Source organism: Dipteris shenzhenensis, chromosome 8 (assembly GCF_047967505.1).
Source record: "Dipteris shenzhenensis isolate YYH24624 ecotype China chromosome 8, Dip_SZ_1.0, whole genome shotgun sequence".
NCBI lineage: Eukaryota > Viridiplantae > Streptophyta > Polypodiopsida > Gleicheniales > Dipteridaceae > Dipteris > Dipteris shenzhenensis.
The window spans coordinates 20708514-20780602 of record NC_141603.1 but is presented as its reverse complement, the minus strand read 5'-3'; the positions used below and the strand labels follow the sequence as shown (position 1 = coordinate 20780602).

The following is a 72089-nucleotide window of genomic DNA, read 5'->3' as shown; positions in this document are numbered from 1 at the left end:
TTTTGCACATTGCACTATGCATTTGGCATAGAACCACATTTTGTGTGGGGGAGAGTTGGCACGATTCCTCTTCCAAAATTAAAACACCAATGAACATGTCCTTCCTTCGGCTCATAATGCTTTTAATTCATATTATACGTGAATGAAAGAAATAAATGGAAAAACTAGAAAGCAATGAAAGTAAATGGAAAGTATAAAGCAATGATAACCAGACCCAAGGGGGTTGCTCATGAACACATATAGGGGGACTTACATGTTGTCTACATACATGAGGGGATTTATAAAATATCAACTTAGTGTAATCTATATATGTTTATTTATGGAGAGGTGTAAAAATTTTAAGATTGGAAAACTTATTCATGCAAGAGGGGGTTCATCAATTACATGAAAAAAATGTAAAAATGAAAGAACAAGGGTATTTTGCATTTATTCTTGCTCGCACGTGCTATATGGGGTTTATGAAAAGTGACCCCCTCGGGTAACCAAAATACTCACATGATAGAAAAGCTTGATGTATACCACTCTAATGTGACACTTGACAAGTACAAAACTATATAGTGTGACACTAGAGCCTAGAAAGCCAATGTGTATATGGGATAACTGCCAATATGACACATGGCATGTCTAGGACTCACTAGACTAAACACACCTAGAACACTCACTTTGACTTCATGTTCCATGCAGGAAATGTGAGGGACTACTAGAATGGAGCCAAAAATAGAACATGACAACGATATAGTCTACTACTCTCTCCACCCAAGTAGCTCAAAGTCTCAAATGAAGCATGGCTACTTGACCAACATATCAGTCTAGGGAATGCACCAACATCTTGCAACTCAGCCAGGCATGATAAAGAGATATATCAAAGCCAATAGAAAGGCTCTCACAATACATCCCACTGTGGCTTCATAGTAGGACATGGTAGGAAGCCACACATCACTCATAAAGGAAATAAAACATCATTTAAGGAGGACTATCCAAGGATGAGAACCTTTACTAACTCAATGAGATTATTGCATCAATTTTTGGGGGACTACCTAGGGCACAGTACCAAAGCACATCAAGCTCATGTAAAACTTAAAAAATGAAGTCATGATCATCAAGCTCATAGATCTCTGGATAGAGAGAGATAGATCTCGGATGTGAGCCGTGAGAGCATGTGTCGATGATGGCAGGTCTTCATCTTCTTCCTTTGCTTCACTATGGATGGCCACAACCAAATTGGCATGGTCTTGGGTTTGTTACTTGGCAAGTTTCTTGAAGCAGCGATCCTCAACATGACGAAGCTTCCCACAATATGTGCACATGAGAGGTTTGAATTCACCTTTACCCTTTGAAAAAAGTACAGTAGTGTCAGGAATATTGGTATACCTCCGTTCATTGGTCAAGTATCATGGGCACCATGCCATGAAAGTCCATCTTTGCTACCTGTAGTACTAGAATGACCTCTTGATACTATGGAATGTCTTCAATTCTTGAGAGGAGAACAACAACTTGATCATCTTCCCCTACATGGACCTTTAAAGCAGCAAGTTGTGTGATGAGGGACTCCATGTGATTTAGATGCTATTGAAATAGTGTCTTCATGCTTCATGGTGAGATTGAAGAAATCCTGGCAAATAAATACCTTAGAATTAATGAGTTGATTGCTCTAACTTGTTCCACAACTGATGGACAATGAGCTCAAAATCAAGGTGATGAATGACAATATCAGCAAGAGCCAAACCAATGAAAGAAATTGCCTTATCATTTTGATCTTGCCAAACGAAGAAGCTTCTCTTCATCATCATTAGGTTCCCTTGATTTCCCATTCACAAGTATTCATAGATTATGTCTCATTAGTAGAAGCCACATTTTGGCTTGCCATGTTGCAAAGTTCTTTCTGGAGAACTTCTTAATGGTAACACTTAATTTGGAAGACTCCATAGCTGAAAAAATGAAAGTACCAGTGCAAGACTAGCAAGTTGAAGAGTTCAAACTAGTAGTGGAATACCTTGGGCCTTGGAGTAGCAACTTCAGTTGTTGGGGAGTACGTTGGGGTAGAGAATGGCAATGGAATTTCAGGCTGATGGTGAGCAGAGCAAAGGCAATGGGAAAAGAAGGATTCTAGCAATGCAAAGAGATTGATGATACATGAGAGTCACTCTATATAAAATGGGGCTGTAGCAACATCCGAGAACTAGAATAGAAGTTCTTCAAAAGATGCATCACTTATCATAGCAACAGGTAGTAAGAATTTTGTATCGAACTCAAATTTCATTAGAAATCAAAGAAGCCACAACTTTTGATTGAAAACTCGGATTAAATCAATGTAAAAGGCAAAAATATAGAGTTCAATAATCTCTGCAACTTTGTTTAAAACTTCAAGTCAAAATTCCACCTCCAGAGGGGTCACTCTGAGGTCTTATAAATTGCACGAGTAGATCACGAGAATCATCTTTCTGAGAGATCTTCAGGCAACCAATGGTGATGAGCAGCCAATGGTGATGACTAGTCCATGAACCTCTCACATAGCTCCTCCAAATTGGCATCTCGATCTTCACGATGAGTCTCGGGTGGAGGAGAAGACAAGAGGCACCTTTCCAAGGAGGAGGAGGGAGAGTAACTTCGTTGGCCTCCCTAATCTCAACATCTTGGAAGGGGAAGGACAGATAGGGCTAGGAGCATGGCTCTGATACCACATGAAGGCACATGGTAGGAGGAATAGAATGGAAAAGAAATGAAAGAACTAGAAAGCAATGAAAGGAAATGGAAAGTACAAAGCAATGATGACCAAAATACTCACATGATAGAAAAGCTTGATGTAGAGCACACTAATGTGACACTAGACAAGTATAACACTATATAGTGCAACACTAGACTCTTAAAATCCAAAGTGCATATGGGATAGCTCCCAATATGACATCTGGCATGTCTAGGACCCACTAGACTGAAGGGCAAATTGATGTAATGGGGTGTACCAAGGGGTACAAGGTTTGTGTGAGTTTGTGTGTCACCACATGGTGGTTAGTGTGACCAGGTTAGGTGGTAGAAGATTCTATTAGATGTGAGTGAGAGATTCATGGGCTTGATTGAGAGATCAGTGGAGCGATTTGTGGATGTGCTCCTTTGGGGCACATGCATTGTATCAGTTGCCCTTATAAGGGCCTCTCCTCTTTTGAATAAACATCTCTTTTGTTCCATTTGCCGAACCCTTCATGTTGTTTCATCATGTAGTATTAGAGCCACGTCCACCCTCCTTGAGCCCTCTTTGAGTGCCATGTCATCATCTTCCCCAAATGAAGCTTTTCTTCATTCTCTTCCCATAGATTTTACTTAGGCTTGTTCTCCTCCATCTCTGAGATATTTCTTGCACCCTATGAGCCCAAGCTTTTTCACATTGGGGCAAATCCTTGGCTAGGAGGAATTAGGGAATAGTTTCTTCATTTGCCCGTGCCGACACGTTTTCTAGCCACCGAAGATTCACACAATTCTCCCCGTAGGAGCCACCATTTATAAAATGGCTCTAGCTACTGTTGGGCAACACTATAAGGAGCATGCTGATGAAGTTTAGTCCCATTTGGTCTAGTAATCTGCCCACAATCAACCAAAACACAATTGATCTTCCTCATACAATGCCGCACGATTCTTGATGAATTGGTGCAATTCCTTTTCATGGCTTCTTGCATGGGGTATGAGCTTCGAATCAGTACTAAAGGCACTCTCTGAATTGCTTCTAATTACTTCAATTTTGACCTACAATTTCATTGTATCATGGTTGACTATTTTTTGGATGTTTGATTGTGTTTGACAGAGTTGACCAAGTCAAATTGAGAAATTTATTGAGGGCTTTTGTTCCCAACATGCTATTTGACTTTGAAAAGCATTGGTTTGACTCTCTTGACTTTGATTGTCTTGAATGATTGAGACATTTGTAACCATTGGTCAAGAGAAAGATTTATCTTTGTAAGGGACTAGACACTGCCACATCATTGGTAAGACCTTCCCTATGGCCTCCAAAACCAAGATAGATAAGTTTGAGGGAGAGGGTTTTCATACTTGGCAAAATAAAACTAAATTTATTTTTATGAAGAAGGGGATATGGAATGTGGCTAATGGAAAAGAAAAGAAACCAACCACTAGGGAAGGAGAAGCTTTATGGCTCCCTAAGGATAAAAAGGCACTAGCCATCACTGCTCTTGGATTGAGTGATTCTTTTATCCACCAGATTAATGGCTGTGAGATTGATTGCTCATGCTACATGGAATCATCTTGAGCTTGTCTTTGGAGCACAGGGGAAGTGTTCCAAGTTTAGCTTGCTCATCAAATTATTTGATTTGAAATTGGATAGAGGAGAATCCATCTCTTCACATTTAAACTCCATGAAGAGCATACTAACTCAGTTAGCTAGCATCAAGTTTGATCTTGATGATGACATTATAATTGCTATCTTACTCAAAAGCCTAACTAAGGAATATGGCACTATTGTCACTACTCTCACCAATGTACTAGATATTAGTTTGGTGGAAATTGATGTTGAGATATGGTGCCATGTGCACATGAATTAGAGGCTAAGGTATGTGCTAAGGAATGTATTGAAGTAGCCACCCTAGGATGTGGACTACATGATGTGGAGATGTGGATCGAGGATATCCACAAGGAGAGATGTGGATCAAAGGATCCCACAGATGTTGACTATTCAAAGGGCACTCTCTATATAAGAGGCCTATCATGTATTGTTGATATAGCACATTGGAATAAATTGATTGTTTCATGCTTCCTATCTCTCTCCCCATGGCTTTATGTATTTGGGTTCATCCTCCGTGATCTTATGCTCATTGAGTAATAGATTAGGCTCATACGATCCACACTTTGTCATGGTATCAGAGCTCCCTTGCCTTCCGCTGAGGCATTGTGATTCATGAGAGCGTAAGAGACATCGAGAGATTGAGTGTCCTTTCATTCCGTTCATGAAAGAGAAGTTTCCGTCAGAGAATTCCATCCATTCTTGTGAGAGCTAGATCCATTCTTGTGAGAGCTAGATCCATTCTTGTGAGAGCTAGATCAATTTCTTTGATTGATTGAGAGAGAGAGATTCTTGAATTCCTTGAGAGATTTCCATTGAGAATGAAAGTGAGAGTTTAGTGAAAATGCATCAAGCTACATCAAGCAAAGAAGAGAATGCCATCGACATCAAGTATTGAGAAGCAAAACCTTGCCACATTTAGCCCATATGTTTTGTAAAGCAAACCTGACCACCTAAGAGTAGCCACGCAAGCACCCAAGGGAGGTATTGACATGTAAAAACCACACTTGATCACCTTAAGTAGTAATGCAAGCACTAAGGGGAGGTGATGGAATGTAACTCACATCTGACCACCTTGCAGTAACCAAAGGATCATGGCACCAAGGGCAGGTGTTGAGATATGGTGCCATGTGCACATGAATTAGAGGCTAAGGTATGTGCTAAGGAATGTATTAAAGTAGCCACCCTAGGATGTGGACTACATGATGTGGAGATGTGGATCGAGGATATCCACAAGGAGAGATGTGGATCAGAGGATCCCACAGATGTTGACTATTCAAAGGGCACTCTCTATATAAGAGGCCTATCATGTATTGTTGATATAGCACATTGGAATAGATTGGGTGTTTCATGCTTCCTATCTCTCTCCCCATGGCTTTTTGTATTTGGTTTGATCCTCCATGATCTTTATGCTCCTTGAGTAATAGATTAGGCTAGTATGATCCACACTTTGTCAATTGAGGCATCCCTCTTGGAAGAAGAAAGGAAAATCAAACAGAGGAACTATTTGCTGATTCATTTGATTCTTAGAAGGAGAAGTCAGAAGCACAACTAACCACTAGACATAGGGCTTTTGTTGGCATAAAGTTTCAACCTACAAGTTCATTCGAACTAATCCAATTTTTAAAAAATCCTGGGATCTTAGCAGAAACCAAATGGCTGCAAAAACATGTTCATCCATTAGATCTTTCAGAGGGTTCTCAATATTGTACTGCAGTACAGTATAATTTTTTAGTTTCAGTAAAACACGTTCAATCAAAGCAAATCATCTCGGGTTGCACACCATCAACAGGCAGAGCAAGTGCTCATGTGTTGTTTCTTTTGACGGTCTAAAAGATCTTTCCTGGCATTGCCACCAGGACTTGGCACAAAATATCTTTGCTACTATTCTGTACAACCATGGGGCTGAAGGAAAATGGCAAGCATTCTTGAGATTTTAAGAGAGAACAAGGCGATACACTAATGCACCATTTTCATGCCTAGTTGAAAGGCGTCCCAGTTGTACAAGCAACAGCAAGCAGGCTTTTACCTTTGCTTCTGTCAAAATGAAACCGAATATGTAAGCTCCATTGGTTGGAGCAGAAAAGAGAATGAGCACTACATAGCTTATTAGGGTAGTGCATTATCCTATGTGTGATTATTTATAAAGCAACTGATGGACGACTTACCAGCACCAAGAGAGAACAAATCTTCCTGTTGGAGATAACCACTAGCACATTCTAAACTTTGGATGTGGTTTCCATTTGGCTTCTTGTACCAAATGTCGCATATTCTCTCATAAAAATTGTTAACATCCTGTGCCCAACCAGTCATGGAGTTAATAGGAAAGCACTGACTTAGCTCCCTGCTTGATTAAATGCAAAGGAATAGACTATTGCAATAATGCAAAGCTCAACCTCAAAAGAAATCTACATTTTGGAGGCTGAAAAGAGTTTTCCTCTTCTTAGTTGTGAAAGCCAAAAGAACAAAAGAATAGATCAAACCTATATGTGGATCTCAAACCAAACTCAGCTAACTAAGGTGGCATACTAACTGAGCCACTAACTAGAGTACATAAAGATAGCTGTCATCCAGCTATTATTCATGGGTGGTGTACCAACCGCATCTGCAGCTAACAAGCCGATGACATAAATGCAGAACGATCACCCTGGCATATCACGAGTGGAGCTCGATATCTCAATGCTCCCCCTCGAGCTCAATCCCGATTCCTGCACACCAAGCAGGTCTCTAAACTTACGCAGCTTCTCTGCACCCAATGCTTTCGTGAATATGTCAGCTACCTAATCCTCTATGCTGACATAAACTAGACCAATAAAACCTACTAGACCTTTCTCCCGCACATAGTGATAATGCACCTCAATGTGCTTTGTTCTAGCATGATAGACTGGGTTATTTGCCAAGTGTATACTGCTCATGTTGTCACAATAAATGACAACTGGCCCATCTATAGACTTATGCATATCATAAAGTAGCTTATGCAACCAAGCTACCTCACATGCAACCATTGCTGCACCCTTGTACTCAACCTTTGTGCTCGACAAGGCAACTTTAGGCTATTTCTTGCTGCTCCAAGTGATTGCAGCACTCCCAAAAGAGAATACGTATCCACTGGTAGATCGTCTATCATAAATACTACCAGCCCACTACTTCAAGTGACTGCAACACTCCCAAAAGAGAATACATATCCACTGGTAGATCGTCTATCAGAAATACTACCAGCCCAATCAGCATCAATGTATCCATGCAACTGTATCTGAATCCCAGTCTCATAAAATAGTCCATACTGCAATGTGGACTTCACATACCTAAGTATGCATTTAGCAACATCCAACTTGCGGTTTCCTTGGAGCTTGCATAAACTGACTTACCAACCCAACAGCATAGCTCAAATCTGGCCTAGTAATAGTCATATAAACCAAACTTCCTACTATCCGTCCGTACATAGTAGGGTCTTCCAGAAGCTCACCTGCATCTACGCTCAACTTCACATTCTGCTCCAAAGGAACTGAAATAGGCAATCATCTCAATGCCCAAGAAGTAACGCAGCTCTCCCAAATCCTTCATCTCAAGCTTCTACTCCAATAGCATTTTCACATGAATGATATCTTCATCACTATAACCTGTGATGATCAAATCATCAACATAAATGACAAGCAGCATAATATCTTTCTCTGTTTTTCTCACATAAAAAGAGAAATATGCCTTGGAAACTTGAAAGCCAATAGTGACAAGATACTGTCCTATCTTGTCAGACCATGCTCTAGGTGCTTGCTTCAAGCCATAAAAGGCTTTCTTCAACCTGCAAACAAGCTCAGGATGAACAGCATGAACATAACCTGGTGGCTGCTCCATATAGACCTCTTCTTGCAAATCACCATGCAAGAAGGCATTCTTTACATCCATCTGATGTAAAGAACATCCCTTTGATGTAGCCATAGCAATGACTACTGTTACGGTTGCCATCCTTGCAACCGGACTGAATGTTTCTTCATAGTCAATGCCATATGTCTGTGCATACCCCTTGACAACTAATCTTGCCTTGTATCTATTCACAGAACCATCTGCATTGTGCTTCACCTTATAAACCCACTTGCAGCCAATTGCATTCTTGTCTTTAGGTGAAGGCACCAATTCCCATGTAGCATTTGCTTTTAAGGCATCCATGGCTTTCTCCCATTTTTCTTTTCCCATGGCTTGCTCAAAAGAAGTGGGTTATGGTTCATATATCACTTTGACCATATAAGCAAAGTGAATGGCTGTAAATCCATCATATTTTAGCCTATCCACAGGATACCTAGCTCTAGTAGACCTGCGCAAAGTAGGCTCACCACCAGGTGCTCTCAAAACATCCCTTGTCTTCCTTACTCCAGGTGTAACAATAGAAGGAATACCCAACTCATCATCAAGGCTCTGTTCTGAGCCACTAGATTCACCATCCACACAAGAGTGACCTGCATTCACATCAACCATGGGCTGATCTACTTTCTCTTTTCCTTTTCATGATACTTGCATACCACTATCTACATTGCTTTGAGGGGATCCTTCTGATCTCAATCTGCCTATCCATGGCAAAGTATGTGAACCACTGCTAGAGGACACTACAAGTCCACTAATATTTTGTGATTGTTGCTGTGAATTCTGTGCAGCATTACCATTTTGTGCATCTACTTCATCAATCACATTTACTAGTTTATACCAGCTGCTCATCTCATCAAAAACAACATCTCTGCTCACTGTAAACTTACGAGTAGAAGGGTTATAGCATCTATACCCTTTCTGCTGTAGAGAATAACCAATCTACACCGGTCCCATGTGCAAACATTGCTACACTCAATTCAAGCATGTCCGCATCCAACGTAAACATCCTGCCCTTCTTCTTCCCTTTTGCTATCAAGCGACCTTTATTTTTCATATCCTCAACAAAGCATCCATTAGGATTAAATCTGACCTACAAGTCCTGCTCAACAATTTGACCAACAGAAACCAAGTTCTTGGTGATATTCGAGACATGAAATACATCAGACAGGTATTTCTTTTTTTCATCCTGCATAGACAAAGGAATTTTACCAATCAACACAATAGGATGTGCAGTTCATCACCAGTCTCCACAAATCCTAGTCTTTCCATTTTCCTTGCATCCTGCATCCATTCTGCATGACCTATCATGTGGTTTGATGCACCTGAGTCAACATACCACACATCATTGCTTTCTTTTGCATTTGTCACAGAATTGGTCATGTGTTGCACCATAAACAAATGCTCATTTCTATCATCACCCTGTCTACTAGAGGATGCATAATTTCCTTGCTGTAATTTTTCAGTCATCGTGTCATTCTACTTTTTATAGCAGTCTTTAACCATATAACCCATTTTACCACAGTAGTAGCATTCAACATTGTTGTTTGCATTTTGGCCTCTCTGCTATCCACCACGACCTCTTTGGCTCCCCCTGCCTCTAAAGTTACCACGTCCTCCTCCATAGGACTGGTTTTTTTGAATTTGCTACATATTTTAATTTCTACCACGACCTCCAAATCGGCCTGCTCTACCTCTGCATCTACCTCTGCCAGCATTTGAGTAGAAGACAGCTTCTTTTGAACTTCCTCTTGAAGAAGATGCACCACCATTTCTCTGCTCTTTAGAAATTAGAAGTATCCCATGCCTCCTTCGGCATGCTTGCATCTTAAATATGCACAATCATAGAATCATATCAGCCCAAGCTCTAGCTATTACTCTCACAGAGTCAAACATAAAGGCAAGATTCTGTGCCATTGGAATCTGGCCATTCAATAGAGAAGCTCTTTGTTTTGATCATTTGCCATGTAAAAACATTGAGGTTACTGTTATAGAGTCTACTATGTAGTTGGAGCCAACTTCAAAACTTGCAGAGGTTGATATTAGTCAACTTGAACAACCGACACATGAGGACCAACAAGCATTGCTTGTTGAGATATCGAGCTCCACTCGTGATATGCCAGGGTGACCGGTGTGCATTTATGTCACCCTGCAAATGCGGTTGGTACACCGCCCATGAATAATAGCTGGATAACAGCTATCTTTATGTACTCTAGTTAGTGGCTTAGTTAGTATGCCACCTTAATTAGCTGAGTTTGGTTTGAGACCCACATATAGGGTTCACCTTTTCTTTTGTACTTAGAGTTCTTTTGGCTTTCACAACTAAGAAGAGGAAAAGTGTTTTTAGCCTCCACCTTTGTGCATATTCCCCCATTGTGTATGTAAGAAAGCTGCAAGTGAGACTCCTTCCTTCTCTCCCACTCTCTTCACATGGTATCAGAGCTTGGTTTGTGGTAAGGAGCTCAAGAAAGCAAACCAAGTTTGCGGTGTCCTAGTAAGAGGATCAGTGTTGCTTTCCTTTTTTTTTGAGTTTGGGAGCAAATCTCTGCAGGTAGCATAGCCGAAAAGTGCAAGAGTGCACTGTCTGAGATTGGGATGCCCTTCACAGTGTGGGGAGAGGGCAGTATATGCTATGTTTTGGTGGTGGAAGTTTTTTGCAGGCACTCAGGAAAGTGCCCTGTTTTTGCTGTGCGATCACTATTTTGCAGGTCCATGAAAAGTTATCGTAGAAATTACATCGTATGCCTATGCGTAGAGATATTGGGAGTGACAGAATCATTCTTATTGCCTGCTGATGCATAATCGTCACTAGGAAGTGACTGTATGGTCAAATACCACTCTCGTCAGTTTTGCAGATTTACCCTTGTGAGGCAGAAGTTGTGTTTTTTTTTGTAGTGACAGAATATTTTGCAGTATTCTGTAATGGCGTCTGATGCTCTTTCATAGATTGTCACTTAAAAGGTTGACAAGAACAACTTCCAAGCATGGAAGTTTAGAATGACGGATTTCTTTAAGGAAAAGGCTATTAGGAGTTCATTACTAGAGTTGAACAAGAACTAGTTATTCCTAATGTTCCCAATCAACAGGAGTTGAAGGGATTTAAAGGCTGGCATGAGAGAGCCAGAAAAGTTATGTATTGGCTGTCTATCAGTATATGTCTTTGAAACTTGGGCACAAAAATTGTTCATGAGCCAAATAGACCTCTCTTTGTTGAAGTTGTTCTTGAAAGACTTGAAGATCGACACATCAAGGGGTTGGAGTTTGTGAGAAGTGTGTGCTAGCAATGTTACTATATCAACACCCCATTCAGCTTCCCTAGCCACAACATCCAAACCAGTGTGGCTCCCATGCCCATCAATTATGAGTAGGTGCTTGTTGGTTGGTGTGACTCCATTTGGAAGGGAGTTCTTGAAATCCTCAAGCCATGCATCAAATAATTGGCCAGTCATCCAAGCCTTATTTTGCATTGACATGATAGCTCCATCCTCACATTGGCTTAGATAATTTCGCATTGCTTTCTTGCCTATGAATATGTAGTACCTCGAAAGGGCAAACCCAGCTGCATTCACACAACAAAGAATGGTACACCACTCCCTTGAATCAGGCCTTAGCCCATATACTTGCCTTGACCCTTTTCGAGCAAGTACTTTTATTCCTCTATCTTTAAAGCCTTGCACCACAGTCTCATCTGCATTCCATATGTTATGAGGTGTGTATTGGTGGAGATTGTACATTGTCTCCAAGTTGTCATGAAATGAAGCAACTATTTCAAGACGGAGACTCACTGCTCTTGAGTGATTAAGTGGCTCTGCAACTCGAAATGCTAGCTCTGGATGTCTTTTGCAGAAACCATCCCACCAACTTTTGCCAAGAACACCATTTGTGAATGGGTGTGCTGAGTCTGGCATATAGTGGCTACTTTCAAGCTCAAATCATAAACTGTAATGCCTCGACCTGACTCTTGCATTCCAAAGCACCACTCTACTAATGCCTTCTCTTCTTCTTCTTTGGATAGTACAGTTGTTGGTCCCTTTCATTCTTTGGTTGTTCTACCTTCCAACCATGCAGCTAAGGCAGACCAACTCATGCCCCACCATTGGGTCGAATTGACAATCCATTCCGTTTTGAGCAGGCTCGCATTGACAATCCATTTTCATATGCCTCCATTGCAGCATGCATGTCCCCTTTAGTCCAATCTCTCTCTACTCTTTTCTGAGTACAACTGGGTCTTATCGGTGGGGTTGCATATGCAACTACCGGAGGATGAACCACCACTATTGGGCTAGCCAAGGCTAGGCATTCATGGAGGGTCTGGTAACACTCTTGGTCTTCTAAATAGGCAGTTCGATGTTCGGCTCCTTCCATTAATAGAATATTGAGTGCTTCTGGTTTTCATGGTGCTCATGATACCAATGCAATTACTGTCTTGTGTTGAAAGACACGAATGAGTAAATCGTGTTGTGTGTTGACAAACACACAAGACAATGTGTGATGGTGTTGTGATGAGAGACAGAAATATGCATTCAAAAACGCTGAATCCAATGTGTGGAGTTGTCTTGTCCAAAAACAAGACGGAAAGACAATCAACACTAATTGAGCAGCTTTGATGCTAACTGAACAAAAGAAAGGAAACAAGAGACATGAAAGAAATAAGAAACAACTGAGCATATAAGCTGATGCTAACTGAGCACATGATGTGAGCATATAAGCTGATACTACCTAAGCTTAATGACGAGCACTAATTGGGAATATAATCAATGCTAATTATGCACACAAATTTATGTTATAACTGAGCACCATAGCTAGCTATACTGACTGAAAATAAGCCACCCAAGAGCTAAAAATCATCCTTTACACTGTAGGATTGCTAGTCGTTAGCAAATTTTTGCTGCTTCTAAGGCATTAGCAGACATTTTAGTCGTTAGGAATTTTTTGATGTTTCTAAGGCATTAGCAAACATTTTCGCAGATCTTGGCTGGAGAACAATGTGATAAATTTTAGAAGCATTAAAAAGAAACTAAAAGGCAACGTGACTAACCATCTGCATCTATCGAAGTAGGTAATCGTAGTCTCTAAAGGAGAACTTGTGCTTCTTTTGGGTTGAGGCTATACATGACGCTGCTTGACGAGAATCAAACATGGTTCAATTTGCAAAGGCCTTCTTTGATTGATGGTTGGCAGTGCAGAGCAACATAGATTTTACGTGAATCCCTCCACATCGACAAACTCTATGGCCCCTAGCATCAAGCAACATGTCACAACACATAATTTCGCTCACCAACTGGGTATCTCTCAATCAAACACCTTTTGCACTCACAAGGTGGATCAGATGATTGCATCTTGGGCATCATTTTTCTATTGGTTTCTATTGTTCTTATACATGTTTGAGAATTGAAACAGTTGGCTGCTTGCAGCCAGATTGGTTGTAGCATAGTGAGGTGGATTGGCGAATATTCATTTCAAAGGTTTGGGAATTTGGTGGCCCTGGTACTCAAGAAAATGGGTGCCTTTTGGCAGGCGCCCCTTTACTCTAGGGATGGCCTCTTACACATCACCAGCTGCCCCGCCCATGCGAGAAAGCATGGGCAATGTGTGCTTACACACCAAGCAGCCAGACGAAGGAAAACTAACAACCTCTGTGGTATGCAATTGGCAAGCGAACTGGTTGTGCTGGGCGGGGGGGAGTGGGTGCCCATGCTCATGGGTAGCCCCCTTTTTGCAAGACAAATGGCACCTCTCCAAGTGTTTACCATGCAAGCTAATGCCCCTTGTTGTCCCTAGGCAGGCACGATGTGTAACTAGCCTTAGATGAGTCAGTGATGAAGATATGTGATAATTCAATTTAGTGGAATGCAAGGAAGATAGAGATGTAGCACAATTCAATATGTAAAACAACGATTAATTTCAATGGTTTGCTAATACAACAGCTCATAGCTATGAAATTAGAACCCCTTTTTTCTGCTTTCTCTTACTTGCCTCAACTGAGACTCAAGACTCTATGAGCCAGCATCTCGAACTCAAGATAGGAAAATGTAAGCTTACAAGCAACCAAGAAACATGAAGTAGACATGAGTAGACTACAACGTCTACAATAGGCAACATGACAGACCTAGAAGAAGCCCAATGGCACCGACACACAATAGCATGCAATAGAACAAGGCAAAGTGATGCAACAATAGCAACAACCATAGCTACACAACACCAACACCAACACAAGCTTCAACAACAATCGGCAACCCACAAGCATTGACCCAATGAGGCACACAACATTGGCAATGAACCAGTCAAGACACAGAAGCAACAAGGCACTCAGACAAGCAACCTCAACAACCAATCGGCAAACAACACCTATTTTTAATGACACTGACTCCCACGACTCGAAAGCCCACGATAAATATTTGTTGTGGTGCAAGATAGCAAAGATACAAGGAGATGATGAGCTTGTTCATGGAGTTCTACTCTCGAACACCTACACAAGATACCGATCCATGTGATAAAGATGAACCAAAAACACAAACTGGACACTCTGATGTGCAATATGCGACTCTTTCTCCATTTCTTCTCTATTTTGCGCTAAGTTTCTGTTTGGTCAACACATGGCAAATAGAGTAAGACAATGGTTAGCTCAATTTTACCCACTATAAGGTTTTATTTGATTCATGTCATTTCTTTGCCATGTGGTAGCCCTATCTCAATGGCCACATCATCAACCCATTACCTACGACGTCGACAAACATGTGTCACCTATATCATCAATGACATGTAGCACATAGTGCCATATTAGCACAACTATCCCTCGCTAAGCACGAATTTGTTAACAACATGTGAATGCACATTGCCACATCATCCATAGTGCCACCTCATCATTCTTAGATAATGTATGACTTAAATTCCACATGAGCATAACTTTTAATCCATAACGAATTTTATGGTGATGTAAAACGAAAAAATGATCGAATAATAAAGCTCTACGTGGTAAGCATAACACATTGGCATTTTGGATTTTTTTGTATGTTTCACCTCTTAGTCTCTACAAAGGCATTGTAATCCACAATTTGAGGCCATATGATGCACTCAAGGTGAAGAGCCAAAGTAGCTACAAGGACAAAGTTTCCTAAACACATAGGGAGAGAAAGGAAGAGTGAAGATGAAATGTGTATCCTCACATCCAACCACCTTGCTCCCAACCTTATTGGCACCAAGGGAGGGTGTTGAGAATTGTAGTGCCATGGAGCACTAGAATGATAGTGAGTGAGATAAGAGTGGTGTGAAGAAGAGAGATCAAAAGTCTAGAGAGTTGAGAAAGATTTAGAAGATAAGGATGAGTTGTGGAGAGATAAGGATGAAGTGAGATAAGGAAGACAGATGGCATGATGATATGTAAAGGTGATCTTGAAGCTATTTGTAAATGAAGCCTCCCCATTATGTAGCTAAGAATTTTTGGTTGACACAAAAAAATTGGGATACATTGGATTGAGTGTTGCCTATCTTCTCTCTCTCTCCCTAGAAGGGACAGATACAGGATGATTGCAAGACAAAGTATTGTGAAACATGTGCCACATATGGTAATGATGAGTCTAACTATTGGTACACAAAGAAGAGTACTCTAAGGCAAGAATGATAAGGACAAGAACCAAAAGTCCTTCACAAATTCAGTGTTATTTTTGCAATGGATTGTGGCAAGAGCATTTGATTGCAGAGAAGCAATATGGAGACTAACAATTAGTTTGTTCCAACTCAGGTGTCACATGGGACACTAAATTTGGCAGTGCATTTTGTCCAATGAGCCGTTGCGACATGCAAAATCAAGGTTTTGAAGGTTCATTATTCTATAAAGGAAAATCAAATCGCCTAAGATCTTTTCTACTCTTCACTCATTGTTGCATTCTTTGGCAACCGTTTTGTTCTCCTCCTTGCTATCACTCTCATCTCCACCTCCACTATGGGACAAGAGCATGCATGCTAGACCCGAGAGCTCAAAGCTTGGTATGACAAGATTGTTGAGCTTTGGAAGTATGAGAGAAGGAGATTCTAAAAAGGCTCATTGGTCTACATGTAACTCTGATCAGCTTCTGGCAGACCATGGACTTCTACTTCATCAGTACAATGGAGCCATGGGATTGCATAAGACTTCTCAAAGGACTATTATCTCCCAATGGCAACTCATGGTACATTAATAGGAGAGGGTGGGGAAGAAGATATTGACATGGCATAAATGGGCTCAAGGAGGATCATAGTGCTCAGATACCATGTTGGAGAAGTGAAAGGAAAGCATGGAGCTGAACACAAAACAAGAGAATGCTTATAGAATGAAGAAGGGTGAGGTCCATATGTAGACACCTCTACATGAGCCACCAAGCTCCACAATCATCTCTTCAATCAGCTCCTAGAATCTCTGAATCAGCCTATGTGGCATCTACCACCACCTAGCAATGCTTATGGGCACCTAACTGTGCCTCTAGCACACACACACATAGAACCCAAGGTGTGCCTGGGGCATACACCTTGAGATATCCCAACAATATAATATCCATCTCCACCTATTTTATATTACTTCTCTCATGGACTTTAGGCCATATCTCACTAAATGCAGGCATGGGACCGCCGCGTAGGTGGAGGGGTGGCACATGGAGGAACTATGCCACCTTACATTTTATAATATTACTACCATGGATTATGTACATCACACCTTATGGGTCCTCTTACATGGAAGGGTGGCACATGGTCATGCCCTGCCACCTCAACCCTGGGCCCTATGCACAACATATTTTATTATACTATTGCCACACATACAAACACACACACATATTAATGCCTTTTTCCTTAGATAAATTTATCCATAACAGTTCCCCCCCCCAAGCAGGGAATGCACAGCATTTCCATGCCTGGGTCCATCACGCACAAAGAAGGGCTTGAGGTAATGCTTGTTGATCACCTTCTTGCCATATGGCTTATGCAGCTCCCAATCTTGTATAGACCCATTGCTACGTTCCTTGATGACTTTGTATGGACCGGTCCACAATGGAAGGAACTTCTTATCCATTTGGTGGTCCAATCTATTATCAAAGCATAGCACAACATCCCCCTCAGCAAAGTGTCTTTCCCATCCCTTGCAAATCTTAGCATCCAAGCGGGCCTTTTGTCGATTCTTTTGAATCTTTGTTTGATGTAGGGCAAGGCGTTGGGTTTCATCTAGCTTCTGAAGTTGCACCAACCAGGCCTCTACATGTTCATCTTCTGTCATCCTCTGTTCTTGTGCCAATATCAAAGTCGGAATCTCTATCTCTAGTGGTAAAACGGCCTCAAGACTATACACCAACTCAAAAGGAGTGTGACCTATAGATGTTCTATGAGTGATTTTGTAAACCCATACGGCTTCTGTGACTTTCTAATCCCATTGGCTCTTGTTCCCTGTAGCCATTTTTCCCATGGTTTTACAAAGGAGGCCATTGGTCTGCTCCATTTGACCCATGGATGCTAGATAATAGATGCTAGAAGTACGATGATCAATACCCATGCAATCCATGAGTAGCTCCACTGCTTCATTTAAGAATGGACTTCCATTGTCAGATACTATTTCCATGGGTGTCCCAAACCTTGTGCAGATACATTCAAATATGAAATTTGAAACTGCCTTACCATTTGCTGCGGGGAGGGCAATAGCTTCAGCGCACTTAGTGACATACTGAGTGGCTACCAAAAGATACTTCTTTTTGTAGGCAGTCATGGGTAGGTGCCTGACAAAATCTATTCCCCACTTCTGAAATGGATGGATGGACATCACTGGGTGATGTTGCCCAGGATGCAAATCCTTCCTACCAAAGAATTGGCATGGTTCAAAAGTTTTGCAATGCATAGTGACATCCTTGAACAAGGTCAGCCAATAGTACCCAGCATGTAAAATCTTCTTAGCTGTATAGTCACTGGCATATTGGCCTCCACAAAATCCATCATGATAATGCTTCAATACCTTAGATACTTCATTTACATCAATGGCCCATCTTAATACCCCATCCATGCCTTAACGGTACAACACCCCATCAAAGAGGGTATAGCACCTACTATCTCTGTGGATCTTCTTTCTCTCATAGCTAGTACTTTCTGGAGGAAAGGAGAAAGAAGTCAGAAACCTGTAGATACCGCCATACCATGGATCCCCAACTTCTATGGCCGTGACAAGAGTTACATCAAGGCACTCCTCTAAATCAATCAAAGCATTCTTCAAGTTGGAATAACCCACTTTTACAATTTGAAAGAAAAATCATATTCTTGTAAAATGGCCAACGATTTGGCCAACCGGCCCATGGAATTTGGTGATTGAAGAACCTGCTTTGCAAGACCAGTGCTAGTGAGTATAATGGACTTTCTAGCCACATAATGCTTAAATTTCTAAATGCATAACATCAAAGACAAGGCATGCTTGTTAGCCTCTGAGTAGCATTGTTTGGTGTCAAGCAATTGTCGAGAAGCAAATCGAACGGGATACATGAACTAATCCTCCCCTTGCTGGAGAAGAATACCTGCCAGAGTGTGCTCACCAAACCCAAGATTGATATAGAAAGTCTTTGACCAATCAAGATTGCATAGAACGGGTTCTGAAGCTAGAGCATTCTTGATTTGTGCAAACCCATGATCACAATCCTCATTCCAACAGAAATCAACCCCATCTTTCAATAGCATAGTCATGGGTCGTGTCAAAGCAGCATATTGATCAATGAAGCGACGATAGTATCCTACTAGATTGACAAATGAGCGTACCTGTTGTTGGCAGGGAGAGCTTGAGGATAGCTTCTACCTTCTCGGGGTTAGTAGGCTTGACGCTCTCAGATGAGACAATATGTCCCAGTAACCTCCCTTGAGTGGCTCCAAGAGTGCATTTATCAAGGTTGAGGCTGCCATTCGCATCATTGTCCCTTTGGAAGGCCAATCTAACCTTCATGATGTGCTCCTTACATGACGAGAATATACAAAAATCATCTAAAAACACCTCCAAGAAATCCCCCAAATAAGGAGTAAACACCATCTGCATAAATCTTTGAAAGGTACCAGGAGCATTGGTGAGGCCAAATGGTATTACTTTGAATGCAAATGTCCCCCAGGGTGTGGTTTTAAGCACATCTTCTTTGGCAATTCTGATTTGATAAAACCCGGAGTAACCATCACAGAAAGTATACATCTCATGACCACTTACCTTCTCAAGAATGAGGTCTTGAAAGGGAAGAGGATGATGGTCCCTCTTGGTGGCTTCATTGAGTTTCTTATAGTCGATGCAGATCCGCCACTTGTTTTTCTTTGGGGTGACTACCACTAGTGAAACCCATTCAGTATTGTGAATCGGGATAATAAACCCAGCTTCTACAAGTTTTTGGAACTCTAAGTGCAAAGCATCGGTCTGTAGGGGCCCTAATCTTTGATACTTCTAAGCCACAGGCTTCGCATCAGAGGCTTCAGCTCTATCTTGTGCTCTATGGTAGTCACATGCTGAAGGTGGCTATAGCTAGTTGCGAAGAGGTCATAGAAATCTTTGAACATTTCTAGGAACTCGTCTTTCTCACTTGGAGTGAGGTCTAGGGAAAGCATAGATTCAAGCTGCTGAGGACTAGTTACCTTTTCTGCAGGTGGCGGGGTCAGAGACACCCCCATCATGTAAACTTCCTCCTTTGAGAAGTCCCCCCCCATCTGATTCTTCCATTGTTTTAGACACCGAGAATGAGAGAGTATCATTGTCTTGCTCCTCTTCTTCTTTTGGTTCCATGGCACCTAGTTGCACCGAGATCTTCTCCTTAAAAGCACCAAAATACATGTGTCCTATCTTCTAATAGTTGACTGCATCACTCTTTCTCAACCATGGTCTCTTAAGTATGGCTGGGTAACTCCTGCCTGTATCTTCGATGTCCACTACATAGAAATTGACGGTGGTGGTCAACCCATTGACAGTGATGGGCAAATCCTCAATGACTCCTAGGGTGGCGAGTCGTCAACCATCTGCTACCTTGATTCGAGTGGAGTAGCACCTTGTGCATTTCAAATTCAATTTCTTCATGATTCAGGGCACCATGATATTACATGCAGCTCCCCCATCAACACACACACTTTTGACATGACAATTATCTATGATGACATCTACTGTATGTGGGTGCCGATCAATTTCTTCAAAGATAGAAGAGACCTCTTGTACCTTTCCCTTTTTCTTGCTCCTCCTTGTTGAGAGCCCTTACTGCAACTCACGTCTCACCTTAGGGCTTAATGCTATTAGTTGAGGAAGTGTGATGCTCAAAGACCGATGAGCAAGGTCCTGAATGACCGAATACTCCTTTTTCCCTAAGCCGATTGGAAAATCCGAGGGCGACCACTTACTCTTGCGATGTTGAGATATGGTGCCATGAGCACATGTAGAGCAAAGGTATGAGTAAAGAGAAAGCTGCCACATGGCATGGAGGAGATATCCCACATGTGAGCAAGCATATGGATGTAAGTACCCTCACCTATAAAAGGGAGGTTTATTTGAAGTAATATCAATCAAGCACTTTGCACTATCTCAAGATTCTCTTTATGAGTCCAAGCTAATCTATCTTGGAACCTAATTGACTTAAGATACATGTCATGAGCACTCTCTTCATCATGTTTCCACATAGGTTCCATCCACCTTAGAGTGCTCCATAGATCTTGAGGCACACATGTTTTGTCATGGTATCAAAGCATAGGTTTAGCTCTCTTAGTTTAGCTCATTAGTAGTTCACTAGGATTGCTCTCATTCCTAGATTAGTCCTCCCAGTACATCACCAATTCTTCACCTTGAATCAACCATGGTGTATCATTCCACCCATCGTCTCCTTGAACAATGCACTGGACAATCAGCCGTTGAAGGTCGACATGAAAATCAAGAAAGAGATCTCGCCAATTAGAAGGTCACTGTGCCTTTACCCCAGTTATGTACAATACTCAAACACATATATAAATGAATGAAAAAGAAGATTAGGGTGGTTCTGCACCCACCAAAACTTGTGTGGCTCTCTGTCTCTCTCTCTCCCTCTTCCGTTCTTGCTTCCGTTGAGAGCACTCTCAACTGATATCAGAACTCGGGTGATCTAGCTGAGCATGCATGAATGCTTGAAGCTCAGCAGCTCTGTGGGAGGAAGGAGAAGCTCTATGGGAACCTTTGTGGGTGACTTTACTTCCATCCGAGCGTGTAGAGACCTTGGAGGACCCTTTGGAAAAGTCACTTTGGTTTTGTGAAGTGGTTTTGAGATCTTGTTAAGTGTTTTCAAAGAAAAAGTCGTTTTTTAAGCTTTTCCCTATTCCATTCGATGACAGAGACTCCGTATTGACTTGTAGAGGCAACTATTGCTTGCTTTTGTGGGGATTAAAGGTCACTGTGCCTTTACCCCGGTTATGTATAATACTCAAACACATATATAAATGAATGAAAAAGAAGATTAGGGTGGTTCTGCACCCACCAAAACTTGTGTGGCTCTCTGTTTCTCTCTATCCCTCTTCCGTTCTTGCTTCCATTGAGAGCACTCTCAACTGGTATCAGAGCCCGGGTGATCTAGATGAGCGTGCATGAATGCTTGAAGCTCAGCAGCTCTGTGGGAGGAAAGAGAAGCTCTATAAGAAACTTTGTGAGTGACTTTACTTGCATCCGAGTGTGCAGAGACCTTGGAGGAACCTTTGGAAAAGTCACTTTGGTTTTGCGAAGTGGTTTTGAGAGCCTATTAAGTGTTTTCAAAGAAAAAGTCGTTTTTTGAGCTTTTCCCTACTCCATTCGATGACAGAGACTTCGTATTGACTTGTAGAGGCAACTATTGCTTGCTTTTGGTATCCACTTCACTTTAGGAGCTTGGAAACACCTTCATTCTTAAATCTGGGATCATTTCATTGGATTTCTGACTCACTGTGTCAGTTTTTGTGTTTTTATGCCCGAGTGTTGGAACTCAAGTTTGGAGCAATCATTTGCAGATCTATTAATTCCAGTGAACTCAAGAGGTCCTAAAACTTCTATGTTGCTCATCATTTGCACTCCGGTGGAGTTTACAAATAGCTATGTTTTCAAAAACGTTTTTCAGTCCGTGTGTTGGACCCAGTGATTGAGACCACGGTTTCCAAAACCGTCTGTCTCATTGCGTTACTGACGCCAAAAACCCCTACCTGTCAATTCTTCTTACGCAATTTGGTGGAGGATTTTCAGAGTTCTAGATCTCTGTGTATTCGATTTCGTCTCTCTGTTATGCATTTTTCATTCTAAGGTTTTGAAACCTTAGATTTATGCCACATGGCAGTGGATAAGTGTTGACTCCCATTTCTCACTCATTGGTTGGGATTTTGGAGTTTCGGCAGAACAGAGATATTTGCATATTTTCTTGGTGAGTCGGATTATGCAATGGTGCCCATGTTTTGAGGCATCTCAGGTTCTATTTTCAGTAGTAGTCATTACTGTGGGACTATGATTTCTTGAGCATACCTTATGCAGATCACTTTGGTTGCAGTTTGAGCAGTGTGCGCTCATTCGTGGTGTGCATTAGGTTGCAGTGGATGATTTATAGGCCATTTGGATGCATTGCGATCGTTATTGGATGCGCTGATAGGCCCAAATTGCCTTGTGGGATGCTATTTTTATGGACGCTTTGCACATGGATGCTATTTTATGCTGAGGGACAACTTTGACACATTGCAGGTGATGCATTGATAGTGCTATGCTCTCTTGGATGAGATATTATTGATGCATATGCCAGTGGACGGTGTTTATGCTTGAGTCATTTGGCACTTATTGGCATTTTGGATTGCCATTGCAGTTGGCATTTTCTTTTGGGCCATATTTGCTCATATGGATGCATAGTATATGCACATGAATCAGATGCATCTTTTGATGCTTTGAGCTTTGAGTTTTGGTGATATTTCACTCTATTGTGGCATACACATTTGGGTGCAACTAGTATTTGGTGTGATTCTCTCTTATAGGCACTAGCATTTGGGATTTTGCTTTATTTGCATCATGGCATCCTCTTCCATGTCTGAAAAGGAGTTTTTCAGCATTAAAAAGTTTGGTGGGACAAGCTTTTCTTTGTGGAAAGAACAAATAAGGGATGTGCTTATTCAAAAGAAGCAGATTAAACCCTTGGCAAGCATTGAAGCTAAGCCTGCAAATATGTCTGACGATGATTGGAATCCATTAGGATTAAATCTGACCTACAAGCCCTGCTCAACCATTTGACCAACAGAAACCAAGTTCTTGGTGATATTTGAGACATGAAATACATCAGACAGGTATTTCTTTTTTCCATCCTGCATAAACAAAGGAATTTTACCAATCAGCACAATAGGATCTGCAGTATCATCACCAGTCTCCACAAATCCTAGTCTTTCCATTTTCCTTGCATCCTACATCCATTTTGCATGACCTATCATGTGGTTTGATGCACCTGAGTCAACATACCACACATCATTTCTTTCTTTTGCATTTGTCATAGAATTGGTCAAGTGTTGCACCATAAACAGATGCTCATTTCTGTCATCACCTTGTCTACTAGAGGATGCATAATTTCCTTGCTGTAATTTTTCAATCATCGTGTCATTCTACTTTTTATAGCAGTCTTTAACCATATAACCCATTTTACCACAGTAGTAGCATTCAACATTGTTGTTTGCATTTTGGCCTCTCTGCTATCCACCACGACCTCTTTGGCTCCCCCTGCCTCTAAAGTTACCACGTCCTCCTCCATAGGACTGGTTTTTTTGAATTTGCTGCATATTTTGATTTCTACCACGACCTCCAAATCGGCTTGCTCTACCTCTGCCAGCATTTGAGTAGAAGACAGCTTCTTTTGAACTTCCTCCTGAAGAAGATGCACCACCATTTCTCTGCTCTTTAGAAATTAGAAGAGCAATCAACTCCTCAAAATCAAAAAAATTCTCACGGACGGCAATGGATGTCTGGAATTGTGCATAATCCTTTCCTAGACCATTCAAGGTCACAGAAACTAAATCATCATCTTCCACTAGCGACCCAATAGAATGAAGTGCATCTGCAATCTTCTTCACCTTCATGTGGCAGTCATTGATGCTCATATTTTCTCTCTGTACATTATGCAACTCCTGCTTGAGCTACATTTTCTTGGCTTGCGTATTTGTGCTATACATTTTTGTCAAAGTATCCCATGCCTCCTTCGGCATGCTTGCACTTAAATATGCACAATCATAGAATCTCAAATACTGATAGACAGCCAATACATTACTTTTCTGGCTCTCTCATGCCAGCCTTTAAATCCCTGCAACTCCTGTTGATTGGGAACATTAGGAATAACTAGTTCTTGTTCAACTCTAGTAATGAACTCCTAATAGCCTTTTCCTTTAAAAAATCCGTCATTCTAAACTTCCATGCTTGGAAGTTGTTCTTGTCAACCTTTTAAGTGACAATCTATGAAAGAGCATCAGACGCCATTACAGAATACTGCAAAATATTCTGTCACTACAAAAAAAAACACAACTTCTGCCTCACAAGGGTAAATCTGCAAAACTGACGAGAGTGGTATTTGACCATACAGTCACTTCTTAGTGACGATTATGCATCAGCAGGCAATAAGAATGATTCTGTCACTCCCAATATCTCTACGCATAGGCATACGATGTAATTTCTACGATAACTTTTCATGGACCTGCAAAATAGTGATCGCACAGCAAAAACAGGGCACTTTCCTGAGTGCCTGCGAAAAACTTCCACCACCAAAACATAGCATATACTGCCCTCTCCCCACACTGTGAAGGGCATCCCAATCTCAGACAGTGCACTCTTGCACTTTTCAGCTATGCTACCTGTAGAGATTTGCCCCCAAACTCGAAAAAAAAGGAAAGCAACACTGATCCTCTTACTAGGACACCGCAAACTTGGTTTGCTTTCTTGAGCTCCTTACCACGAACCAAGCTCTGATACCATGTGAAGAGAGTGAGAGAGAAGGAAGGAGTCTCACTTGCAGCTTTCTTACATACACAATGGGGGAATATGCACAAAGGTGGAGGCTAAAAATAGTTTTCCTCTTCTTAGTTGTGAAAGCCAAAAGAACTCTAAGTACAAAAGAAAAGGTGAACCCTATATGTGGGTCTCAAACCAAACTCATCTAATTAAGGTGGCATACTAACTAAGCCACTAACTAGAGTACATAAAGATAGCTGTTATCCAGCTATTATTCATGGGCGGTGTACCAACCGCATTTGCAGCTAACAAGTCGGTGACATAAATGCACACCGGTCACCCTGGCATATCACGAGTGGGAGCTCGATATCTCAACAAGCAATGCTTGTTGGTCCTCATGTGTCGGTTGTTCAAGTTGACTAATATCAACCTCTGCAAGTTTTGAAGTTGGCTCCAACTGCATAGTAGACTCTATAACAGTAACCTCAATGTTTTTACATGGCAAATGATCAAAACAAAGAGCTTCTCTATTGAATGGCCAGATTCCAATGGCACAGAATCTTGCCTTTATGTTTGACTCTGTGAGAGTGGTAGCTAGAGCTTGGGCTGATATGCCAACAAGATATGTCTTTGAAACTTGGGGACAAAAATTGTTCATGAGCCAAATAGACCTCTCTTTGTTGAAGTTGTTCTTGAAAGACTTGAAGATCGACACATCAAGGGGCTGGAGTTTGTGAGAAGTGTGTGCTAGCAATGTTACTATATCAACACCCCATTCAGCTTCCCTAGCCACAACATCCAATCCAGTGTGGCTCCCATGCCCATCAATTATGAGTAGGTGCTTGTTGGTTGGTGTGACTCCATTTGGAAGGGAGTTCTTGAAATCCTCAAGCCATGCATCAAACAATTGTCCAGTCATCCAAGCCTTATTTTGCATTGACATGATAGCTCCATCCTCACATTGGCTTAGATAATTTCGCATTGCTTTCTTGCCTATGAATATGTAATACCTCGAAAGGGCAAACCCAGCTGCATTCACACAACAAAGAATGGTACACCACTCCCTTGAATCAGGCCTTAGCCCATATACTTGCCTTGACCCTTTTCGAGCAAGTACTTTTATTCCTCTATCTTTAAAGCCTTGCACCCCAGTCTCATCTGCATTCCATATGTTATGAGGTGTGTATTGGTGGAGATTGTACATTGTCTCCAAGTTGTCATGAAATGAAGCAACTATTTCAAGACAGAGACTCACTGCTCTTGAGTGATTAAGTGGCTCTGCAACTCGAAATGCTAGCTCTGGATGTCTTTTGCAGAAACCATCCCACCAACTTTTGCCAAGAACACCATTTGTGAATGGGTGTGCTGAGTCTGGCATATAGTGGCTACTTTCAAGCTCAAATCATAAACTATAATGCCTCGACCTGACTCTTGCATTCCAAAGCACCACTCTACTAATGCCTTCTCTTCTTCTTCTTTGGATAGTACAGTTGTTGGTCCCTTTCATTCTTTGGTTGTTCTACCTTCCAACCATGCAGCCAAGGCAGACCAACTCATGCCCCACCGTTGGGTCGAATTGACAATCCATTCCATTTTGAGCAGGCTTGCATTGACAATCCATTTTCATATGCCTCCATTGCAGCATGCATGTCCTCTTTAGTCCAATCTCTCTCTACTCTTTTCTTAGTACAACTGGGTCTTATCGGTGGGGTTGCATATGCAACTACCGGAGGATGAACCACCACTATTGGGCTAGCCAAGGCTAGGCATTCATGGAGGGTCTGGTAACACTCTTGGTCTTCTAAATAGGCAGTTCGATGTTCGGCTCCTTCCATTAATAGAATATTGAGTGCTTCTAGTTTTCATGGTGCTCATGATACCAATGCAATTACTATCTTGTGTTGAAAGACACGAATGAGTAGATCGTGTTGTGTGTTGACAAACACACAAAACAATGTGTGATGGTGTTGTGATGAGAGAGAGAAATATGCATTCAAAAACGCTGAATCCAATGTGTGGAGTTGTCTTGTCCAAAAACAAGACGGAAAGACAATCAACACTAATTGAGCAGCTTTGATGCTAACTGAACAAAAGAAAGGAAACAAGAGACATGAAAGAAATAAGAAACAACTGAGCATATAAGCTGATGCTAACTGAGCACATGATGTGAGCATATAAGCTGATACTACCTAAGCTTAATGATGAGCACTAATTGGGAATATAATCAATGCTAATTATGCACACAAATTTATGTTATAACTGAGCACCATAGCTAACTATACTGACTGAAAATAAGCCACCCAAGAGCTGAAAATCATCCTTTACACTGTAGGATTGCTAGTCGTTAGCAAATTTTTGCTGCTTCTAAGGCATTAGCAGACATTTTAGTCGTTAGGAATTTTTTGATGTTTCTAAGGCATTAGCAAACATTTTCGCAGATCTTGGCTGGAGAACAATGTGATAAATTTTAGAAGCATTAAAAAGAAACTAAAAGGCAACGTGACTAACCATCTGCATCTATCAAAGTAGGTAATCGTAGTCTCTAAAGGAGAACTTGTGCTTCTTTTGGGTTGAGGCTATACATGACGCTGCTTGACGAGAATCAAACATGGTTCGATTTGCAAAGGCCTTCTTTGATTGATGGTTGTGTTTGGCAGTGCAGAGCAACATAGATTTTATGTGAATCCCTCCACATCGACAAACTCTATGGCCCCTAGCATCAAGCAACATGTCACAACACATAATTTCGCTCACCAACTGGGTATCTCTCAATCAAACACCTTTTGCACTCACAAGGTGGATCAGATGATTGCATCTTGGGCATCACTTTTCTATTGGTTTCTGTTGTTCTTATACATGTTTGAGAATTGAAAGAGTTGGCTGCTTCCAGCCAGATTGGTTGTAGCATAGTGAGGTGGATTGGCGAATATACATTTCAAAGGTTTGGGAATTTGGTGGCCCTGGTACTCAAGAAAATGGGTGCCTTTTGGCAGGCGCCCCTTTACTCTAGGGATGGCCTCTTACACATCACCAGCTGCCCCGCCCATGCGAGAAAGCATGGGCAATGTGTGCTTACACACCAAGCAGCCAGACGAAGGAAAACTAACAACCTCTATGGTATGCAATTGGCAAGCGAACTGGTTGTGCTGGGCGGGGGGGAGTGGGTGCCCATGCTCATGGGTAGCCCCCTTTTTGCAAGACAAATGGCACCTCTCCAAGTGTTTACCATGCAAGCTAATGCCCCTTGTTGTCCCTAGGCAGGCACGATGTGTAACTAGCCTCAGATGAGTCAGTGATGAAGATATGTGATAATTCAATTTAGTGGAATGCAAGGAAGATAGAGATGTAGCACAATTCAATATGTAAAACAACGATTAATTTCGATGGTTTGCTAATACAACAGCTCATAGCTATGAAATTAGAACCCCTTTTTTCTGCTTTCTCTTACTTGCCTCAACTGAGACTCAAGACTCTATGAGCCAGCAGCTCGAACTCAAGATAGGAAAATGTAAGCTTACAAGCAAGCAAGAAACATGAAGTAGACATGAGTAGACTACAACATCTACAATAGGTAACATGATAGACCTAGAAGAAGCCCAATGGCACCGACACACAATAGCATGCAATAGAACAAGGCAGAGTGATGCAACAATAGCAACAACCATAACTACACAACACCAACACCAACACAAGCTTCAACAACAATCGGCAACCCACAAGCATTGACCCAATGAGGCACACAACATTGGCAATGAACCAGTCAAGACACAGAAGCAACAAGGCACTCAGACAAGCAACCTCAACAACCAATCGGCAAACAACACCTATTTTTAATGACACTGACTCCCACGACTTGAAATCCCACAATAAATATTTGTTGTGGTGCAAGATAGCAAAGATACAAGGAGATGATGAGCTTGTTCATGGAGTTCTATTCTCGAACACCTACACAAGATACCGATCCATGTGATAAAGATGAACCAAAAACACAAACTGGACACTCTGATGTGCAATATGCAACTCTTTCTCCATTTCTTCTCTATTTTGCGCTAAGTTTCTGTTTGGTCAACACATGGCAAATAGAGTAAGACAATGGTTAGCTCAATTTTACCCACTATAAGGTTTTATTTGATTCATGTCATTTCTTTGCCATGTGGTAGCCCTATCTCAATGGCCACATCATCAACCCATTACCTACGAAGTCGACAAACACGTGTCACCTATATCATCAATGACATGTAGCACATAGTGCCATATTAGCACAACTATCCCTCGCTAAGCATGAATTTGTTAACAACATGTGAATGCACATTGCCACATCATCCATAGTGCCACCTCATCATTCTTAGATAATGTATGACTTAAATTCCACATGAACATAACTTTTAATCCATAACGAATTTTATGGTGATGTAAAACGAAAAAATGATCGAATAATAAAGCTCTACGTGGTAAGCATAACACATTGGCATTTTGGATTTTTTTGTATGTTTCACCTCTTAGTCTCTACAAAGGCATTGTAATCCACAATTTGAGGCCATATGATGCACTCAAGGTGAAGAGCCAAAGTAGCTACAAGGACAAAGTTTCCTAAACACATAGGGAGAGAAAGGAAGAGTGAAGATGAAATGTGTATCCTCACATCCAACCACCTTGCTCCCAACCTTATTGGCACCAAGGGAGGGTGTTGAGAATTGTAGTGCCATGGAGCACTAGAATGATAGTGAGTGAGATAAGAGTGGTGTGAAGAAGAGAGATCAAAAGTCTAGAGAGTTGAGAAAGATTTAGAAGATAAGGATGAGTTGTGGAGAGATAAGGATGAAGTGAGATAAGGAAGACAGATGGCATGATGATATGTAAAGGTGATCTTGAAGCTATTTGTAAATGAAGCCTCCCCATTATGTAGCTAAGAATTTTTGGTTGACACAAAAAAATTGGGATACATTGGATTGAGTGTTGCCTATGTTCTCTCTCTCTCCCTAGAAGGGACAAATACAGGACGATTGCAAGACAAAGTATTGTGAAACATGTGCCACATATGGTAATGATGAGTCTAACTATTGGTACACAAAGAAGAGTACTCTAAGGCAAGAATGATAAGGACAAGAACCAAAAGTCCTTCACAAATTCAGTGTTATTTTTGCAATGGATTGTGGCAAGAGCATTTGATTGCAAAGAAACAATTAGTTTGTTCCAACTCAGGTGTCACATGGGACACTAAATTTGGCAGTGCATTTTGTCCAATGAGCCGTTGCGACATGCAAAATCAAGGTTTTGAAGGTTCATTATTCTATAAAGGAAAATCAAATCGCCTAAGATCTTTTCTACTCTTCACTCATTGTTGCATTCTTTGGCAACCGTTTTGTTCTCCTCCTTGCTATCACTCTCATCTCCACCTCCACTATGGGACAAGAGCATGCATGCTAGACCCGAGAGCTCAAAGCTTGGTATGACAAGATTGTTGAGCTTTGGAAGTATGAGAGAAGGAGATTCTAAAAAGGCTCATTGGTCTACATGTAACTCTGATCAGCTTCTGGCAGACCATGGACTTCTACTTCATCAGTACAATGGAGCCATGGGATTGCATAAGACTTCTCAAAGGACTATTATCTCCCAATGGCAACTCATGGTACATTAATAGGAGAGGGTGGGGAAGAAGATATTGACATGGCATAAATGGGCTCAAGGAGGATCATAGTGCTCAGATACCATGTTGGAGAAGTGAAAGGAAAGCATGGAGCTGAACACAAAACAAGAGAATGCTTATAGAATGAAGAAGGGTGAGGTCCATATGTAGACACCTCTACATGAGCCACCAAGCTCCACAATCATCTCTTCAATCAGCTCCTAGAATCTCTGAATCAGCCTATGTGGCATCTACCACCACCTAGCAATGCTTATGGGCACCTAACTGTGCCTCTAGCACACACACACATAGAACCCAAGGTGTGCCTGGGGCATACACCTTGAGATATCCCAACAATATAATATCCATCTCCACCTATTTTATATTACTTCTCTCATGGACTTTAGGCCATATCTCACTAAATGCAGGCATGGGACCGCCGCGTAGGTGGAGGGGTGGCACATGGAGGAACTATGCCACCTTACATTTTATAATATTACTACCATGGATTATGTACATCACACCTTATGGGTCCTCTTACATGGAAGGGTGGCACATGGTCATGCCCTGCCACCTCAACCCTGGGCCCTATGCACAACATATTTTATTATACTATTGCCACACATACAAACACACACACATATTAATGCCTTTTTCCTTAGATAAATTTATCCATAACAGTTCCCCCCCCCAAGCAGGGAATGCACAGCATTTCCATGCCTGGGTCCATCACGCACAAAGAAGGGCTTGAGGTAATGCTTGTTGATCACCTTCTTGCCATATGGCTTATGCAGCTCCCAATCTTGTATAGACCCATTGCTACGTTCCTTGATGACTTTGTATGGACCGGTCCACAATGGAAGGAACTTCTTATCCATTTGGTGGTCCAATCTATTATCAAAGCATAGCACAACATCCCCCTCAGCAAAGTGTCTTTCCCATCCCTTGCAAATCTTAGCATCCAAGCGGGCCTTTTGTCGATTCTTTTGAATCTTTGTTTGATGTAGGGCAAGGCGTTGGGTTTCATCTAGCTTCTGAAGTTGCACCAACCAGGCCTCTACATGTTCATCTTCTGTCATCCTCTGTTCTTGTGCCAATATCAAAGTCGGAATCTCTATCTCTAGTGGTAAAACGGCCTCAAGACTATACACCAACTCAAAAGGAGTGTGACCTATAGATGTTCTATGAGTGATTTTGTAAACCCATACGGCTTCTGTGACTTTCTAATCCCATTGGCTCTTGTTCCCTGTAGCCATTTTTCCCATGGTTTTACAAAGGAGGCCATTGGTCTGCTCCATTTGACCCATGGATGCTAGATAATAGATGCTAGAAGTACGATGATCAATACCCATGCAATCCATGAGTAGCTCCACTGCTTCATTTAAGAATGGACTTCCATTGTCAGATACTATTTCCATGGGTGTCCCAAACCTTGTGCAGATACATTCAAATATGAAATTTGAAACTGCCTTACCATTTGCTGCGGGGAGGGCAATAGCTTCAGCGCACTTAGTGACATACTGAGTGGCTACCAAAAGATACTTCTTTTTGTAGGCAGTCATGGGTAGGTGCCTGACAAAATCTATTCCCCACTTCTGAAATGGATGGATGGACATCACTGGGTGATGTTGCCCAGGATGCAAATCCTTCCTACCAAAGAATTGGCATGGTTCAAAAGTTTTGCAATGCATAGTGACATCCTTGAACAAGGTCAGCCAATAGTACCCAGCATGTAAAATCTTCTTAGCTGTATAGTCACTGGCATATTGGCCTCCACAAAATCCATCATGATAATGCTTCAATACCTTAGATACTTCATTTACATCAATGGCCCATCTTAATACCCCATCCATGCCTTAACGGTACAACACCCCATCAAAGAGGGTATAGCACCTACTATCTCTGTGGATCTTCTTTCTCTCATAGCTAGTACTTTCTGGAGGAAAGGAGAAAGAAGTCAGAAACCTGTAGATACCGCCATACCATGGATCCCCAACTTCTATGGCCGTGACAAGAGTTACATCAAGGCACTCCTCTAAATCAATCAAAGCATTCTTCAAGTTGGAATAACCCACTTTTACAATTTGAAAGAAAAATCATATTCTTGTAAAATGGCCAACGATTTGGCCAACCGGCCCATGGAATTTGGTGATTGAAGAACCTGCTTTGCAAGACCAGTGCTAGTGAGTATAATGGACTTTCTAGCCACATAATGCTTAAATTTCTAAATGCATAACATCAAAGACAAGGCATGCTTGTTAGCCTCTGAGTAGCATTGTTTGGTGTCAAGCAATTGTCGAGAAGCAAATCGAACGGGATACATGAACTAATCCTCCCCTTGCTGGAGAAGAATACCTGCCAGAGTGTGCTCACCAAACCCAAGATTGATATAGAAAGTCTTTGACCAATCAAGATTGCATAGAACGGGTTCTGAAGCTAGAGCATTCTTGATTTGTGCAAACCCATGATCACAATCCTCATTCCAACAGAAATCAACCCCATCTTTCAATAGCATAGTCATGGGTCGTGTCAAAGCAGCATATTGATCAATGAAGCGACGATAGTATCCTACTAGATTGACAAATGAGCGTACCTGTTGTTGGCAGGGAGAGCTTGAGGATAGCTTCTACCTTCTCGGGGTTAGTAGGCTTGACGCTCTCAGATGAGACAATATGTCCCAGTAACCTCCCTTGAGTGGCTCCAAGAGTGCATTTATCAAGGTTGAGGCTGCCATTCGCATCATTGTCCCTTTGGAAGGCCAATCTAACCTTCATGATGTGCTCCTTACATGACGAGAATATACAAAAATCATCTAAAAACACCTCCAAGAAATCCCCCAAATAAGGAGTAAACACCATCTGCATAAATCTTTGAAAGGTACCAGGAGCATTGGTGAGGCCAAATGGTATTACTTTGAATGCAAATGTCCCCCAGGGTGTGGTTTTAAGCACATCTTCTTTGGCAATTCTGATTTGATAAAACCCGGAGTAACCATCACAGAAAGTATACATCTCATGACCACTTACCTTCTCAAGAATGAGGTCTTGAAAGGGAAGAGGATGATGGTCCCTCTTGGTGGCTTCATTGAGTTTCTTATAGTCGATGCAGATCCGCCACTTGTTTTTCTTTGGGGTGACTACCACTAGTGAAACCCATTCAGTATTGTGAATCGGGACAATAAACCCAGCTTCTACAAGTTTTTGGAACTCTAAGTGCAAAGCATCGGTCTGTAGGGGCCCTAATCTTTGATACTTCTAAGCCACAGGCTTCGCATCAGAGGCTTCAGCTCTATCTTGTGCTCTATGGTAGTCACATGGTGAAGGTGGCTATAGCTAGTTGCGAAGAGGTCATAGAAATCTTTGAACATTTCTAGGAACTCGTCTTTCTCACTTGGAGTGAGGTCTAGGGAAAGCATAGATTCAAGCTGCTGAGGACTAGTTACCTTTTCTGCAGGTGGCGGGGTCAGAGACACCCCCATCATGTAAACTTCCTCCTTTGAGAAGTCCCCCCCCATCTGATTCTTCCATTGTTTTAGACACCGAGAATGAGAGAGTATCATTGTCTTGCTCCTCTTCTTCTTTTGGTTCCATGGCACCTAGTTGCACCGAGATCTTCTCCTTAAAAGCACCAAAATACATGTGTCCTATCTTCTAATAGTTGACTGCATCACTCTTTCTCAACCATGGTCTCTTAAGTATGGCTGGGTAACTCCTGCCTGTATCTTCGATGTCCACTACATAGAAATTGACGGTGGTGGTCAACCCATTGACAGTGATGGGCAAATCCTCAATGACTCCTAGGGTGGCGAGTCGTCAACCATCTGCTACCTTGATTCGAGTGGAGTAGCACCTTGTGCATTTCAAATTCAATTTCTTCATGATTCAGGGCACCATGATATTACATGCAGCTCCCCCATCAACACATACACTTTTGACATGACAATTATCTATGATGACATCTACTGTATGTGGGTGCCGATCAATTTCTTCAAAGATAGAAGAGACCTCTTGTACCTTTCCCTTTTTCTTGCTCCTCCTTGTTGAGAGCCCTTACTGCAACTCACGTCTCACCTTAGGGCTTAATGCTATTAGTTGAGGAAGTGTGATGCTCAAAGACCGATGAGCAAGGTCCTGAATGACCGAATACTCCTTTTTCCCTAAGCCGATTGGAAAATCCGAGGGCGACCACTTACTCTTGCGATGTTGAGATATGGTGCCATGAGCACATGTAGAGCAAAGGTATGAGTAAAGAGAAAGCTGCCACATGGCATGGAGGAGATATCCCACATGTGAGCAAGCATATGGATGTAAGTACCCTCACCTATAAAAGGGAGGTTTATTTGAAGTAATATCAATCAAGCACTTTGCACTATCTCAAGATTCTCTTTATGAGTCCAAGCTAATCTATCTTGGAACCTAATTGACTTAAGATACATGTCATGAGCACTCTCTTCATCATGTTTCCACATAGGTTCCATCCACCTTAGAGTGCTCCATAGATCTTGAGGCACACATGTTTTGTCATGGTATCAAAGCATAGGTTTAGCTCTCTTAGTTTAGCTCATTAGTAGTTCACTAGGATTGCTCTCATTCCTAGATTAGTCCTCCCAGTACATCACCAATTCTTCACCTTGAATCAACCATGGTGTATCATTCCACCCATCGTCTCCTTGAACAATGCACTGGACAATCAGCCGTTGAAGGTCGACATGAAGATCAAGAAAGAGATCTCGCCAATTAGAAGGTCACTGTGCCTTTACCCCAGTTATGTACAATACTCAAACACATATATAAATGAATGAAAAAGAAGATTAGGGTGGTTCTGCACCCACCAAAACTTGTGTGGCTCTCTGTCTCTCTCTCTCCCTCTTCCGTTCTTGCTTCCGTTGAGAGCACTCTCAACTGATATCAGAACTCGGGTGATCTAGCTGAGCATGCATGAATGCTTGAAGCTCAGCAGCTCTGTGGGAGGAAGGAGAAGCTCTATGGGAACCTTTGTGGGTGACTTTACTTCCATCCGAGCGTGTAGAGACCTTGGAGGACCCTTTGGAAAAGTCACTTTGGTTTTGTGAAGTGGTTTTGAGATCTTGTTAAGTGTTTTCAAAGAAAAAGTCGTTTTTTAAGCTTTTCCCTATTCCATTCGATGACAGAGACTCCGTATTGACTTGTAGAGGCAACTATTGCTTGCTTTTGTGGGGATTAAAGGTCACTGTGCCTTTACCCCGGTTATGTATAATACTCAAACACATATATAAATGAATGAAAAAGAAGATTAGGGTGGTTCTGCACCCACCAAAACTTGTGTGGCTCTCTGTTTCTCTCTATCCCTCTTCCGTTCTTGCTTCCATTGAGAGCACTCTCAACTGGTATCAGAGCCCGGGTGATCTAGATGAGCGTGCATGAATGCTTGAAGCTCAGCAGCTCTGTGGGAGGAAAGAGAAGCTCTATAAGAAACTTTGTGAGTGACTTTACTTGCATCCGAGTGTGCAGAGACCTTGGAGGAACCTTTGGAAAAGTCACTTTGGTTTTGCGAAGTGGTTTTGAGAGCCTATTAAGTGTTTTCAAAGAAAAAGTCGTTTTTTGAGCTTTTCCCTACTCCATTCGATGACAGAGACTTCGTATTGACTTGTAGAGGCAACTATTGCTTGCTTTTGGTATCCACTTCACTTTAGGAGCTTGGAAACACCTTCATTCTTAAATCTGGGATCATTTCATTGGATTTCTGACTCACTGTGTCAGTTTTTGTGTTTTTATGCCCGAGTGTTGGAACTCAAGTTTGGAGCAATCATTTGCAGATCTATTAATTCCAGTGAACTCAAGAGGTCCTAAAACTTCTATGTTGCTCATCATTTGCACTCCGGTGGAGTTTACAAATAGCTATGTTTTCAAAAACGTTTTTCAGTCCGTGTGTTGGACCCAGTGATTGAGACCACGGTTTCCAAAACCGTCTGTCTCATTGCGTTACTGACGCCAAAAACCCCTACCTGTCAATTCTTCTTACGCAATTTGGTGGAGGATTTTCAGAGTTCTAGATCTCTGTGTATTCGATTTCGTCTCTCTGTTATGCATTTTTCATTCTAAGGTTTTGAAACCTTAGATTTATGCCACATGGCAGTGGATAAGTGTTGACTCCCATTTCTCACTCATTGGTTGGGATTTTGGAGTTTCGGCAGAACAGAGATATTTGCATATTTTCTTGGTGAGTCGGATTATGCAATGGTGCCCATGTTTTGAGGCATCTCAGGTTCTATTTTCAGTAGTAGTCATTACTGTGGGACTATGATTTCTTGAGCATACCTTATGCAGATCACTTTGGTTGCAGTTTGAGCAGTGTGCGCTCATTCGTGGTGTGCATTAGGTTGCAGTGGATGATTTATAGGCCATTTGGATGCATTGCGATCGTTATTGGATGCGCTGATAGGCCCAAATTGCCTTGTGGGATGCTATTTTTATGGACGCTTTGCACATGGATGCTATTTTATGCTGAGGGACAACTTTGACACATTGCAGGTGATGCATTGATAGTGCTATGCTCTCTTGGATGAGATATTATTGATGCATATGCCAGTGGACGGTGTTTATGCTTGAGTCATTTGGCACTTATTGGCATTTTGGATTGCCATTGCAGTTGGCATTTTCTTTTGGGCCATATTTGCTCATATGGATGCATAGTATATGCACATGAATCAGATGCATCTTTTGATGCTTTGAGCTTTGAGTTTTGGTGATATTTCACTCTATTGTGGCATACACATTTGGGTGCAACTAGTATTTGGTGTGATTCTCTCTTATAGGCACTAGCATTTGGGATTTTGCTTTATTTGCATCATGGCATCCTCTTCCATGTCTGAAAAGGAGTTTTTCAGCATTAAAAAGTTTGGTGGGACAAGCTTTTCTTTGTGGAAAGAACAAATAAGGGATGTGCTTATTCAAAAGAAGCAGATTAAACCCTTGGCAAGCATTGAAGCTAAGCCTGCAAATATGTCTGACGATGATTGGAATCCATTAGGATTAAATCTGACCTACAAGCCCTGCTCAACCATTTGACCAACAGAAACCAAGTTCTTGGTGATATTTGAGACATGAAATACATCAGACAGGTATTTCTTTTTTCCATCCTGCATAAACAAAGGAATTTTACCAATCAGCACAATAGGATCTGCAGTATCATCACCAGTCTCCACAAATCCTAGTCTTTCCATTTTCCTTGCATCCTACATCCATTTTGCATGACCTATCATGTGGTTTGATGCACCTGAGTCAACATACCACACATCATTTCTTTCTTTTGCATTTGTCATAGAATTGGTCAAGTGTTGCACCATAAACAGATGCTCATTTCTGTCATCACCTTGTCTACTAGAGGATGCATAATTTCCTTGCTGTAATTTTTCAATCATCGTGTCATTCTACTTTTTATAGCAGTCTTTAACCATATAACCCATTTTACCACAGTAGTAGCATTCAACATTGTTGTTTGCATTTTGGCCTCTCTGCTATCCACCACGACCTCTTTGGCTCCCCCTGCCTCTAAAGTTACCACGTCCTCCTCCATAGGACTGGTTTTTTTGAATTTGCTGCATATTTTGATTTCTACCACGACCTCCAAATCGGCTTGCTCTACCTCTGCCAGCATTTGAGTAGAAGACAGCTTCTTTTGAACTTCCTCCTGAAGAAGATGCACCACCATTTCTCTGCTCTTTAGAAATTAGAAGAGCAATCAACTCCTCAAAATCAAAAAAATTCTCACGGACGGCAATGGATGTCTGGAATTGTGCATAATCCTTTCCTAGACCATTCAAGGTCACAGAAACTAAATCATCATCTTCCACTAGCGACCCAATAGAATGAAGTGCATCTGCAATCTTCTTCACCTTCATGTGGCAGTCATTGATGCTCATATTTTCTCTCTGTACATTATGCAACTCCTGCTTGAGCTACATTTTCTTGGCTTGCGTATTTGTGCTATACATTTTTGTCAAAGTATCCCATGCCTCCTTCGGCATGCTTGCACTTAAATATGCACAATCATAGAATCTCAAATACTGATAGACAGCCAATACATTACTTTTCTGGCTCTCTCATGCCAGCCTTTAAATCCCTGCAACTCCTGTTGATTGGGAACATTAGGAATAACTAGTTCTTGTTCAACTCTAGTAATGAACTCCTAATAGCCTTTTCCTTTAAAAAATCCGTCATTCTAAACTTCCATGCTTGGAAGTTGTTCTTGTCAACCTTTTAAGTGACAATCTATGAAAGAGCATCAGACGCCATTACAGAATACTGCAAAATATTCTGTCACTACAAAAAAAAACACAACTTCTGCCTCACAAGGGTAAATCTGCAAAACTGACGAGAGTGGTATTTGACCATACAGTCACTTCTTAGTGACGATTATGCATCAGCAGGCAATAAGAATGATTCTGTCACTCCCAATATCTCTACGCATAGGCATACGATGTAATTTCTACGATAACTTTTCATGGACCTGCAAAATAGTGATCGCACAGCAAAAACAGGGCACTTTCCTGAGTGCCTGCGAAAAACTTCCACCACCAAAACATAGCATATACTGCCCTCTCCCCACACTGTGAAGGGCATCCCAATCTCAGACAGTGCACTCTTGCACTTTTCAGCTATGCTACCTGTAGAGATTTGCCCCCAAACTCGAAAAAAAAGGAAAGCAACACTGATCCTCTTACTAGGACACCGCAAACTTGGTTTGCTTTCTTGAGCTCCTTACCACGAACCAAGGCTCTGATACCATGTGAAGAGAGTGAGAGAGAAGGAAGGAGTCTCACTTGCAGCTTTCTTACATACACAATGGGGGAATATGCACAAAGGTGGAGGCTAAAAATAGTTTTCCTCTTCTTAGTTGTGAAAGCCAAAAGAACTCTAAGTACAAAAGAAAAGGTGAACCCTATATGTGGGTCTCAAACCAAACTCATCTAATTAAGGTGGCATACTAACTAAGCCACTAACTAGAGTACATAAAGATAGCTGTTATCCAGCTATTATTCATGGGCGGTGTACCAACCGCATTTGCAGCTAACAAGTCGGTGACATAAATGCACACCGGTCACCCTGGCATATCACGAGTGGGAGCTCGATATCTCAACAAGCAATGCTTGTTGGTCCTCATGTGTCGGTTGTTCAAGTTGACTAATATCAACCTCTGCAAGTTTTGAAGTTGGCTCCAACTGCATAGTAGACTCTATAACAGTAACCTCAATGTTTTTACATGGCAAATGATCAAAACAAAGAGCTTCTCTATTGAATGGCCAGATTCCAATGGCACAGAATCTTGCCTTTATGTTTGACTCTGTGAGAGTGGTAGCTAGAGCTTGGGCTGATATGCCAACAAGATATGTCTTTGAAACTTGGGGACAAAAATTGTTCATGAGCCAAATAGACCTCTCTTTGTTGAAGTTGTTCTTGAAAGACTTGAAGATCGACACATCAAGGGGCTGGAGTTTGTGAGAAGTGTGTGCTAGCAATGTTACTATATCAACACCCCATTCAGCTTCCCTAGCCACAACATCCAATCCAGTGTGGCTCCCATGCCCATCAATTATGAGTAGGTGCTTGTTGGTTGGTGTGACTCCATTTGGAAGGGAGTTCTTGAAATCCTCAAGCCATGCATCAAACAATTGTCCAGTCATCCAAGCCTTATTTTGCATTGACATGATAGCTCCATCCTCACATTGGCTTAGATAATTTCGCATTGCTTTCTTGCCTATGAATATGTAATACCTCGAAAGGGCAAACCCAGCTGCATTCACACAACAAAGAATGGTACACCACTCCCTTGAATCAGGCCTTAGCCCATATACTTGCCTTGACCCTTTTCGAGCAAGTACTTTTATTCCTCTATCTTTAAAGCCTTGCACCCCAGTCTCATCTGCATTCCATATGTTATGAGGTGTGTATTGGTGGAGATTGTACATTGTCTCCAAGTTGTCATGAAATGAAGCAACTATTTCAAGACAGAGACTCACTGCTCTTGAGTGATTAAGTGGCTCTGCAACTCGAAATGCTAGCTCTGGATGTCTTTTGCAGAAACCATCCCACCAACTTTTGCCAAGAACACCATTTGTGAATGGGTGTGCTGAGTCTGGCATATAGTGGCTACTTTCAAGCTCAAATCATAAACTATAATGCCTCGACCTGACTCTTGCATTCCAAAGCACCACTCTACTAATGCCTTCTCTTCTTCTTCTTTGGATAGTACAGTTGTTGGTCCCTTTCATTCTTTGGTTGTTCTACCTTCCAACCATGCAGCCAAGGCAGACCAACTCATGCCCCACCGTTGGGTCGAATTGACAATCCATTCCATTTTGAGCAGGCTTGCATTGACAATCCATTTTCATATGCCTCCATTGCAGCATGCATGTCCTCTTTAGTCCAATCTCTCTCTACTCTTTTCTTAGTACAACTGGGTCTTATCGGTGGGGTTGCATATGCAACTACCGGAGGATGAACCACCACTATTGGGCTAGCCAAGGCTAGGCATTCATGGAGGGTCTGGTAACACTCTTGGTCTTCTAAATAGGCAGTTCGATGTTCGGCTCCTTCCATTAATAGAATATTGAGTGCTTCTAGTTTTCATGGTGCTCATGATACCAATGCAATTACTATCTTGTGTTGAAAGACACGAATGAGTAGATCGTGTTGTGTGTTGACAAACACACAAAACAATGTGTGATGGTGTTGTGATGAGAGAGAGAAATATGCATTCAAAAACGCTGAATCCAATGTGTGGAGTTGTCTTGTCCAAAAACAAGACGGAAAGACAATCAACACTAATTGAGCAGCTTTGATGCTAACTGAACAAAAGAAAGGAAACAAGAGACATGAAAGAAATAAGAAACAACTGAGCATATAAGCTGATGCTAACTGAGCACATGATGTGAGCATATAAGCTGATACTACCTAAGCTTAATGATGAGCACTAATTGGGAATATAATCAATGCTAATTATGCACACAAATTTATGTTATAACTGAGCACCATAGCTAACTATACTGACTGAAAATAAGCCACCCAAGAGCTGAAAATCATCCTTTACACTGTAGGATTGCTAGTCGTTAGCAAATTTTTGCTGCTTCTAAGGCATTAGCAGACATTTTAGTCGTTAGGAATTTTTTGATGTTTCTAAGGCATTAGCAAACATTTTCGCAGATCTTGGCTGGAGAACAATGTGATAAATTTTAGAAGCATTAAAAAGAAACTAAAAGGCAACGTGACTAACCATCTGCATCTATCAAAGTAGGTAATCGTAGTCTCTAAAGGAGAACTTGTGCTTCTTTTGGGTTGAGGCTATACATGACGCTGCTTGACGAGAATCAAACATGGTTCGATTTGCAAAGGCCTTCTTTGATTGATGGTTGTGTTTGGCAGTGCAGAGCAACATAGATTTTATGTGAATCCCTCCACATCGACAAACTCTATGGCCCCTAGCATCAAGCAACATGTCACAACACATAATTTCGCTCACCAACTGGGTATCTCTCAATCAAACACCTTTTGCACTCACAAGGTGGATCAGATGATTGCATCTTGGGCATCACTTTTCTATTGGTTTCTGTTGTTCTTATACATGTTTGAGAATTGAAAGAGTTGGCTGCTTCCAGCCAGATTGGTTGTAGCATAGTGAGGTGGATTGGCGAATATACATTTCAAAGGTTTGGGAATTTGGTGGCCCTGGTACTCAAGAAAATGGGTGCCTTTTGGCAGGCGCCCCTTTACTCTAGGGATGGCCTCTTACACATCACCAGCTGCCCCGCCCATGCGAGAAAGCATGGGCAATGTGTGCTTACACACCAAGCAGCCAGACGAAGGAAAACTAACAACCTCTATGGTATGCAATTGGCAAGCGAACTGGTTGTGCTGGGCGGGGGGGAGTGGGTGCCCATGCTCATGGGTAGCCCCCTTTTTGCAAGACAAATGGCACCTCTCCAAGTGTTTACCATGCAAGCTAATGCCCCTTGTTGTCCCTAGGCAGGCACGATGTGTAACTAGCCTCAGATGAGTCAGTGATGAAGATATGTGATAATTCAATTTAGTGGAATGCGAGGAAGATAGAGATGTAGCACAATTCAATATGTAAAACAATGATTAATTTCGATGGTTTGCTAATACAACAGCTCATAGCTATGAAATTAGAACCCCTTTTTTCTGCTTTCTCTTACTTGCCTCAACTGAGACTCAAGACTCTATGAGCCAGCAGCTCGAACTCAAGATAGGAAAATGTAAGCTTACAAGCAAGCAAGAAACATGAAGTAGACATGAGTAGACTACAACATCTACAATAGGTAACATGATAGACCTAGAAGAAGCCCAATGGCACCGACACACAATAGCATGCAATAGAACAAGGCAGAGTGATGCAACAATAGCAACAACCATAACTACACAACACCAACACCAACACAAGCTTCAACAACAATCGGCAACCCACAAGCATTGACCCAATGAGGCACACAACATTGGCAATGAACCAGTCAAGACACAGAAGCAACAAGGCACTCAGACAAGCAACCTCAACAACCAATCGGCAAACAACACCTATTTTTAATGACACTGACTCCCACGACCTGAAATCCCACAATAAATATTTGTTGTGGTGCAAGATAGCAAAGATACAAGGAGATGATGAGCTTGTTCATGGAGTTCTATTCTCGAACACCTACACAAGATACCGATCCATGTGATAAAGATGAACCAAAAACACAAACTGGACACTCTGATGTGCAATATGCAACTCTTTCTCCATTTCTTCTCTATTTTGCGCTAAGTTTCTGTTTGGTCAACACATGGCAAATAGAGTAAGACAATGGTTAGCTCAATTTTACCCACTATAAGGTTTTATTTGATTCATGTCATTTCTTTGCCATGTGGTAGCCCTATCTCAATGGCCACATCATCAACCCATTACCTACGAAGTCGACAAACACGTGTCACCTATATCATCAATGACATGTAGCACATAGTGCCATATTAGCACAACTATCCCTCGCTAAGCATGAATTTGTTAACAACATGTGAATGCACATTGCCACATCATCCATAGTGCCACCTCATCATTCTTAGATAATGTATGACTTAAATTCCACATGAACATAACTTTTAATCCATAACGAATTTTATGGTGATGTAAAACGAAAAAATGATCGAATAATAAAGCTCTACGTGGTAAGCATAACACATTGGCATTTTGGATTTTTTTGTATGTTTCACCTCTTAGTCTCTACAAAGGCATTGTAATCCACAATTTGAGGCCATATGATGCACTCAAGGTGAAGAGCCAAAGTAGCTACAAGGACAAAGTTTCCTAAACACATAGGGAGAGAAAGGAAGAGTGAAGATGAAATGTGTATCCTCACATCCAACCACCTTGCTCCCAACCTTATTGGCACCAAGGGAGGGTGTTGAGAATTGTAGTGCCATGGAGCACTAGAATGATAGTGAGTGAGATAAGAGTGGTGTGAAGAAGAGAGATCAAAAGTCTAGAGAGTTGAGAAAGATTTAGAAGATAAGGATGAGTTGTGGAGAGATAAGGATGAAGTGAGATAAGGAAGACAGATGGCATGATGATATGTAAAGGTGATCTTGAAGCTATTTGTAAATGAAGCCTCCCCATTATGTAGCTAAGAATTTTTGGTTGACACAAAAAAATTGGGATACATTGGATTGAGTGTTGCCTATGTTCTCTCTCTCTCCCTAGAAGGGACAAATACAGGACGATTGCAAGACAAAGTATTGTGAAACATGTGCCACATATGGTAATGATGAGTCTAACTATTGGTACACAAAGAAGAGTACTCTAAGGCAAGAATGATAAGGACAAGAACCAAAAGTCCTTCACAAATTCAGTGTTATTTTTGCAATGGATTGTGGCAAGAGCATTTGATTGCAAAGAAACAATTAGTTTGTTCCAACTCAGGTGTCACATGGGACACTAAATTTGGCAGTGCATTTTGTCCAATGAGCCGTTGCGACATGCAAAATCAAGGTTTTGAAGGTTCATTATTCTATAAAGGAAAATCAAATCGCCTAAGATCTTTTCTACTCTTCACTCATTGTTGCATTCTTTGACAACCCTTTTGTTCTCCTCCTTGCTATCACTCTCATCTCCACCTCCACTATGGGACAAGAGCATGCATGCTAGACCCGAGAGCTCAAAGCTTGGTATGACAAGATTGTTGAGCTTTGGAAGTATGAGAGAAGGAGATTCTAAAAAGGCTCATTGGTCTACATGTAAACCATGGACTTCTACTTCATCAGAACAATGGAGCCATGGGATTGCTTAAGACTTCTCAAAGGACTATTATCTCCCAATGGCAACTCATGGTACATTAATAGGAGAGGGTGGGGAAGAAGATATTGACATGGCATAAATGGGCTCAAGGAGGATCATAGTGCTCAGATACCATGTTGGAGAAGTGAAAGGAAAGCATGGAGCTGAACACAAAACAAGAGAATGCTTATAGAATGAAGAAGGGTGAGGTCCATATGTAGACACCTCTACATGAGCCACCAAGCTCCACAATCATCTCTTCAATCAGCTCCTAGAATCTCTGAATCAGCCTATGTGGCATCTACCACCACCTAGTAATGCTTATGGGCACCTAACTGTGCCTCTAGCACACACACACATAGAACCCAAGGTGTGCCTGGGGCATACACCTTGAGATATCCCAACAGTATAATATCCATCTCCACCTATTTTATATTACTTCTCTCATGGACTTTAGGCCATATCTCACTAAATGCAGGCATGGGACCGCCGCGTAGGTGGAGGGGTGGCACATGGAGGAACCATGCCACCTTACATTTTATAATATTACTACCATGGATTATGTACATCACACCTTATGGGTCCTCTTACATGGAAGGGTGGCACATGGTCATGCCCTGCCACCTCAACCCTGGGCCCTATGCACAACATATTTTATTATACTATTGCCAAACATACAAACACACACACATATTAATGCCTTTTTCCTTAGATAAATTTATCCATAACAGTTCCCCCCCCCAAGCAGGGAATGCACAGCATTTCCATGCCTGGGTCCATCACGCACAAAGAAGGGCTTGAGGTAATGCTTGTTGATCACCTTCTTGCCATATGGCTTATGCAGCTCCCAATCTTGTACAGACCCATTGCTACGTTCCTTGATGACTTTGTATGGACCGGTCCACAATGGAAGGAACTTCTTATCCATTTGGTGGTCCAATCTATTATCAAAGCATAGCACAACATCCCCCTCAGCAAAGTGTCTTTCCCATCCCTTGCAAATCTTAGCATCCAAGCGGGACTTTTGTCGATTCTTTTGAATCTTTGTTTGATGTAGGGCAAGGCGTTGGGTTTCATCTAGCTTCTGAAGTTGCACCAACCAGGCCTCTACATGTTCATCTTCTGTCATCCTCTGTTCTTGTGCCAATCTCAAAGTCGGAATCTCTATCTCTAGTGGTAAAACGGCCTCAGGACTGTACACCAACTCAAAAGGAGTGTGACCTATAGATGTTCTATGAGTGATGTTGTAAGCCCATACGGCTTCTGTGACCTTCTAATCCCATTGGCTCTTGTTCCCTGTAGCCATTTTTCCCATGGTTTTACAAAGGAGGCCATTGGTCTGCTCCATTCGACCCATGGATGCTGGATAATAGATGCTAGAAGTACGATGATCAATACCCATGCAATCCATGAGTAGCTCCATTGCTTCATTTAAGAATGGACTTCCATTGTCAGATACTATTTCCATGGGTGTCCCAAACCTTGTGCAGATACGTTCAAATATGAAATTTGAAACTGCCTTACCATTTGCTGCGGGGAGGGCAATAGCTTCAGCGCACTTAGTGACATACTGAGTGGCTACCAAAAGATACTTCTTTTTGTAGGCAGTCATGGGTAGGGGCCCGTCCCCACTTCTGAAATGGATGGATGGACATCACTGGGTGATGTTGCTCAGGATGCAAATCCTTCCTACCAAAGAATTGGCATGGTTCAAAAGTTTTGCAATGCATAGTGACATCCTTGAACAAGGTCAGCCAATAGTACCCAGCATGTAAATGCTTCTTAGCTGTATAGTCAATGGCATAGTGGCCTCCACAAAATCCATCATGATAATGCTTCAATACCTTAGATACTTCATTTGCATCAATGGCCCATCTTAATACCCCATCCATGCCTTAACGGTACAACACCCCATCAAAGAGGGTATAGCACCTACTATCTCTGCGGATCTTCTTTCTCTCATAGCTAGTACTTTCTGGAGGAAAGGAGAAAGAAGTCAAAAACCTGTAGATACCACCATACCATGGATCCCCAACTTCTATGGCCATGACAAGAGTTACATCAAGGCACTCCTCTAAATCAATCAAAGCATTCTTCAAGTTGGAATAACCCCCTTTTACAATTTGAAAGAAAAATCATATTCTTGTAAAATGGCCAACGATTTGGCCAACCGGCCCATGGAATTTGGTGATTGAAGAACCTGCTTTGCAAGACCAGTGCTAGTGAGTATAGTGGACTTTCTAGCCACATAATGCTTAAATTTCCAAATGCAAAACATCAAAGACAAGGCATGCTTGTTAGCCTCTGAGTAGCGTTGTTCGGTGTCGAGCAATTGTCGAGAAGCAAATCGAACAGGATACATGAACCAATCCTCCCCTTGCTGGAGAAGAATACCTGCCAAAGTGTGCTCACCAAACCCAAGATTGATATAGAAAGTCTTTGACCAATCAAGATTGCATAGAACGAGTTCTGAAGCTAGAGCATTCTTGATTTGTGCAAACCCATGATCACAATCCTCATTCCAACAGAAATCAACCCCATCTTTCAATAGCATAGTCATGGGTCGTGTCAAAGCAGCATATTGATCAATGAAGCGACGATAGTATCCTACTAGATTGACAAATGAGCGTACCTGACATTTGGTTGTTGGCAGGGAGAGCTTGAGGATAGCTTCTACCTTCTCGGGGTTAGTAGGCTTGATGCTCTCAGATGAGACAATATGTCCCAGTAACCTCCCTTGAGTGGCTCCAAGAGTGCATTTATCAGGGTTGAGGCTGCCATTCGCATCATTGTCCCTTTGGAAGGCCAACCTAACCTTCATGATGTGCTCCTTACATGACGAGAATATACAAAAATCATCTAAAAACACCTCCAAGAAATCCCCCAAATAAGGAGCAAACACCATCTGCATAAATCTTTGAAAGGTACCAGGAGCATTGGTGAGGCCAAATGGTATTACTTTGAATGCAAATGTCCCCCACCAGGGTGTGGCAAATGTGGTTTGAAGCACATCTTCTTTGGCAATTCTGATTTGATAAAACCCGGAGTAACCATCACAGAAAGTATACATCTCATGACCACTTACCTTCTCAAGAATGAGGTCTTGAAAGGGAAGAGGATGATGGTCCCTCTTGGTGGCTTCATTGAGTTTCTTATAGTCGATGCAGATCTGCCACTTGTTTTTCTTTGGGGTGACTACCACTAGTGAAACCCATTCAGTATTGTGAATCGGGACAATAAACCCAGCTTCTACAAGTTTTTGGAACTCTAAGTGCAAAGCATCGGTCTGTAGGGCCCTAATCTTTGATACTTCTAAGCCACATGCTTTGCATCAGAGGCTTCAGCTCTATCTTGTGCTCTATGGTAGTCACATGGTGAAGGTGGCTATAGCTAGTTGCGAAGAGGTCATAGAAATCTTTGAACATTTCTAGGAAGTCGTCTTTCTCACTTGGAGTGAGGTCTAGGGAAAGCATAGATTCAAGCTGCTGAGGACTAGTTACCTTTTCTGCAGGTGGCAAGGTCAGAGACACCCCCATCATGTAAACTTCCTCCTTTGAGAACTCCCCCCCCATCTGATTCTTCCATTGTTTCAGACACCGAGAATGAGAGAGTATCATTGTCTTGCTCCTCTTCTTCTTTTGGTTCCATGGCACCTAGTTGCACTGAGATCTTCTCCTTAGAAGCACCAAAATACATGTCTCCTGTCTTCTAATAGTTGACTAAATCACTCTTTCTCAACCATGGTCTCTTAAGTATGGCTGGGTAACTCCTACCTGTATCTTCGATGTCCACTACATAGAAATTGATGGTGGTGGTCAACCCATTGACAGTGATGGGCAAATCCTCAATGACTCCTAGGGTGGCGAGTCGTCAACCATCTGCTACCTTGATTCGAGTGGAGGAGCACCTTGTGCATTTCAAATTCAATTTCTTCATGATTCAAGGCACCATGATATTACATGCAGCTCCCCCATCAACACACACACTTTTGACATGACAATTATCTATGATGACATCTACTGTATGTGGGTGCCGATCAATTTCTTCAAAGATAGAAGAGACCTCTTGTACCTTTCCCTTTTTCTTGCTCCTCCTTGTTGAGAGCCCTTACTGCAACTCACGTCTCACCTTAGGGCTTAATGCTATTAGTTGAGGAATTGTGATGCTCAAAGACCGATGAGCAAGGTCCTGAATGACCGAATAGTCCTTTTGCCCTAAGCCGATTTGAAAATCCGAGGGCGACCACTTACTCTTGCGATGTTGAGATATGGTGCCATGAGCACATGTAGAGCAAAGGTATGAGTAAAGAGAAAGCTGCCACATGGCATGGAGGAGATATCCCACATGTGAGCAAGCATATGGATGTAAGTACCCTCACCTATAAAAGGGAGGTTTATTTGAAGTAATATCAATCAAGCACTTTGCACTATCTCAAGATTCTCTTTATGAGTCCAAGCTAATCTATCTTGGAACCTAATTGACTTAAGATACATGTCATGAGCACTCTCTTCATCATGTTTCCACATAGGTTCCATCCACCTTAGAGTGCTCCATAGATCTTGAGGCACACATGTTTTGTCATGGTATCAGAGCATAGGTTTAGCTCTCCTAGTTTAGCTCATTAGTATTTCACTAGGATTGCTCCCATTTCTAGATTAGTTGTAGGCACACCTTAGGAACTCATGTTTTTCTCCTAGGTTAGTTTTAGTTTTAGATTGAGAACAAATTTCCGTCCCTAGAGAAAGAAAATTTCCGTCAATTGATTCCTTCCATTGCAATGAGGGAATTCCGTTATTGAGAGAAACAGTGTCATTCTTTCTTTTGAGATAGAGTTCATATGTCTGCAAGAGAGAGTTCATTTGGAGGAATTCTACACCATGAATAGAGCATTGTGTGAGAGAGAAAAAGAGAGACCTGCAAGCAAGCAATAAGCACGGCCAAGCAAGCATTAAGGAGATCACAGAGCGGCCCAAAGCAGCTCGAAAGCACTGTGCCTCAGCCAAGCTCTGCAAACAAACTCCCTTCAATGGCTACTTCTCCATCAAAGAGCTCTACCTGCAAACTCCATGCTAACGGGCTCACAAGACGACTTAGGCTCCACTCCAACCAGCGTCAACAACCACTAAAGACCGAGCAGCCTACATCATTCAGTCACTACAAAGCCTTAGCCAAAGCTCTGACGACTAAAGAAGATGATAGCCCGCTCACAAGCCTTCACCTTCGACCACAGTGGACTGGCAGCTCCATTCAATGCAAGGCTCCCTTCAATGGCCGCTTCTAGCCATTAGCAGGCTGACAGAATCTTCTATAGCCATAGGCTGTAGCTCCCACTGGCTCTCCAGTGAGCCACCAACCCTTTTAAGGCTCTAAGCTAAGACTCCATCTGCCACTCCACAATAGCGATCTCCCTATGCACGCCTCTCCAATAGCTAACATAGACAGCGAAGCCAGTCGCCATAGCCAGAGCAGCCAGTCGCCATAGCGAGATCTCCAATGAGCCAAGCTCCCTTGACTACCGGATTGCACCTCCTTCAATGTTTCTCCGCCTTTGTTGTTAATCACGTGCGGTGATGATCTGAAGCAACCGACTGCAGCGCCACGCTCATGCCGCCATCGCCGTCACGTGCAGAGAAAGCTTCAAAGCTTTTCTCTTTTCTAAAATTGTATACCTTAAGCCATGTGGCAACCTCGTTGACAGCCATGTGGCAAATAAGGTAGGATTTGTGTGGGGTAAAGTTGAACCTTGGTTAAGCTAATGGTTAGGTTCATCTGAACCATGGTAAAAATTTGTGTAATCATGGGTAAACCTATATGGGTTTAAAGATTGCCACATGGCACAGTGCCACCTAGGCACAGAGTCCCTTGCTAAGCACAGTATGGAATTCAGCATGTGAATCCTTGTGCCACATCATCAAGGCCTCCTCTTCTTCACAAAACCTTCAACAAGCCGTAACTTGCAATCCAGGAAGAATTTGCACATGCTCCAAAAAGGAAAAGTGATCATCTTTTTGAACTCTACGTGCCAATCAAGTCAAAATCATTGTGTGCAATTAGACACTGCCAATATTGAGAGAAATCAATTGGTAAGACCTTTGGAACAAATGATAAATCAAATCATGAATGCACACATCGTTGTCATAAGCAAGCCGAAAGGACAAGTGCATGAGATGACCATAGCACGAAGCATGACATCCACACATAAAGCATCAAGGAAGATGGAAAAATAATGCATCATGCATGTAGCTACAGGATGAAGATTGTAGATTAAAGAACCAACAAGTCAACTACGTGGAGTCATCATCAAGCCATGAGCAGAATGACAGGAACAAAATGTATTGAGAAATAAAAACCTTGCCAACCTTGCCTATATTTTGTAAATCAAACCTAACCACCTGAGAGTAGCTATGAAAGCACCCAGGGGAGGTATTGACATGTAAAAACCACACTTTACCACCTTAAGTAGCAATGTATGCACTAAGGGGAGGTGATGGAATGTAACTCACATCTGACCACCTTGCAATAGCCAAAGGATCATGGCACCAAGGGGAGGTGTTGAGATATGGTGCCATGAGCACATGTAGAGCAAAGGTATGAGTAAAGAGAAAGCTGCCACATGGCATGGAGGAGACATCCCACATGTGAGCAAGCATATGGATGTAAGTACCCTCACCTATAAAAGGGAAGTTTATTTGAAGTAATATCAATCAAGCACTTTGCACTATCTCAAGATTCTCTTTATGAGTCCAAGTTAATCTATCTTGGAACCTAATTGACTTGAGATACATGTCATGAGCACTCTCTTCATCATGTTTCCACACAGGTTTCATCCACCTTAGAGTGCTCCATAGATCTTGAGGCACACATGTTTTGTCATGCGAGATCTTTTAGTCTTCTCTATTGGTGGGTCTACCATCTCAGCATCTAAGGGCTCTGAGAAGGACATCTTCTTTTTGGGGCAGCCCGATTTACGGTTTAGAGAGGGGTCCGAGGTGGTACAACTTCTTTTCCCAAGGTTAAGGATCTCTATGCCAGAATCCTCAGTGCCTGATTCACTTTGCTTGATTCACTTAGAAGATTAACCCTTGGAATATTGGGACATTCCGTGTGATAATGACCCTTCTGGTGGCACTCATAGCACACAACATTGGCACGTTCTCTTGGAGGGCAATTGGCTTGATTTCTAATGCCCACCATCTCAAGCCGAAGATCATTCAGGGCCTTGGCTAGGTCATTGACTACGGGTTCTTTAGCAGGAGGGGCCAGGGGAGTAGGAAGGAGGGGGGCTCGTGGGCGAGGCTAGGGAAATCTTTGGTTGAGGATATAATCCTTGTTGAGTGTAAGCATCTAAGGGAGGACCATACATTTGAGGTGGAGGTGGTGGATACATCCCTAATGAGGGGTGGAGGTATACCCCTGAGTTAAACCCCCCAGGTTGTTGTTGCAAGGATTGAGGGGGTTGCGGAGGGACAATCTTCTTCTTTGAAGCGGGTTTGACTGAACTTTATCAAACTTTTGAGCAATCTCATGTGCTAGCACCATAGTTTCTGGATTCTCCCATTTAAGCTTGAGGAAAAATTCGTCACTTGCTCCTGCTATAAGGTATCCCAGCACATGCTGAGTCATTCCAACTCGAAATCTGGCATTGTCTTCCTGGATGGCAATCAAACGGTCCAAGAGCACGGTCGCTCGATCCACATATCGATGCGCCATCTCACCTTCTGACTGCTTTAAGTTTGCCACCTGCAGGTACACATTCTTTGGCTCCTCTTCTTTGCTGAAATACTCAATCATCACTGTTATTAACCTTGGCCAACTTTGGCAAACATCGTCGGCTTGATTCTCATACCACACTTGAGCCAAACTCTCTATAAATGTTGGAAGAACCAATAGCCATCTATCTTCAGTAAGAAAGTTGAGAGAAACACAATGGCACTTGAAGGCCACAAGATACTCATTTGGATTTTCTTCAACCCATCCACAGAACACGAGAATGTCAGCCATGCTTCGAAAATGAAAAATAAAGAGACGAAATGAGGCTTATCTATGGGCAAACACTATGGGCAAACAATAGAAAAAGGTAGCTTGAACTGAAAATCAGGTGAAGATGCATACACAAAGCACACATAGGCAGGGCAGGGTGTGACTAGTGTATTGTGAAATACTACACGGGAAGAATCTTCAGCATAGAATAGCTCATAGACAATCTTAAAAGGACCAACCCTCATGATATTGCATCCATCTTTACAAGCGAGGGTTAGAGACACGGCGCTGCATGAGGTTGTTCATCAAGGCAAACAAGAATGCCATGACAAATGTCAACAGTTGGGGAGAGCTTGCACATGACCTTCAGCTTCTTCCAGTTCTTATAATCGCCATGCTACTTCTTCAAGGGGTGTGCAGTTTGGCATCCTTCTTTTTAGTAATGTCCTTGAGGACCTTTCTGATGATCTTTTGAAGTCGGTAAACTCGTATCAAATATGCCCAACACTTAGTTTCATGCTGACCACAACCTTTGCATTCCTTACAAATGATCACCCTCATTCATGGCTTGCAGCTTTGTTGGGGCAGTGCTTCCACTGGCTTCATGTGTGATTGAAGTATAAGCTTCACGTGCCAAGAAATCAGCAACTATATTTTGAGCTCGAGGGATATGCTGAATTTTTACCTCTTCAAATTGTTGGCACAATTTCAATGCTTATTGATGTCATGGAACCAAGCCTTCACTCAGCACCTTCCACCTTCCACTAACTTGTTCACACATGCGTCGAGAATCTCCCTGGACCTCAAGTTGCTTGATGTGATGCTCTTGTGCCTTTTGTAGCTCAAAAATGAGTGCCGAGTACTCAACTTGGCTGTAAGTACTCACAGGTGCAGACCTGCTATAACAATACACCTCACCCCCTGGTGAAGTGAGCTTCACACCCACACCAGTAGCCTTGGTCGAAGGTTTGTACGCTTCATCAAATTGAAGTAGCCAAGATGTCATCACACCAAGACCAAAATCCAAACATACTAAGTTTCTCGGTAATCCAAGATAGGTAGAAGGAAAGGGTGGGGAGAATTCAACACTTGAGCAAGACGTTCAGCACCAAATAAACTTGCAATCCTTTGTTGATAGTTTATCTTTAGACCAAAAAGAATTACAACTTGAAGCTCAAAATGAGGCACAAAGGGTTGATTAGGTACAAAGGGATTCCTTGGTCGAAACATTACCAGCCCTAGAAACCTTTGTAGCAAGATCGAGAAGAAATCATTCAAGACGAGCTTATCTACTTGAATTAATAAGTAGATGCGCCAAATCTCCCCCCAAGCTTGGGGACATCCCACCCTTCGAAGAATGTCACCCTTTTAATTACCTGCGATGCAGCAAGTAGCTCGATCACTGCACAATGAGTAGAAGTGAAATCAAAGTCCTCCCAGTACATCACCAGTTCTTCACCTTGAATCAACCATGGTGTATCATTCCACCCATCGTCTCCTTGAACAATGCACTGGACAATCAACCGTTGAAGGTCGACATGAAGATCAAGAAAGAGATCTCGCCAATTAGAAGGTCACTGTGCCTTTACCCCAGTTATGTACAATACTCAAACACATATATAAATGAATGAAAAAGAAGATTAGGGTGGTTCTGCACCCACCAAAACTTGTGTGGCTCTCTGTCTCTCTCTCTCCCTCTTCCGTTCTTGCTTCCGTTGAGAGCACTCTCAACTGGTATCAGAACTCGGGTGATCTAGCTGAGCATGCATGAATGCTTGAAGCTCAGCAGCTCTCTGTGGGAGGAAGGAGAAGCTCTATGGGAACTTTTGTGGGTGACTTTACTTGCATCCGAGTGTGTAGAGACCTTGGAGGACCCTTTGGAAAAGTCACTTTGGTTTTGTGAAGTGGTTTTGAGATCTTGTTAAGTGTTTTCAAAGAAAAAGTCATTTTTTAAGCTTTTCCCTATTCCATTCGATGACAGAGACTCCGTATTGACTTGTAGAGGCAACTATTGCTTGCTTTTGTGGGGATTAAAGGTCATTGTGCCTTTACCCCGGTTATGTATAATACTCAAACACATATATAAATGAATGAAAAAGAAGATTAGGGTGGTTCTGCACCCACCAAAACTTGTGTGGCTCTCTGTTTCTCTCTATCCCTCTTCCGTTCTTGCTTCCATTGAGAGCACTCTCAACTGGTATCAGAGCCCGGGTGATCTAGATGAGCGTGCATGAATGCTTGAAGCTCAGCAGCTCTGTGGGAGGAAAGAGAAGCTCTGTAAGAAACTTTGTGAGTGACTTTACTTGCATCCGAGTGTGCAGAGACCTTGGAGGAACCTTTGGAAAAGTCACTTTGGTTTTGCGAAGTGGTTTTGAGAGCCTATTAAGTGTTTTCAAAGAAAAAGTCGTTTTTTGAGCTTTTCCCTACTCCATTCGATGACAGAGACTTCGTATTGACTTGTAGAGGCAACTATTGCTTGCTTTTGGTATCCACTTCACTTCAGGAGCTTGGAAACACCTTCATTCTTAAATCTGGGATCATTTCATTGGATTTCTGACTCACTGTGTCAGTTTTTGCATTTTTCTGCCCGAGTGTTGGAACTCAAGTTTGGAGCAATCATTTGCAGATCTATTAATTCCGGTGAACTCAAGAGGTCCTAAAACTTCTATGTTGCTCATCATTCGCACTCCGGTGGAGTTTACAAATAGCTCTGTTTTCAAAAACGTTTTTCAGTTCATGTGTTGGACCCAGTGATTGAGACCACGGTTTCCAAAACCGTCTGTCTCATTGCGTTCCTGATGCCAAAAACCCCTACCTGTCAATTCTTACGCAATTTGGTGGAGGATTTTCAGAGTTATAGATCTCTGTGTATTCGATTTCGTCTCTCTGTTATGCATTTTTCATTCTAAGGTTTTGAAACCTTAGATTTATGCCACATGGCAGTGGATAAGTGTTGACTCCCATTTCTCACTCATCGGTTGGGATTTTGGAGTTTCGGCAGAACAGAGATATTTGCATATTTTCTTGCTGAGTCGGATCATGCAATGGTGCCCATGTTTTGAGGCATCTCAGGTTCTATTTTCAGTAGCAGTCATTATCGTGGGACTATGATTTCTTGAGCATACCTTATGCAGATCACTCTGGTTGCAGTTTGAGCAGTGTGCGCTCATTCGTGGTGTGCATTGGGTTGCAGTGGATGATTTATAGGCCATTTGGATGCATTGCGGTCGTATTGGATGCGCTGATAGGCCCAAATTGCCTTGTGGGATGCTATTTTTAAGGACGCTTTGCACATGGATGCTATTTTATGCTAAGGGACAACTTTGACACATTGCAGGTGATGCATTGATAGTGCTATGCTCTCTTGGATGAGATATTATTGATGCATATGCCAGTGGATGGTGTTTATGCTTGAGTCATTTGGCACTTATTGGCATTTTGGATTGCCATTGCAGTTGGCATTTTCTTTTGGGCCATATTTGCTCATATGGATGCATAGTATATGCACATGAATCAGATGCATCTTTTGATGCTTTGAGCTTTGAGTTTTGGTGATATTTCACTCTATTGTGGCATACACATTTGGGTGCAACTAGTATTTGGTGTGATTCTCTCTTATAGGCACTAGCATTTGGGATTTTGCTTTATTTGCATCATGGCATCCCCTTCCATGTCTGAAAAGGAGTTTTTCAGCATTAAAAAGTTTGGTGGGACAAACTTTTCTTTGTGGAAAGAACAAATAAGGGATGTGCTTATTCAAAAAATAAGCAGATTAAACCCTTGGCAAGCATTAAAGCTAAGCCTGCAAATATGTCTGACGATGATTGGAATGAGTTGGATGCATTAGCAAAATCTACTATTAGACTTCATCTTGCAGATGCGCTTGTTACATCACGCACACATTTCGGCGCAAGTTACACTCACATTTGAGCCTCGCCGACAAAACCACTTCCTTCACGCACATTTGCCTCTAGATCGACGCATCTGACCCAGCACTTAAAAAGAACAAAAGAAAAGGAATTATTTGCTGCTCTTTCATCGATCGACGGTTGGTTTAGATCTAGATCAGAGTAGACTAGATCGCCATAGAGGGGACGCTTTGAATTCCCCAAGTTGCCAATCTAAGCCATGCCCGAAATTCCTGACTAGTACCTACTCGGTCCATAGGCTCACATCCGATTTCACATCATTACATTACCTGAAACCTTACGTTCATCAGTTCAGTGAGCAGACTTCAAAGTTCAGAGGCATTGCAGATTGATTCAGTGGGCAGATAGCACTTGATTTCACACACACATGCCACCATTGTAAAGCCTATTTGGCTATCTCACGGCATCGTGCACATCATTTTTCAGCCTTGTAAAGCCTCTTGGCTATTCCCGGCATCATTGCCACAAGCCTTGTAACACAGGTCAGATCTTATTTACTGCAGTTCTATCTAGTTTATTTCACAGTAGTAAATGAGCAGACTACGAAAGATTTGTGGAAGAAACTGTGTGCCACTTAAGAAAAGGAAACTACCTCTAATAAAGTTTACCTCATGAAGAGGTTGTTTGAGCTGTAGATGAAGAAAGGGGTCTCCATTGCTTCTCACTTAAATGAATTTAATATTATTTTCAGCCAGCTTCAGGCTCAGAAGATGAATTTTGATGTAGAGACTAAGGCAATATTTCTCTTATGTTCATTGCCATCCTCATGGGATACCTTCCGTACAGCTGTCAGTAACTCTGCACCTAGTGGAGTACTTAAATTTGATGATGTTGTGGGTAGCTTGTTGGCCGAGGAGATTAGACGGAAATCTATGGACAGCAACAAGTAGGATGTAGCCTTAAATATGCAAAGGGGCAGATCACAGTTCAAGGGGAGGTCCCAAGAAAGAGGGAAGTCTCATAGCAAATCCAGGGCACGAAACATTGAGTGTTACCACTATGGCAAGAAGGACCATATGAAAAAGGATTGCTACAAGCTGAAAAGAGAGCAAAAAGATAAGAAAAAGAATGCAAATTGGGGTGCAAATCAAAAGGAAGAGAGTCCAAGGGACGACAAAGAAAAAGTGAAGATCGAGGAGATCAATGCAGTCACACATGATAGTGACAATGACGTTCTCTGAACATGTCTAGATTATTTGCAGAGATGCTTACCACTTCAAATGATGCATATTCCCAAGATTGGATTTTGGATTCTGGTGCTTCATTCCATGTTACTCCCCATAGAGAATGGTTCTCCACTTATGACAGTGGAAAGATAGGTTGTGTGCATCTTGGAAATGACTATGCATGTGACATAGTGGGAGTAGGTGACATTTATTTTGCAAATGGGTCTACATTTATTTTGAAACATGTGAGACATGTGCCTAAGTTGACCAAGAGTCTTGTTTCAGTGGGTCAGCTAGATGATGCTAGTTTTCACACCACTTTTGGCTTTCAGAGTTGGAAAATTCAAAAGGGCTCTATGCTTTTGGCCAGGGGTGCCAAGTGTGGGACTTTGTATCCCTTACATGTATCAGGGGTATTTGATCATGTTGTTGCAATAACCGAGCAGCCATGCACTTCTTTGTGGCATTGCAGGTTGGGGCACATGAGCCAGAATGGAATGAAACTATTATGCCATTTGGGTTATGTACCGCATTTGAGTTTCTCTAATTTTGAATTTTGTGAGCACTGTCTCTATGGGAAGCAGACTAAATCAGCCCATAAAAGAAGGGGAAAGAAAGAGTTTGAAAAGCTTGATTTGGTGCATTCAGACGTATGTGGTCCCATGCCTACATGGTCATTAGGCAGGGCTGAATACTATGTGACATTCATTGATGATGCAACTAGGAAAGTGTGGGCTTATCCTATAGCTCGGAAGAGTGATGTGTTCCAAATATTTCAGAAATGGCTGGCCTTGGTTGAGAATCAGTCAGGTAGAACGCTGAAATGCCTACGGACTGACAATGGTGGAGAGTATCTCTCTCATGACTTTCAGCATTTCTATGATACACGTGGGATTAAGAGGGAGCTCACATCCCCTCATATTCCAGAGCAAAATCTAGTTGCAAAAAAGATGAACCGTACCATTCAAGAAAGGTTGCAATGCATGCTTTCCAATGCAAGTCTTTCTGGTGGTTTTTGGGCTGAGGCAATGAAGACTGCAGTGAGACTACAGTACATGTGATCAATAGATCACCTAGTAAGAGTTTGGATGGTGGTATTCCTAAACAGGAATGGAGTGGCAAGAAGCCCTCTTACTCTCATTTGCGTATATTTGGGTGTGAGACATATGCACATGTGCCAAAAGAGCTTCGAAAGAAGCTAGATCCTAAGTCTAGGAAATGCATCCCTCTAGGTTATGGTGAAAGTGGAGAGATGGGCTATTGTCTCTGGGATCTAGAAGCAAAGAAGATCATACGCAGCCATGATGTAGTCTTCAATGAGAAGAAGATGCATAAGGCACACATGAGGGATGTGGAAATGAGAAGAATCACTTTCCAGGATGTCAATCCACCTACATATGTTGATAGACAGCAAACTGTCCATGCACCAAATGTGCAAGAAATGGTACCACCAAGTACTCCCATAGGTATACAATCAAGGGTAGATGATGGATCATCTATTAGTGGAAATGATGAGCCAAATGTGGCTAATATGCAGGTGGGACAGCAAGCTAAAATGCCCTTGAGAAGATCATCTAGAGTGTCTAGACCGCCTGATAGGTTTGTTCCAGGGGTAGACTATATGATGCTTTCTGATTGTGGGGAGCTTCTTGCTACAGAGAGGCTATGATGCGCAAGGATCAACGCAAGTGGGAGTATGCTATGGAATCAGAGATGAGTTCACTTATGAAGAATAAGACTTGGGACTTGGTTTCTCTGCCACATGGAAAGAAAGCATTGCCATGTAAATGGGTCTACAAAATGGTCACAGGTGATGATCTGCCTAGGTACAAGGCCTGTTTGGTCGCTAAAGGGTTCAAGCAAGAGAAGGGTGTGGACTTTGATGAGATATTCTCTCCTGTTGTGCAGATGACCACACTTAGATGCATGTTTGGACTAGTGGATGCAGAAGATATGGAGCTTATGCAGATGGATGTCAAGATAGCTTTCTTACATGGGGATTTGCATGAGGAAATTTACATGGTGCAGCTGGAAGGCTTTGAAGAAAAGGGCAAAGAGCATTTAGTTTGCAAGTTGAAGAAGAGTCTCTATGGTCTTAAGCAAGTGCCTAGAGAATGGTATCAGAAGTTTGATGCTTTCATTCGGACCCAAAGATTTAGAAGGAGTGAAATTGATCACTACCTCTACACTAAAAGGGCTAAGGATAATAGCCTGATACTCCTGACACTATATGTGGATGATATGCTATTGGCTAGCAAGAATACATATGAGCTAGATGCATTAAAGGCCAAGTTGCATGAGGCCTTTGATATGAAGGATTTGGGACTTGCAGGTCATACTCTTGGTGTGCGCATCATGCATGATCGGAGTAGGAAGCTCCTTTGGCTTTCACAGAAGAAGTATGTTACAAAAGTATTGCAGCATTTCAATATGGAGGGGGGGAAGGCAATGAGTACTCCATTACCTCCATATGTGAAACTGAGTCATACAAATAGTCCCAATTCAAATGAGGAAAGGGCCATGATGGCCAAGATTCCTTATGCATCACCAGTTGGGAGTCTTATGTATGCTATGATAGCTACTAGACCAGACATTGCATTTGCAGTGGGAGTTATTAGCCGGTATATGGCTAATCCAAGAAAGAGACATTGGGAGGCATTTAAGTGCATCATGAGGTACATGAAGGGTACCAAGGAGATGTGCATCTGCTTTGGTAGAGGAGACATGCGTGTACTTGGGTACATAGATTCAAATTATGCAGGGCATATGGATAGTAGGAGATCCACTTCTGGTTATGTGTTCACCTTTGTAGGTGGTGCAGTTTCGTGGATGTCTCGCGCACAGAAGTGCATTGCTTTGTCTACCACAGAGGCTGAGTATGTTGCAGACACAAGGTTGCAAGGAGGCTATATGGGTTGATCGGCTAGTGGGAGATTTGGGGATTCATACAGGTGTACCTACATTTCTTTATTCAGCTAGCACGGAATCCGGTCTTTCATGCAAAGACCAAACACATTGAGGTCAGGTACCATTTCATCAGGGAGGTACTTGAGGACGAGCGCATAGAGCTTGTCAAGGTTCATAGACATGATAAACCTGCAGATATGCTGACGAAGAGTCTACCTAGTCAGTGGTTTGAGTATTGTCGTGTATTGATGGGCATTGGATAGTATGCTCACTAGTTGTTCTCCCTTAAAGTCACATTGTCCTTTAAGTGGGAGGTAAGGTCACTGTGTCTTTACCCCGGTTATGTACAATACTCAAACACATATATAAATGACTGAAAAATAAGATTAGGGTGGTTCGGCACCCACCAAAACTTGTGTGGCTCTTTGTTTCTCTCTCTCCCTCTTCCGTTCTTGCTTCCATTGAGAGCACTCTCAGCTTGCTTCGAAAGACCTTCATTCTTGAATCTTGGAACATTTCATTAGATTTCTGACTCACTGTGTTGGTTTCTTCGTTTTTCTGCTAGGGTATTGGAACTCAAGTTTGGAGTAACCGTTTGCAGATTTGTCAGTTTCGATGGACTCAGAGGTCCTAAAACTTCTATGTTGCTCATCATTTGCACTCTGGTGGAGTTTACAAATAGCTCTATTTTCAAAAACGTTTTTCAGTCCGTGTGTTGGACCCAGTGATCGAGACCACGGTTTCCAAAACCGTCTATTCCATTGTGTTTTAGACACCCAAAAACCCCTACTTGTTAGTTCTTATGTGATTCAATGGAGGATTTTTAGAGTTATAGATCTCTTAATTCCGGTGAACTCAAGAGGTCCTAAAACTTCTATGTTGCTCATCATTCACACTCCAGTGGAGATTACAAATAGCTTTGTTTTCAAAAACGTTTTTCAGTCCGTGTGTTGGACCCAGTGATTGAGACCACAGTTTCCAAAACCGTCTGTCTCATTGCGTTCCTGATGCCAAAAACCCCTACCTATCAATTCTTATGTAATTTGGTGGAGGATTTTCAGAGTTATAGATCTCTGTGTATTCAATTTCATCTCTCTATTATGCATTTTTCATTCCAAGGTTTTGAAACCTTAGATTTATGCCACATGGCAGTGGATAAGTGTTGACTCCCATTTCTCACTCATTGGTTGGGATTTTGGAGTTTCAGCAGAAGAGAGAAATTGTAGATTTTCTTGCTGAGTCTGATTATGCAATGGCACCCATGTTTTGAGGCATCTCAAGTTCTATTTTCAGTAGCGGTCATTACCGTGGGACTATGATTTCTTGAGCATACCTTATGCAGATCACTCTGGTTGCAGTGTGCGCTCATTTGTGGTGTGCATTGGGTTGCAGTGGAAGATTTATAGGCCATTTGGATGCATTGCGGTCCTTATTGGATGCGCTGATAGGCCCAAATTACCTTGTGGGATGCTATTTTTTATGGACACTTTGCACATGGTTGCTATTTTATGCTGACGGACAGCTTTGACACATTGCAGGTGATGCACTCATAGTGCTATGCTCTCTTGGATGAGATATTATTAATGCATATGCCAGTGGACGGTGTTTATGCTTGAGTCATTTGGCACTTATTGGCATTTTGGATTGCCATTGCAGTTGGCATTTTCTTTTGGGCCAGATTTGCTCATATGGATGCATAGTATATGCACATGAGTCAGATGCTTTGAGACATGAGTTTTGGTGATATGTCACTCTATTGTGGCATACACACTTGGGTGCACCTGGTATTTGGTGTGATTCTCTCTTGTAGGCACTAGCATTTGGGATTTTTGCTTAATTTGCATCATGGCATCCTCTTCCATGTTTGAAAAGGAGTTTTTTAGCATTAAAAAGTTTGATGGAACAAACTTTTCTTTGTGGAAAGAACAAATAAGTGATGTGCTTATTCAAAAGAAGCCGATTAAACCCTTGGCAGGGATTAAAGCTAAGCCTGCAAATATGTCTGAGGATGATTGGAATGAGTTGGATGCATTAGCAAAATCTACTATTAGACTTCATCTTGCAAAGTCAGTTTATTTCAAAGTCGTAAATGAGCAGACTACGAAAGATTTGTGGAAGAAACTGTGTGCCACTTATGAAAAGGAAACTGCCTCTAAAAAATTTTACCTCATGAAGAGGTTGTTTGAGCTACAAATGAAGGAAGGGGTCTCCATTGCTTCTCACTTGAATGAATTCAATATTATTTTCAGCCAGCTTCAGGCTCAGAAGATGAATTTTGATGCGGAGACTAAGGCAATATTTCTCTTATGTTCATTGCCATCCTCATGGGATACCTTCCGTACAGCTGTCAGTAACTGTGCACCTAGTGGAGTACTTAAATTTGATGATGTTGTGGGTAGCTTGTTGGCCGAGGAGATTAGATGGAAGTCTATGGATGGCAACAAGCAGAATGCAGCCTTAAATGTGCAAAGGAGGAGATCACAGTTCAAGGGAAAGTCCCAAGAAAGAGGGAAGTCTCGTAGCAAATCCAGGGCATGGAACATTGAGTGTTACCACTATGGCAAGAAGGGCCATATGAAAAAGGCTGTCCATACACCAAATGTGCAAGAAATGGTACCACCAAGTACTCCCACAGGTATACAATCAAGGGTAGATGATGGATCATCTATTGGTGGAACTGATGAGCCAAATGTGGTTGATATGCAGGTGGTACAGAAAGCTGAAATGCCCTTGAGAAGATCATCTAGAGTGTCTAGACCACCTGATAGGTTTGTTTCAGGGGTAGACTATGTCATGCTTACTGATTGCGGGGAGCCTTCTTGCAACAGAGAGGCTATGATGCACGACGATCAATGCAAGTGGGAGTATGCTATGCAATCAGAGATGAGTTCACTTATGAAGAATAAGACTTGGGACTTGGTTTCTTTGCCACATGCAAAGAAAGCATTGCCATGTAAATGGGTCTATAAAATGAAGGTCACAGGTGATGATGTGCCCAGGTACAAGGCCCGTTTGGTCGCTAAAGAGTTCAAGCAAGATAAGGGTGTGGACTTTGATGAGATATTCTCTCCGGTTGTGAAGATGACCACACTTAGATGCATGCTTGGACTAGTGGCAGCAGAGGATATGGAGCTTATGCAGATGGATGTCAAGACAGCTTTCTTGCATGGGGATTTGCATGAGGAAATTTACATGGTGCAGTCGGAAGGCTTTGAAGAAAAGGGCAAAGAGCATTTAGTTTGCAAGGTGAAGACGAGTCTCTATGGTCTTAGGCAAGTGCCTAGAGAATGGTATCAGAAGTTTGATGCTTTCATTCGGTCCCAGGGTTTTAGAAGGAGTGAAATTGATCACTGCCTCTATACTAAAAGGGCTAAGGATAATAGTCTGATAATCCTGGCACTATATGTGGATGATATGCTATTGGCTAGCAAGAATACTTATGAGCTAGATGCCTTAAAGGCCAAGTTGCATGAGGCCTTTGATATGAAGGATTTGGGACTTCCAGGTCATATTCTGAGAGTGCTCTCAACGGAAGCAAGAATGGAAGAAGGAGAGAGAGAGACAGAGAGCCACATAAGTTTGGTGGGTGCAGAACCACCCTAATCTTCTTTTTAATTCATTTATATATGTGTTTGAGTATTGTACATAACTGGGGTTAAGGCACAGTGACCTTTAACCCCCATAACCTCCCACTTAAAGGACAATGTGCCTTTAAGGGAGAATAACCAGTGAGCATACTATCCAATGCCCATCAATACACGACAATACTCAAACCGCTGACTAGGTAGACTCTTCGTCAGCATATTTGTAGGGTTATCATCTGTATGAACCTTGACAAGCTCTATGCGCTTGTCCTCAAGTACCTCCCTGATGAAATGGTACCTGACCTCAATGTGTTTGGTCTTTGCATGAAAGACCGGATTCCGTGCTAGCTGAATAGCACTCATGGAATCAGTATGCAATGTCGGTACACCTGTATGAATCCTCAAATCTCCCACTAGCCGATCAAGCCATATATCCTCCTTGCAACCCTCTGTGGCTGCAACATACTCAGCCTCTGTGGTAGACAAAGCAACGCACTTCTGTGCACGAGACATCCACGACACTGCACCACCTGCAAAGGTGAACACATAACCAGAAGTGGATCTCCTACTATCCACATGCCCTGCATAGTCTGAATCTGTGTACCCAAGTACACGCATGTCTCCTTTACCAAAGCAAATGCACATCTCCTTGGTACCCTTCATGTACCTCATGATGCACTTAACTGCCTCCCAATGCCTCTTTCCTGGATTAGCCATATACCAGCTAACAACTCCCACTGCAAATGCAATGTCTGGTCTAGTAGCTATCATAGCATACATAAGACTCCCAACCGCTGATGCATAAGGAACCTTGGCCATCATGGCCCTTTCCTCATCTGATTTGGGACTATCTGTATGACTCAGTTTCACATATGGAGGCAATGGAGTACTCACTGCCTTCCCCCCCTCCATATTGAAACGTTGTAATACTTTTGTAACATACTCTTTTTGTGAAAGCCAAAGGAGTTTCCTACTCCAATCACGCGTGATGCGCATACCAAGAATATGACCTGCAAATCCCAAATCCTTCATATCAAAGGCCTCATGCAACTTGGCCTTTAATGCATCTAGCTCATAAGTATTCTTGCTAGCCAATAGCATATCATCCACATATAGTGCCAGGATTATCAGGCTACTATCCTTAGCCCTTTTAGTGTAGAGGCAGTGATCAATTTCACTCCTTCTAAAACCCTGGGACCGAATGAAAGCATCAAACTTCTGATACCATTCTCTAGGTGCTTGCTTAAGACCATAGAGACTCTTCTTCAGCTTGCAAACTAAATGCTCTTTGCCCTTTTCTTCAAAGCCTTCCGGCTGCACCATGTAAATGTCCTCATGCAAATCCCCATGCAAGAAAGCTGTCTTGACATCCATTTGCATAAGCTCCATATCCTCTACTGCCACTAGTCCAAGCATGCATCTAAGTGTGGTCATCTTTACAACCGGAGAGAATATCTCATCAAAGTCCACACCCTTCTCTTGCTTGAACCCTTTAGCAACCAAACGGGCCTTGTATCTAGGCACATCATCACCTGTGACCTTCATTTTGTAGACCCATTTACATGGCAATGCTTTCTTTCCATGTGGCAAAGAAACCAAGTCCCAAGTCTTATTCTTCATAAGTGAACTCATCTCTGATTGCATAGCATACTCCCACTCACGCATCATAGCCTCTCTGTAGCAAGAAGGCTCCCCGCAATCAGTAAGCATCACATAGTCTACCCCTGGAACAAACCTATCAGGCGGTCTAGACACTCTAGATGATCTTCTCAAGGGCATTTCAGCTTGCTGTCCCACTTGCATATCAGCCACATTTGGCTCATCATTTCCACCAATAGATGATCCATCATCTACCCTTGATTGTATACCTGTGGGAGTACTTGGTTGTACCAAACATATGCAGGTGGATTCACATCCTGGAAAGTGATTCTCCTCATTTCCACATCCCTCATGGGTGCCTTATGCATCTTCTTCTCATTGAAGACCACATCATGGCTGCATATGATCTTCTTTGCTTCTGGATCCCAGAGACGATAGCCCATCTCTCCACTTTCACCATAACCTAGAAAGATGCATTTCCTAGACTTAGGATCTAGCTTCTTTCGAAGCTCTTTTGGCACATGTGCATATGCCTCACACCCAAATATACGCAAATGAGAGTAAGAGGGCTTCTTGCCACTCCATGCCTCTTCAGGAATACCACCATCCAAACTCTTACTAGGTGATCTATTGATCACATGCACTGCAGTCTTCATTGCCTCAGCCCAAAAACCACCAGAAAGACTTGCATTGGAAAGCATGCATTGCAACCTTTCTTGAATGGTACGATTCATCTTTTCTGCAACTGGATTTTGCTCTGGAGTACGAGGGGATGTGAGCTCCCTCTTAATCCCACGTGTATCACAGAAATGCTGAAAGTCATGAGAGAGATACTCTCCACCATTGTCAGTCCGTAGGCATTTAAGCGTTCTACCTGACTGATTCTCAACCAAGGCCAGCCATTTCTGAAATACCTGGAACACATCACTCTTCCGAGCTATAGCATAAGCCCACACCTTCCTAGTTGCATCATCAATGAATGTCACATAGTATTCAGCCCCGCCTAATGACCGTGTAGGCATGGGACCACATACGTCTGAATGCACCAAATCAAGCATTTCAAACTCTTTCTTTCCCCTTCTTTTATGGGCTGATTTAGTCTGCTTCCCATAGAGACAGTGCTCACAAAATTCAAAATCAGAGAAACTCAAATGCGGTACATAACCCAAACGGCATAAGAGTTTCATTCCATTCTGGCTCATGTGCCCCAACCTGCAATGCCATAGAGAAGTGCTTGGCTGCTCGGTTATTGCAACAACATGATCAAATACCCCTGATACATGTAAGGGATACAAAGTCCCACACTTGGCACCCCTGGCCAAAAGCATAGAGCCCTTTTGAATTTTCCAACTCTGAAAGCCAAAAGTGGTGTGAAAACTAGCATCATCTAGCTGACCCACTGAAATAAGACTCTTGGTCAGCTTAGGCACATGTCTCACATGTTTCAAAACAAATGCAGACCCATTTGCAAAAGAAAACTTTATGTCACCTGCTCCCACTATGTCACATGCATAGTCATTTCCAAGATGCACACAACCTGTCTTTCCACTGTCATAAGTGGAGAACCATTCCCTATGGGGAGTAACATGGAATGAAGCACTAGAATCCAAAATCCAATCCTGGGAATATGCATCATCTGAAGTGGTAAGCAACTCTGTAGATAAACTAGACATGAAGAGAACATCATTGTCACTATCATGTGTGACTGCATTGATCTCCTCGATCCTCACTTTTCCTTTGTCCTCCCTTGGACTCTCTTCCTTTTGATTTGCACCCCAATTTGCATTCTTTTTCTTATCCTTTTGCTCTCTTTTCAGCTTGTAGCAATCCTTTTTCATATGGCCCTTCTTGCCACAATGGTAACACTCAATGTTCCGTGCCCTGGATTTGCTACGAGACTTCCCTCTTTCTTGGGACTTCCCCCTGAACTGTGATCTGCCCCTTTGCACATTTAAGGCTGCATCCTGCTTGTTGCCATCCATAGACTTCCGTCTAATCTCCTCGGCCAACAAGCTACCCACAACATCATCAAATTTCAGTACTCCACCAGGTGCAGAGTTACTGACAGCTGTACGGAAGGTATCCCATGAGGATGGCAATGAACATAAGAGAAATATTGCCTTAGTCTCCGCATCAAAATTCATTTTCTGAGCCTGAAGCTGGCTGAAAATAATATTGAATTCATTCAAGTGAGAAGCAATGGAGACCCCTTCCTTCATCTGCAGCTCAAACAACCTCTTCATGAGGTAAACTTTATTAGAGGTAGTTTCCTTTTCATAAGTGGCACACAGTTTCTTCCACAAATCTTCCGTAGTCTGCTCATTTACTACTGTGAAATAAACTGACTCTGCAAGATGAAGTCTAATAGTAGACTTTGCTAATGCATCCAACTCATTCCAATCATCCTCAGACATATTTGCAGGCTTAGCTTCAATCCCTGCCAAGGGTTTAATCTGCTTCTTTTGAATCAGCACATCCCTTATCTGTTCTTTCCACAAAGAAAAGTTTGTCCCATCAAACTTTTTAATGCTGAAAAACTCCTTTTCAGGCATGGAAGAGGATGCCATGATGCAAATAAAGCAAAATCCCAAATGCTAGTGCCTACAAGAGAGAATCACACCAAATACCAGGTGCACCCAAATGTGTATGCCACAATAGAGTGAAATATCACCAAAACTCAAAACTCAAAGCATCTGACTCATGTGCATATACTATGCATCCATATGAGCAAATCTGGCCCAAAAGAAAATGCCAATAAGTGCCAAATGACTCAAGCATAAACACCGTCCACTGGCATATGCATCAATAATATCTCATCCAAGAGAGCATAGCACTATCAGTGCATCACCTGCAATGTGTCCAAGCTGTCCCTCAGCTTAAAATAGCATCCATGTGCAAAGCGTCCATAAAAAATAGCATCCCACAAGGCAATTTGGGCCTATCAGCGCATCCAACAAGGATCGCAATGCATCCAAATGGCCTATAAATCATCCACTGCAACCCAATGCATACCACGAATGAGCGGACACTGCTCAAACTGCAACCAGAGTGATCTGCATAAGGTATGCTCAAGAAATCATAGTCCCACGGTAATGAGCGCTACTGAAAATAGAACCTGAGATGCTTCAAAACATGGGCGCCATCGCATAATTGGACTCAGTAAGAAAATCTGCAAATATCTCTCTTCTGCCAGAACTCCAAAATCCCAACCGATGAGTGAGAAATGGGAGTCAACACTTATCCACTGCCATGTGGCATAAATCTAAGGTTTCAAAACCTTAGTATGAAAAATGCATAACAGAGAGACGAAATCGAATACACAGAGATTTATAACTCTGAAAATCCTCCACCGAATCACGCAAGAACTGATAGGTAGGGGTTTTTGGGCGTCCGGAACGCAATGGGACAGACGGTTTTGGAAACCGTGGTCTCAATCACTGGGTCCAACACACGGACTGAAAAACGTTTTTGGAAATAGAGCTATTTGTAAACTCCACCGGAGTGTGAATGATGAGCCACATAGAAGTTTTAGGACCTCCTGAGTCCACCGGAACTGACAGATCTGCAAATGGTTGCTCCAAACTTGAGTTCCAACACCCGGGCAAAAAACGCAGGAACTGACACAGTGAGTCAGAAATCCAATGAAATGATCTCAGATTCAAGAATGAAGGTGTTTCCAAGCTCCTGAAGTAATGTGGACACCAAAAGCAAGCAATAGTTGCCTCCACAAGTCAATACGGAGTCTCTGTCATTGAACGGAACAGGGAAAAGCTCAAAAAACGACTTTTTCTTTGAAAGCTCTTAACAGGCTCTCAAAACCACTTCGTAAAGCCAAAGTGACTTTTCCAAAGGTTCCTCCAAGGTCTCTGCACACTCGGATGCAAGTAAAGTCACCCACAAAGCTTCCCACAGAGCTTCTCCTTCCTCCCACAGAGCTGCTGAGCTTCAAAGCATTCACGCACGCTCAGCTAGATCACCCGGGCTCTGATACCAGTTGAGAGTGCTCTCAACGGAAGCAAGAATGGAAGAAGGAGAGAGAGAGACAGAGAGCCACACAAGTTTGGTGGGTGCAGAACCACCCTAATCTTCTTTTTAATTCATTTATATATGTGTTTGAGTATTGTACATAACTGGGGTTAAGGCACAGTGACCTTTAACCCCCACAATATTCTTGGTATGCGCATCACGCGTGATCAGAGTAGGAAACTCCATTGGCTTTCACAAAAGGAGTATGTTACAAAAGTATTGCAGCGTTTTAATATGGAGGGGGGGAAGGCAGTGAGTACTCCATTGCCTCCATATGTGAAACTGAGTGATACAGATAGTCCCAAATCAGATGAGGAAAGGGCCATGATGGCCAAGGTTCCTTATGCATCAGCGGTTGGGAGTGTTATGTATGCTATGATAGCTACTAGACCAGACATTGCATTTGCAGTGGGAGTTGTTAGCCAATATATGGCTAATCCAGGAAAGAGGCATTGGGAGGCAGTTAAGTGCATCATGAGGTACATGAAGGGTACCAAGGAGATGTGCATCTGCTTTGGTAGAGGAGACATGCATGTACTTGGGTATAAGATTCAAATTATGTAGGGCATGTGGATAGTAGGAGATCCACTTCTGGTTATGTGTTCACCTTTGCAGGTCATGCAGTGTCGTGGATGTCTCGCACATAGAAGTGGATTGCTTTGTCTACCACAGAGACTAAGTATGTTGCAGCCACAGACGATTGCAAGGAGGCTATATGGCTTGATCGGCTAGTGGGAGATTTGGGGATTCATACAGGTGTACCGACATTGCATAGTGATTCCATGAGTGCTATTCAGCTAGCACAAAATCTGGTCTTTCATGTAAAGACCAAACACATTGAGGTCAGGTACCATTTCATCAGGGAGGTACTTGAGGACAAGTGCATAGAGCTTGTCAAGGTTCATACAGATGATAACCCTGCAGATATGCTGACAAAGAGTCTACCTAGTCAGCGGTTTGAGTATTGTCATGTATTGATGGGCATTGGATAGTATGCTCACTGGTTGTTCTCCCTTAAAGGCACATTGTCCTTTAAGTGGGAGGTTGTGGGGGTTAAAGGTCACTATGCCTTTACCCCGGTTATGTACAATACTCAAACACATATATAAATGAATGAAAAAGAAGATTAGGGTGGTTCTGCACCCACCAAAACTTGTGTGGCTCTCTGTCTCTCTCTCTCCCTCTTCCGTTCTTGCTTCTGTTGAGAGCACTCTCAAGCCATAATGAGCGGAGAACCAAGCACCAAATCCTTGTACTCGTCGAGAAGTGACATAAATATCCACCCTTTTCGTGTGGCATGCGTCCAAGGAGTGAACTTGGAAAATTCCTGAATCTACAATCTAGTAGGAATGTGAATAGAGCACATGAAATGAAATACTTTTGCTTTTTACAGCAAGAGGAAACTCCCCACGGTTAGAGAGTTACAGTTCCTGAGATCTCAATATATAAGCAAAATCATTACATTTTCATCACTTCCTATTCGCTGGCCCAATGATAAGTCTCCCTTTTGTGAAGGGGGAGGCCTTGGGTTCAGATCCCACTCTTTAATAAAAAGAGAGGAGAGGAGAGGACAAGGAGAAGAGAAAGAGAAAGAGAAGGAGGAGAAGAAGAAGAGAAGAGAGGGGGGGCATGGGATCTGTTACAGTTTTGCCGAAGCCCAGAAAAACTATCCACGACCGGAAGATGCAGGAGCCTAGAAAACCATCACGATCTTTCTGCGATGCATGCAAGTGTACACAGTAGATGCACGAATGCATGTGCAGGAACTCAGAGGGAGCATGGATGTTATAGTTTTGCAAATGTGACCGGTACGAGTAGTAGATTCACCAGCCAGAATACACATAGGAACCATGAGCAAAAAGTAGGCAGATTGGAAGTGCAGAGGCAGGGAGGTTTTGCAGCCATAGAGATAGGGAAGGCACACAGTT

The 72089-nt window shown here is 42.2% G+C and overlaps 3 protein-coding genes across 3 annotated transcripts; all 3 read right to left on the bottom strand.

The window, feature by feature from the left end:
- Nucleotides 1-11150: 11150 nt before the first annotated feature.
- Nucleotides 11151-12328, bottom strand: LOC147899252 (MFS-type transporter clz9-like). The gene is made up of 2 exons (XM_087377672.1): nt 11308-12328; nt 11151-11162 (listed from the first exon to the last, which is right to left on the bottom strand). Exons 1-2 carry the CDS (start codon nt 12046-12048, stop codon nt 11151-11153), a joined length of 753 nt encoding a protein of 250 aa, XP_087233798.1. The 5' UTR covers nt 12049-12328.
- A 12443-nt stretch (nt 12329-24771) lies between these two features.
- Nucleotides 24772-26424, bottom strand: LOC147899251 (MFS-type transporter clz9-like). The gene is made up of 2 exons (XM_087377670.1): nt 25477-26424; nt 24772-24792 (listed from the first exon to the last, which is right to left on the bottom strand). The coding sequence occupies exons 1-2, from the start codon at nt 26422-26424 to the stop codon at nt 24772-24774; spliced, it is 969 nt and encodes a 322-aa protein (XP_087233796.1).
- A 12714-nt stretch (nt 26425-39138) lies between these two features.
- Nucleotides 39139-40792, bottom strand: LOC147899250 (MFS-type transporter clz9-like). The gene is made up of 2 exons (XM_087377669.1): nt 39845-40792; nt 39139-39159 (listed from the first exon to the last, which is right to left on the bottom strand). The coding sequence occupies exons 1-2, from the start codon at nt 40790-40792 to the stop codon at nt 39139-39141; spliced, it is 969 nt and encodes a 322-aa protein (XP_087233795.1).
- Nucleotides 40793-72089: the final 31297 nt, after the last annotated feature.

What these genes read in the sequence shown, in the direction of transcription:
- LOC147899252 (XM_087377672.1), bottom strand. Translation starts at nt 12,048, where the DNA reads ATGCCAGACTCAGCACACCCATTCACAAATGGTGTTCTTGGCAAAAGT.
- LOC147899251 (XM_087377670.1), bottom strand. Translation starts at nt 26,424, where the DNA reads ATGCCAGACTCAGCACACCCATTCACAAATGGTGTTCTTGGCAAAAGT. An exon ending in CAACTTCAAAACTTGCAGAG is followed by an intron (nt 24,793 to 25,476) that starts GTTGATATTAGT and finishes ACTATTTTGCAG; the next exon opens with GTCCATGAAAAGTTATCGTA.
- LOC147899250 (XM_087377669.1), bottom strand. Translation starts at nt 40,792, where the DNA reads ATGCCAGACTCAGCACACCCATTCACAAATGGTGTTCTTGGCAAAAGT. An exon ending in CAACTTCAAAACTTGCAGAG is followed by an intron (nt 39,160 to 39,844) that starts GTTGATATTAGT and finishes ACTATTTTGCAG; the next exon opens with GTCCATGAAAAGTTATCGTA.